Below are 51741 nucleotides of genomic sequence, written 5' to 3'. Positions count from 1 at the left end.
TAGTTTTGGGATTACAGGCATGAGGCAGGCATATTAATAGTAGTTTTTAAAGTTTAAAATCGATCCTCACAAGCCATTTTTAATTCAGGATACGTTTTGGAGGTTGAGGTACCCTACCTGATGTGGGAGAATTAATATTTAAAGGACATGGCTGTATCCTGTATTCAAGTGTATCTAAATTCAATGGCTGTCACTGTGAAACAAAAAGATCTCCTCTGGGGTCAGCCTGGGCCATCTTATATTTGTGACCCTAAGCTAGACACTTAAACTCTTTGTTCCTCAGTTTCTTCCTTCGTCAACCCAGATAACGCTGACATGTTATATCTTCATAACTGTCGGGGTGGTTAATAGGAAAACTCATGAAAAGTGGGTATTAGGTGCTCAGCAAACCGTTCAGCAGTGGCCCCTGGTACTATTCTACAAGACAGATTGGCAAGCTGAAGTAGAAAACAGCCTTGTGGCAGAGGCTGGGGCTTGCTCACCAGGTGCACGAGCCATTGTCTAGAGGAAAGTCAGCAGTCTGTTCATAGAAAAAGACCGGGATTTGGAGAGGAGAGACAAGAGAGGCTCAGAACTGTGAGGAGTGTAGGTTGAGAGGAGGGCCGGGTTAGGGTGAAAATAAGCTGGGATCCTGATGCTGGGGCAGGGCTGCCCTTCTCAGCCGAGGGCCTGTTGGCACATGGAGGAACAGGATACAGCAATGAAATTACCATTAAGGGATGATTCTAATGTCAAGGATCTTGTAAACAAAACAGGCACAATGGCTCCAAAAGGACTTTATCTTCTTCCCCAGAAGGGAAGCGTCTCCTGCCTCCCTTGCCTCTCCTGCCTCTAAGCTTCCTTTTCCTTGCTTTTTTCTTTCCTTCTAGCCAGTACATTGTAGTAGAAAGTATAACACACACACACACACACACACACACACACACACACACACACACACACACATATGGCTGACTGCCTCCATAAGCAAACTCAGAAGACCAAGTTTTTTTTTTTCCTAGTGCCTAGCATAGTGTCTAGTAAATGGTAAAACAAAATAGTTGGGGATTTAGCTCAGTGGTAGAGCGCAAGGCCCTGGGTTCGGTCCCCAGCTCCGAAAAAAAAAAAAAGAAAAAAAAGTGGCTAAAAAATAGTAAAACAAAATAGTAAAAAAAAGTAAATGTTTGCCCAACGAAAGATAATGATATTCTAAGCATTCACAGTGCGATGACATCAGGGGATACTCTTGAATGTTCCATGACATTCACATTCTGTCATTGCATTAATAACACATTAATTTGAAAGTTTCTGGACAGTGTATATACAACACTGCAATCCCGTTTGTGAGGTACAGGGCTACATGAGTTTATCCTCACGAGGATTTGGGCGTTGACAAAACCTCTCCAGGCCTACAGTTCAGCAGTTGTCATTTAAGGTGGGGTAAAGGAGAGCATGAGAGGATCCCAGGAGGAAAAAGCTCAAATGAGTGGCTGTCATAGCACCCTCGAGGTGTGTAGCCACCACATCCCGAACACTGTATAGCTTTAATTAATTAATTTGTTATGAGATGGGTCTCCCTGCGGGGGCAGGGGCCTTACACTTCTGAAATACCCACATCAGCCTTCCTATTGCTGGGATCTGGTGACTGTAGGCATTGGCCACTGCCCCAGACTAGGCATATATATATATATATATATATATATATATATATATATATATATTATTTTTAGGTTTTTAATACAGTCTATCCAGGCTAGATAGTAATCTACCTGTTTTGCTAATGGGATGGTCAGGTCCTTGTTCTTAGTCAGAAGTGGAGTTAGGTTTAAAAATATGTCTGGTTCGAATGGGAACTTACCCTTCCTCCACACTTCCACACTGCCCGTGCATGCTTCAGGCTGCTCCCTCCAAAACGACATTGATGGGCGACTCTGGGAGAAGGCATATGAGGTTTTCCCTGGTCTGCCTGGCAACTGAAATGTTTGCACTCCGTGCTCTGAGCAGATGTGCTGGTTACGGTTACCCTGTGATGTCTGTGCCCAACCCGAAGATCTCTATCAAGGCAACGAGTTCTGTGGGAGCGTGAGAAGAGGCAGAGAAGGCCGCATCCCCCTCCTGCACAGCCTGGCTGTGCTGGAGCCTGTGGCATGAAGTTTGCTCGCTCCTTAGGTGTTCACACACTGGACCCTAAATGCTGCCCTCATCCCCTCACATTTCAGTTTCTCTCTTGTGGATTTGTTCCCAGGGTCTGCAGAATCCCTTCTTTAAAGATGTCACCAGTAGAGCACAGTCTTTGCCTTTATAGATGGGATTTGATTTTCTCAGTCCCGTGCTACTCTAGCCACTTAGTGAGGTGGGTGAACAGTGGGCTATTCTGGGTAGAGAATGGCATTGTGTCCCTCCCCCCCCCCCTTTTTTTATCATGTTGTCCCTGAAGGAGTTTGTAAGGGCTCTAGAAACTGCCTGATTAATATCTGTCATGTGGGGAGAGCACATCTGGGGCCGCTTTGAGGAATAATGGTCATTTGACTACATCGGCTCTACCTGACAGTAGCACAGAATGACTGTCACCTTCTGTGACTAGACTGCAGTGCCATGAAGAGAGCTTTGCAATCAGAAAAACCACGGTAAAAATATTTGCTTGATACATGCAGACACCTGAGGGAAGTAGACTGAAGCGAAAACAGCAGCCGAGAATCCCAGGAACGGAAAAGTAATGGTACATTAGGCCAGAATGTCAGTGTAGAAACAGCAGATGAGAATGACAGGGGTAGGGTGGGGTGGGGTGGGGGGATGATGTGGTTTTTTTTCTTCTTCCATTTTTATTGAATTGGGTATTTCTTATTTACATTTCAAATGTTATTCCTTTTCCCGGTTTCCTGTCCATCAACCCCCTAACCCCTCTCCCTCCCCTTCTATATGGGTGTTCCCCTCCCCATCCACCACCCATTACTGCCCCCCCAACAATCCCCTACACTGGGGGTCCAGCCTTGGCAGGACCAAGGGCTTCCCCTTCCACTGGTGTTCTTACTAGGCTATTCACTGCTACCTATGTTGTTGGAGCCCAGGGTCAGTGCATGTATAGTCTTTGGGTAGTGGCTTAGTCCCTGGAAGCTCTGGTTGGTTGGCCTTGTTGTTCTTTTTTTTTTTTTTTCTTTTCCTTTTTTCGGAGCTGGGGACCGACCCAGGGCCTTGCACCTGCTAGGCAAGCGCTCTACCGCTGAGCTAAATCCCCAACCTCAGGCCTTGTTGTTCTTATGGGGTCGCAAGCCCCTTCAGCTCTTTCAATCCTTTCTCTAATTCCTCTAATGGGGGTCCCATTCTCAGTTCAGTGGTTTGCTGCTAGCATTGACTTCTGTATTTGACGTGTTCTGGCTGTGTCTCTCAGAAGAGATCTACATCCGGTTCCTGTCAGCCTGCACTTCTTAGCTTCATCCATCTTATCTAGTTTTGGTGGCTGTATATGTATAGGCCACATGTGGGGCAGGCTCTGAATGGCCGTTCCTTCAGTCTCTGCTCCAAACTTTACCTCCCTATCTCCTTTTATGGATATCTTTGTTCCCCTTTTACAGAAGGAGTGAAGCACCTGCATTTTGGTCATCCTTCTCGAGTTTCATGTGGTCTGTGCATCTTGGGTAATTCGAGCATTTGGGCTAAGGGATGATAGTTTTATGGTTATGTCTGTTAGAGGGAAGCGAAACAGTGTTGAAGTGATCCTCTTATCTGGTCAGGGAGCCCGTGGTTTGTAATGTATTAGAAACTGCAAAGAGGAAATCATTCGTGAGATATCTAAGATATTTTTAAGGTTTGGAATTTTAAAGAGCATTTTATGAGTGTGAGTTTACACTGAGAATGACATGTCATAATTAAGATCTTCTCTTAAGTAAAGCTTTACAATCCATATCATAGAAATCTCTCAACCAGAAGGAATTTTGTCTTAATGCCATCACCTATAATGCAGTGGCGAGTGGAGTTAGGACAGTTCCAGTATGACTAATACTCTGACTGGAAACAAAGCATTAAAGCAAGATATGGTGCACAGTCCCCATCTTCAGAGATCTGTTTTCTCAGGCGGAACTTCACAAACATGAGTGGGTGCCAACAAACACTCCCCACTGAACCAAAATAATTTTGGGTAATTTGGTAATGCTAAAAAAAAAGAAGAGGAAGAAGGAGGAGGAGGAGGAAGAAGGGAGAAGAAGGAAAGAAAAGAAAGAAAAGAGGTATTAATGCAAACTCAGAGTAGAAACAGCTCAGCTTCAGCCTTCTGTCTGAAGGCTTCCAGAATTTACCATTCATCACAAACTGTGGTTGTTATACAAGAGGCCTCTCAACTACAGCCGTCAGAGAGCTGATGTAAGAGCATACTATGCCCAAGTGCAGAATACAGAGTCAGATGCCATGTTATTAAAAAAAACTCTGGGTGGAAAACCACCAAGACCGCCTTTGACCCTATCAGAAGGCATTTAAAATCAACTGAAGGCATTTTTGAGAAAGCCTTGGCTTGCCTTTATTTATCTATCTATCTATCTATCTATCTATCTATCTATCTATCTATCTATCTATCTATCTATCTATCTATCTACTGACGGGGGCTCATGTACCTCAGGCTGGTACTCATAGTGGAGGATGATTTTGCAATGTTTTTGTTTAAATCAACTACTTCATTTTTACAAGCAGCTTGTTTGTTTGGCATGTGTGTGTGTGTGTGTGTGTATATGTGTGTGTGTTTTGTGTGTGTGTTTTGTGTGTGTGAGTGTGTTTTGTGTGTGTGAGTGTGTTTTTTGTGTGTGTGTTTTGTGTGTGAGTGTGTGTGAGTGTGTGGTGTGTGTGTGTGTGTGTGTGTATGGGTCTCCTTTTACTGTGTAGGTTTCAGGATCAAAAGGAGTCGTCAGCCTTGGTGGCAGGTGTCTTTCCCTACTCAGCCATTTCACTGGCCCAGGTCTCTTCACCATATGTTGATGGCATTCGCCTCCAAATCTCAGGGGAGGGAGGCTCAAAACTAAGACAATGGACTGCCTTGTCTTACTGACCATCCATCCCTCCTTCCCCACAGGGGCCCAGCTCTGTCTGGAGTGAAAGATTTCCTTCTTGCCTGCTATTTTAGCCCCATCTCTCTCCAGGCTAGACGAGCATGAGAAGTCATATCCAGAGAGGATGGCTGTGTGTGTGCTTGTCAGTCCTGTTTTCAATGTAAGGTATTGGGTTTGGGTTCCTCCTTTCCTTACCAGCTGCATTCCTCCAGTGGTGAGAGCAGACCTCTCAGATAGGAAGCGTGGTCAGCTAGGGATGGGAAAGAGGAATCTTGGAGTCAGAGGTGGATGTTACCTTCTCAGTACCATCCAGGCTGGGCAGGAGTGCTGGGGCTTAGGACACACTCAACCCAGCCTGACCTGAGAGTGTGGCCACCACATGCTGTGGCCTGTCTTGCTTCTCATTCAGAAAGACAGAAGCACCTGGTCCACGAGGGCAGCTGTCTTTGTCCTTCTCTTTCCTCCCAAGAGGAGGCACAGCTCACCAGTACCGTGAGAAAAACCACCCTTCCTCCGATCCCCCTATCCCCATAGGTAAGAGCTATTCTCTAGCTTTAGAATACCAAAGCTTTCAGAAACCAAGTGAGAAAAACCGTTGGTGATGCCTTTCTCAAAGCACAGTTGACGTCAGTCTTCACTTGGATTGAACTAGAACAGCCTGGTGAAACACACAGGGTGTCATTGCCCTGTCACACCTGTCCCTGTAGGCACCCTAGAGTGTCAGGATGAAATCAGCCCAGCCAAGGAGAGACAGAGGACTTCCCAAACCTTGCTGTTGGCTGCATAAGAATGGCGTTCTCCTTGGATTATCTCCCCCTATGACAGTTCAGAGGCAAAGTGTCTATGTGATCTTAGCACCCAGGAGCCGCCATCCCAGGCTAGGTAACTAGTGCTGCTCGTTTGCTGTGAGCAGCATCCCTCTGTAGCCCAGGCCGGCCTTGGATTCTTGGTGAGTGCTAGGACTACAGTAAGGAGCATGTTTTTTTGTGCACATTGTTACCCAGTGAGTGCTGAGTTTTCTGTCTGTTTCTCTGCTTCCTATTGGCTTCCAGAACACTTAGAACCACAAGGCAGACACTTTCCTTTCTAACCCAACCCTTGTTTAAGCTCAGGTTTTGTGTTTGCTTTTTCTTGACCTCACTTCAGCATGCACACATTCCTTTATGTCATTTTGAAACAGAGGCTCTTAAACCAGACTGGCCTGGAAATGCTCTGTGTAACCCAAGATGGCCTTGAGTTCCTGGCCCTTCTACTTTACCATCCTGAAAGATTTAACTCAATTCATCTGTGTTTGTGTTTGTGACCTCACCTTTAGATATACAAACTCAGAGGCAAAGAAAGAAGTTACCTAACAAGTCACTTGTGCTTTGCCTACCTAATAATATTCCAGTGGTAATCAAGCTTCCCACAGGGAATTTTCTGGAGAGAGACTGTGTGTCCATTAGAGAGTAAGTTCCTACTTTACTAGTAAGTTGCTATTGGGGTGTCTCAAAGAGGCTTCCATGTATCCATCTGTAAGCCTAATCTTCATCTCCTTCCGTCTATACCATGCTTCAGGTACAGTGACCTCCCCCTCCCTTCCCCCTTCCCTTCCCTCCCCCCTTCCCCTCCTTCCCTCCCCTCCCCCTCCTTCCCCTCCCCCTCCTTCCATTCCCTCCCCTCCCCCTCCTTCCCTCTCCCTTTCCCTCCTTTTCCCTCCCTCCCTCTTTCTCCCTCTTGCTTCCTTCCCTCCCCCTCCCCCTTCCCCCCCCCATTTCTCCCTTCCTCCCCACACTTTCTTCTTGACAGGGTTTCTCTGTGTAGCCCTGGCTGTCCTGGAGCTCACTCTGTAGACCAGACTGGCCTCAAACTCAAAGATCTGCCTGCCTCTGCCTCCCGAGTGCTGGGATTAGAGATGCATGCCCTTTAATCCCATTTTAAGTACCCACTGCCTGGCTAGTAGATACTTCTAACTTTTTACTTCTCTAATCTCATGTCTGCTTTAAGGTCTTTCTGCTGTTTGCCTGTTTGGCACTCTTTTCCTCCCTGGCCCGTCTCTTTCTTATCCATGACAACCATAGCATTTCCAAAAACACTGAGGGGTGGGCATTAAAATAATGAGATTTTTGCCGGTGGCATCCTGGTACTGATAACTTAAAAACAATAAAAAAAAAAAACCAATACCCCAGGCATTCCAATTTTCTGTCAGAGCTGTGTTACAGTTTCGAGCTTTAGCTTCTGTGTGAGTAGCTCACACTACCTTTAGGATACCGTGTTCTTTGGCTTGATTGCTCTGATTCCTTTGTAATCGTTGCTATACTTTGGAATGATTGAATTTATTTGAATACCTTTATTTGTCCGTGGAGTTTTCGTGCTATAAGAATAGAATCTGTCTACCTTGTATTGTGTGCATTTCTCTTCACACAGAATCAGGTCATAACAGTATTGCGAGTCTAGATGTGCCCCTGGCTGGATGCCAGCTCCAAACACCATTTTGTGTTGTTGACTTGAATGCCACTGACTTTCCTCTTATGGCACGCTGACTATTTTGAGCAAGATACCATCCTGGGCAGTAGCATTTACAGTGATTTAGAACTTAGGGTGCAGGGGCATGGGATGGGGTATGGGGGTGTTAGTACTTCAGGAGAGTCAAACAGCTGGCTTAGGCAGTTTGGCCGTGGTCCACATTGTTGCAGATGGTCTGGACACCTGGCTGGCACTGAGAGGAGGGACAGGTCTAGTTGTGTTTTTAGTCAAATGATGAAACTCAGAGGCCTCTGAAAACAACTGAGAGTCAGGCCAGGTGCTGCTCTATGGCGGTTATGTGAGGTTACTTGCCTTTCCCTAGGCTCATAGGCCTGCTCATTTTTAAATCCTTACTAATACTTGCAACACAACTCGTTACTAATAAAGCAGAGCTATCCAGAGGACCCACTGTCTGTCTCCTGCTGGGCTGGCGGTGAACTTGTGCAGCTTAGGGCGATGACCTTGAACCTTGACCTCTTTTTTATTAATTTTTTTTTGGAGACTGAGAGTCTCTGGATGTTCTAGAATTCTCTATGTAGACACTGAACTCACCGAGATCCACCTGCTTTTGCCTCTGAGTACTGGAATTAAAGACCGGTGCCATTTATACCTGGGAAACCTCAAACTTCTGAGCCTTCTGAACGCTGGGATAACAGGCGTGTGCCAGGAACTGTGGTTTTTATTCAATACAGGGACTCAAACGCAGGGCCGGGAAAGTACTCTACCACTGACTACATCCTCAGCCTGAAAGTTAAGTTCTCAGTTAAGTGCTTTTTACTTAAGCTTGAAGTAACCGAGACTGGCCAGGACAGTGAAACTGATTTTCCTCTCTGTTTCGTTTCCTGAAAGAATCATTCCTGTTTCACTCTCTTCCTTCCCTCACTTGTATGTAGATGATTTGGGGGAGGAAACTGGAGGGAATGGGGAGAGAGAAATGATCCAGGAAGGATAAAAACGATAATCAAACACAAATCTAGCGGTGCAGCAAAAGCCCTATTCTGCCTCTTGGTTGGGTAGGTTTCTCCAGCTCGAGGGAAATGCACATGCGCACACGCCCCTAAACCCACAAAGACGAAACCCCTCTGTGGAGAAGCCAGCCACAGGAAACTCACTTCGGCACAGGAACTTGCTAATCGCTTTTGCCACTTTCGGAGTGTTCCTGCTGTCGGTCACCTCGGACACCAAGAGCCACCACCTCTGGTGGACTCTGCCAGTCCAGTGTTACAAATTTTCCGACAGTGATTCACTGGGAGCCTTGAGAGGTAGCTTAGCTCCCAGGAGGAACTCTCAGCAGTGATAGGTTTTAGCTACCCTAGATTTTACATGGCGTCGAGAGCTACTTAGACTTCCGGAGTCAGTGGTTTTGGTGTTGAGACCTTCATTTGGCATTCTACAACAGGTAAGACTTTTGTCTCTTTAAAAATGTTTCTTCGGTATCCCAGGAATCTCTGCAGTTTTGTTGAATTTTTTTTCTTTAGGCAGTATATTGTAATGACTTTTTAAAATCTGTTGTAAAATGTAGACCAAACTCAGAGATGGGGGTGTGCTCGTTCATGTATTCCCTCTCCAGAGTCCTAAGAAGACGCACTTTGATCTTCTTTCCAGTTTTCTTTGTTTTAGTTTTGAGATGAGGTCTTGGGCATCCTGGGGTAGTTGATATGTAGTCAAGGATGGCCTTGAATTCCCGACCCTTCTGCTTCCAGCTCCCAGGTGCAGGGGTTACCGGCGTGTGCCACCGAGCCTGGATCTGAAACGTTAAAAATGTGATGTCTCGGTTTCTGAGTATTCTCACAGTAGACAATTCCTGTTCTTGGGGCTGACTGTGTCGGAGCTCCCTTGTGTGGGGACTTTAGACTTCATACAGCAGTGTTTGATGAAGGAAATCGAAGGACCCTCCAGCATCCACAGGTAGCAGCTTTAAAGCTATCTAGCTAGGTAAAGAAAATCAAAATAAAAACCATATTTCAGAATTCCTATCTAGTTATTCTCAATGGCCCCTGTCTTTACTTTTCTAGATTAAATTTATTTTCTGAGGATCCTTCATGCTGTGCACTGCCAATTGATTGGTCGGGCTGTAACTTCCATGACAGCAGAAGCCTGGGAAATCACTGATTTTAGGTGCTTTACTAAATTAAAGTGCGACAGATGGGTTCAGGGACAGGTAGTTGATAAGCACTCGCTTGGATCTAAGATGGTGCTATGCACGAGAGAAGAGAAATATAAGGAAATCCATTCTCTGACTCTAATAGTCACACTGCATACCGTTTACGAAACAGGTGAAGAAACGGGGTCACAGAAGCCTTAAGGGCTGGGGTTCCCAGAGGGGTGTTGGGAATGAGCTGGACCATTCAGGAGGAGGGAGCCTTAGGAGGGATGGGAACTTAGCAGATGGAGAAGGGGAAGGTTGTTGTGGACCTGGAGGGCCATGTTCACGTTCCATAAAGAGAAGACTGACTGGCCCAGTTAGAGACTGGTCCAGTGGTTTACTCACTGCAGGAACAGGGTTAAAAGATAGGGTGTGGGCCAGCTGGGGGGGTTAATGAGGAGAGACTGGGTTCGGTCCGGTAGTTTTCTTGGCCGCCTTTTAGCCATTTGCAGGGAGGCTCAACCAGTTTTGCATCTTTGGGCCACCTTCTGCGTGCTTATGACTGCCTTGCCTCTAGCAGTGTCCCTTAGTACTTTGTGGATGCAGAGAGAGGCCTGGGGGAAACCTCTGTGTCCGTTTTCCTACCTGAAGACTTTCGATCATCTGGCTTTCCCCTCAGGAGGTTGACTAGGGGGATCAGCAAGTCTCTGTCCTTGAAGTGCTTCCCTTGCCCAAGGAGTGAGCTGTTTGGGCCACGGAACAGTTATTTCCACAGACATTCCCTTAGAGAGACAGTGTGTCGTAATGATTCCTGAACCTCGAAGACTGGAATCGGAAACCACAGTAAGATGAGCAAGAACTTGGAGTCAAAGGGCCCACGCTGAGCCCTGGCTCTATCATTTCTGGACTGTGGGAACTCAGACAAGTCACTGAAGTTCTTCAATGTTCCTTTTTGGGTTGTTTTTAAACTACAGGAAAGATTTAACAGCAGCAATAATAACTGAAAATTATTACCCCAAAAGGTTGCAGTTGAGATAAAATATACAAAGTGCTTAATGCAGTGTCTAGCTTACAATAAACCTCAAAGGCCAGGCCTTTGGATGTGTAAGGACTTGCCTACAGACTGAAAAAACAAAACAAAACTAAAACGAGCTGATGGCTGCCTGGGGACGAGCTGTCTACAAGCTTATCTTTTTAGATACATTTTTCCTTTTAAGGGAAATTGGGGGTGACAGGTAAAGGGCTGGAAATTAACATTTTTGAGCACCAGCTATATAGACTAGGCCCAGAGTTTAGATATTTTAGTGTTCGCATGTGAAGAAAAGAGAGCAGACCAGAAAATGATGTTTTAAGTCTTTCCACATGGCTCTTCCAGCTGCCTAGCGGATGCCTCTCTCTGAGTGTCTGCAGATGTTTGTGAGTATCTGGAAGGGTGTCCGAAGGCTGTGGGCAGAATTGCAGAGGTTCTTGGAACCCAGGGTAGAGAGAGAGAGAGGGAGAGGGAGAGGGGAGGAGAGGAGAGAGAGAGATGTTTATTTCTTGACTCTGTTTAAGCCAAGTAATATCATTTCAATATTTTAGTTGCAATGCTAGCATGTTGCAGCTGAGAATCCATCCCTACTCTTCAGTTGGGTGCTTTCCACCATGAGTTCTTGTAGTGGTTCTGTGTCTGGATCTTAGGCCATCGAAAGTCCAGGTTCAAAGCGTCCTGCTTCCCTTACTCACTAGGCTGCAGGTTCATCTGGGTTAGAAAGGCCTCCTTTGAGGAGCGTATGTGTGCTAATTATGAAGCTGGTTTTCAATTATGTGTCAAAGTTAGTCAAGTAGTGATATTGCTTTCCTTCCTGAGGCCTTCTGAGAACGTGAGGCAGGCAGGTCCAGGGGCTCTGACTAGAGAAAGAGAGGGGCAGCGGCCAGAAAGGGGACCCCAAATGGGAAGAAGAAGGCAGCACGGCAGTATTAGGGGGTGATCAGTGAGAGGAAGAAGCCTTAGAGGGAGGGGATGGGGATGGGGTGCAGAAGCAGCTGGCTTCTGTCCTCACCTGCCCATGTCACCCCAGTAACTGTTCAAAGGCTCTGAGCAATCTCTGGACAGTCTGCATTAGACTGTTCCGGGATACAGACAACTGTCATAAGGGTGATTAGTCTACCACACGGAGAGCTTTAATTCTTATATACTAACCATGGCCCTGGAAAAGCAACTGGTCTTGCATAAGGTGATCTGGAAGCCATTAGATGAAGCTCTCTCCTACCAGTCCCCAAACACCAGGATGGTAAACAGTGCTGTGGTGATCCTGACTGATCCCTCTGCGTTGTGATTGACATTTGCAAAGAGGGTTTTCCTTTGTCCTGAATTTATTCCTTGAGATGAGTTTCTGGGAGTGACATGACTGGATCAAGGGTGCGAGCATTTTTTTTTTTTTAAGCTCAGTCCTGTTTTTATTAAGTGCCTTCTGTAACACGTCCAGAGCAGCGGTTCTTAGCCTTCCTAACACCATGGCCCTTTAGTCCATTCTTCATGTCGTGGTGATCCCCAACCACAAAACTATTTCGCTGCTACTTCATAACCGTAATTCTGCTACTGTTATGAATCGTAATGTAAATATCTGATGTGCGACCCCAAAAGGGGTCATGCCTCACAGGTTGAAAACCGCTGCTAAAGTGTTGTATGCACGTGGAGGGATACAGTATTACTCCGGGGGAGCCCAAAGGAAGAAGTTTATCGTCAAGGAGAAAGTGCCTGATTGCTTCCCCCTCTTTCTTTTCCTATAGAATGGGATGCTGGTAAATTACTTGGGAAAAGATTTCCAGAGCACTACTGATGCTTGAGGGCTTCTTCTAATGTACGCTGGGACCTTCCTATCTTGCCATTCGGTTTCTGGTAAAACTGAAGTCAGCAGTGGCTTCTTCCCCATTTCCTAGAAAAGAAAACCAAGGCCGAGTCTGGTGAGGTAACAGGATGCGGGGTTCTCACCGCACCCCTGATAGCTACAAGTTTTCATTCATTCAGTTTATTGTTGTAGCAACTGGGTACTGTGCATTCATGACCTCATGGAAGAAGATGTCAAGTGAACATATTCAGTGAGTTGGTGATTAATCAAGTCCAAAAGGATGTAGTGTTCCCCTACTGTTTTTTTTTTTAGATATTTTATTGGTTATTTGCATATAAGGCTGACAGAAATCCTCATTTGTTGAACAGACAAAATAAGGTGAATTTTCAGTACCTTTCGTGAGAAGAAAATTGCTTTTGGGAAGTGCCAACTGAGACCCTGACTGTTATGTGCTGGTTTGCAAGATCAGGCTATAGTATTTCCAGACATTTTGGAAGTTGCTCAAGTCACTGGCACTGTTGATCCGTATGATGGGTGTATGGTGTGACCCTATGCTATGTGACCATCTCCTCCTCTTCCTCTTCGTTCAGTGATCTTGTGTCTATAGCTAGAAACCAGTCATGGGATGCTTACATTACCAAAGCGCAAACACCGTAAGCTGCTTAGAAAAGGATGGTTACAAGTTTGACTTCTATGCTGATTTTATGATGAATGAGAAATGTGAGCCATTGGAAATGAAAGCATTGGGGCTGGAGAGGTGGCTCAGGGGTAAGAGCACTGGCTGTTTTTCCAGAGGACCCAGGTTCAGTTCCCAGCAACCACATGACAGCCTGTAGCTCAAGTTCCAGGGGATTTAACCCCTCACAGGGGTTACACCTCACACAGGCATTAACCCCTCACACAGGCATTAACCCCTCACACAGGCATTAACCCCTCACACAGGCATTAACCCCTCACACAGGCACATCACCAGTGCACATGCATAAAAGAAAATAAAATTTTAAAATAGGCATGTTCTATTATGCCCATACAATTGAAAGGAAGGAAGGAAATAAGAAAGAAAGAAAGAAAGAAAGAAAGAAGGAAAGGAAGAAAGGAAGAAAGAAAGGCATTTTGTATGTTGTAATGGTAAAATAGAATTTATTTTTTCGTCACTTATAGTAACAGTGCATGCATGCTTTTAAAAACTATAGAAAGTAAGAGGGGTGAGGAGATTTCTGGAATGGATGTTCCTTACCTCTAACCTGCAAAACTTGAGATAAGACCTTTGGCCAGGGCATAGTAAAGGGAGTTTGGATTCAGGCCATGCAGTGTAGTAGAAGCTGAAGATTTCCTTTGGGTATCTGAGAATGGAGGAAGTACTGGGCTCTGGCGACTTGCTCAAGTGCCCTGCAGGCTAGAAGACCAATGGCACCATAAACTAAGACCCTAAACACTTTCTGGACACAGTTCTTTATGTAGACTGTGTACTAACCCATAGAGAGGCTACAGTCTAAGGCCAGAGGAGCCAGGTATGCTGGTGTATGCCTGTAATCCCAGCATTCGGGAATCCAGCTAAGGGCAGGAGGTTTGAGAGTTTGAGGCTAGCTTAGCTTCAATGCAAGACTGTCTCAAAGCAAAACTAACAACAAACAAACAAACAGCACAAAAATAAAAGACTCACCCAAGAGGGCCAACTAGTCCAGTGTCCACAGTATTGAGGGGAGCACTGTGATAAGTATTTGGAAAATCATTGAGCCCACTCCTCAGTTGTAGTAGAATAAAGTTTCTATGGGGAGGGAGAGAAGGAACAGGACTGGTGAAAGACACAATGAAAGGAGAGGAGAGAACTTCCTCAGGAGAGGAAGGGGTGATGGCCTCAGAAGCCACCTAGTGTATGTGAGAATAGTTCAGTTTTTTAAAAAAAAATGAGGATGTAAACTGGAAAGGATAAATGCTTCTAAATCGTGGGCTGGAGAAATGACTCAGTTAAAATGCTGGCTGCTCTTGCAGAGGATCCCGGTTCAATTCCCACCACCTACACGGAAGCTTACAAGTGTCTGTAACTCCTGTTCCAGGGGATCTGACACCCCCACACAGACACACACGCAGTCAAATCACCAATGTACGTCAAATAAATAAATTATTACAGTTTTACTGAATCATGGGTTCTCAAATGTGTGTGTCCAAGAGTCACCTCTGTGCGTGCGTGTGTGTGTGTGTGTGTGTGTGTGTGTGTGTGTGTGTGTGTGTGTGTGTTTTGTGGGGTATTAACAAATACAGCATCCTAGGTTGTCTCTTTCCATGTTTTCTGTCAGGAAGGAGACAGGCAGGAATATACAGAGACATTTTTGATAAGTCTGATGTGGATGGTCTTCAGGTCATATTTTGTGAAATGATGTAGATTAAAAGTTGTAGTTTGGTTTGGTCTGAGGAAACAACATACTCTCTGTGTCTGTGTGTTTGTATCTCTGTCTCTGTTTCTGACTGTATGTCTCTGATGTGGGTGAGACTGGGGGCTGGAGACGCAATTCAAGAGCTTCTGGTGTGAAGGTGAAGACAGTTCTTTGCTTGCTGTAGAAATAAGCTAAAGCCAGGAGGCTGTGCTCACCACACTCCATAGACAGATGCAGTCAGTGCCATGGAATCCCCTTCACAAGCAAAAAGCTTTGGCAGGAATTTGAATCATCCAGGGACGTTTGAAGACCCATGAACACCTTTGTTTTAAATGACAGGGAGGTCGTCATTAAGAATAAACTTCCAGGAGAATATGATGAAGGGTTATGCCATGCCAGAAAGTATTGGGGGTCTTGGTGCGTGATAATAGGATATTGAAGGAAGAGAGAAGGAATAATTTTTGATAAAATGGAGTACCATAGCACTCACAATAACAATACACCATAAAATGAACAGAACAGTAAATGTAGCCCCTGCAGCAGTAACCATGGTCTGGAGATCACCTCTTTTGTTTTCCCGCCTTTAGAATGTTGGTGACTGTCATAAACTCTCAAATGTTCTTCTTGTACTGGAAATGAGCCTTTCTCTCCATTCATATTCCCCATCGCTGGGGCTTCCGAATCTCTCAGGTCAGGCTGTGATAAATCAAACAAACTGTGAGGGAGCTCATCTTCACAGCAGAGCTTTGGTTTAGGGTCTGTTGGCTACGAAGAAGCATCAGACACCTAGAGCCAGACTTTTGTGAGCAACTGTTCACCATCCCCATCACTGTGTGACCTGTGTGTTGGTGTCAGCTTATGCTCTGGAAGAGCCTTCAGTCTCTCTCCACCTTACCCATCTATCCACCTCTCCTCCTTCATTTTAATTTTCCTTCCCTCCTTCCCTCCCTCCCTCCCTCCCTCCCTCCCTCCCTCCCTCCCTCCCTCCCTCCCTCCCCTTGTTTGTTCTGACAGAGTCTCTCTCAGTAACTTGGGGTGTTTAGAGCTCACTCTGTAGTCTAGGGAGGCCTCCTGGAATGCTGAGACTAGAGGTGTAAGCCATCAGCCTGCCTAGAGGCGTGCTTCTTTTTCTCTTCTTTCAAAACTGATTTATTTTATTTTTTATTTTTATTTTGTGTGCATTGGTGTTTTGCCTGTATGTATGTTTATAGGAGGGTGTCAGATCCCTTGGAACTGGAGTTACAGACAATTGTGAGCTGACATGTGGGTGCTGGGAATTGAACCTAGATCTTCTGGAAGAGCAGCCAGTGCTCTCAACCGGTGAGCCATCGCTCCATCCCTGAGGAATGTTTCTTAATAAGTTTTGCAGTTACTGAGATTTGGGGATCTAATGAGAAGCAAGAACTCTAAGAAAAAGAACATATATAAGAATATGGACATGTGGGGTTGGGGATTTAGCTCAGTGGTAGAGCGCTTGCCTAGGAAGCGCAAGGCCCTGGGTTCGGTCCCCAGCTCCGAAAAATAGAACCAAAAAAAAAAAAAAAAGAATATGGACATGTGCCGGACAGTTTGGGAGTGTGTGTCTAAAGTTTTTAATTTCTTCATTTAAACTCTTTAAAGTCTTTTTAAGATTCCATAGGCTTCACATTAAGAACATTGGCCTCAGAGGCTGTCAGTAGCACAGGGCAATCATTATGGGATGGAGGAAATCCCACTCTGCTCATTTTAATCGCAGGTTAGACAAACACAGACTCTCCACTGATCCTGACCTGAGAACAAGATGGCGGCTGGCGGATGCTTTAGAGCATCAGCGCCTCAAGTTGCGCTGCACATGCGCTCGAGCACTTCCTCTCAGAGAGTATATGCTCACTGCTTTAAGTCCTTCCTTCTGAGCCCTCTTCCGTGAAGTCACGGTCATCTCCCTATTGGGAGAACAGCATCCTAAGATTCTACGGAAGTGTCCTACAGACTGGGACCACTGTGTGTAACCTCAGACCAGTGACATTTGCATACAGAGAGGATCAATTCAGACTACAGTGTGGAGTGACAGGTCACGGTCAGCTGGCACCCCCAACCAGGACGGGAAAGATAAACAGCTGGCGTGTGTGCTGTTTCTGAGTTCCTGAGTGTAAGATATAGCTTTCCCTTTGTGTCTGTCCGTACCCCCCCTCTATCCCTCCACCCCGTGTATATGTGCTTGTCTATGTCTAATGTGTGCATGTGTACTCAGTGTGGGAATTGAACGCACTAGGCAAGCACTCCAGCATGGAACCAGATCCCCCACCTAAATATCTGTCTTCCCTGAAGCTGACATGCGGTCGGGCCTTGGCAGCATTGGACACAGTCTATCCCTGTTTTTTTTTTTTTTTTTTATCTCAGATGGCGTTTTGGCCATTGTGGGTGTGAGAGCCTGTAGTTTGGGGAACTGTGTGCGTTGGTTGAAAACTCAAGACTCTGCTAGCCTTTTCTCAGCAGAGCAGACACTTAGCCCCAAACCCACATGTTTTACCCAGCCAGCTCTGCTGAGAGCCTTAAGATGATGCCAAACTGTGGAGTCCCGGTCACAGGGTAGGTTGCAGGCTGGGGAGGAAAGGGCACCTTCTCTCAACCCTCCAGAGCACAAGTATGGAAACTGCCTATGGATTTATGAAACATGAGTCAATATTCTCTTTTTCTGGGGTAGTATGAGGATTGTATACCTATCTTTGAGGCAGAAAATGAAAATCTCTAACAGATTTGTTCACGTAAGGAATGTTGCTTGTCTTCTATTACTGCTTTAGTCGTTGTACCCCTGTGGTCAGGTTTTGTGCCAAGTTCTATATGTCCCAGAGTAATAATAACATTGCATTCCATAACCCCCACTTACGGCCCTCAGTGCACCCAAGAGCAGCTTTACAATGGTTAGGCTTGGGATTGTTCTGACTTTACAGTGGTGCTCATGGAGCTGGCTCGCCTTTCTATATCACATAAGATGGTCAACATTTTATTGTAAAACAGTCTTCAGTTAGATGACCATGCCCAGGCACAGGCAAATGCTAGGGTTCTGAGCACATCGGTATGGCTTGGGCTAAGCCAAGGATGTTAGCATGTTACCTAGTAGATCCTTAGTAAACAGTTCTTTCAATTGAGGAAGGTTCATCAGACCATTGGAAGCCAAGGAACGTTCTCTATACACCAAAGGCCAGTGGCAAACTCCTACCCTTTTAACAGGCCTCCCATGTTCGTCGCTATCCTTAGCTAGCCGTTTGAGTCCTTTGTCCTGCAGGTGAGTGGCTGGTCCCTCTCCTTTCTAGATGCTTTCCTTTTCTTTCAGGAGGAGCCCCACATTTTCTTTGTCTCCCTCCCCTCAAGGCCCATCTTCCTGTCTCTTGAGATGCCTCTAAAGATATATGCCTCACCATTTACCCTTTTCTTTCTCCTTCTCTTGTATTTTCTCTCAGTTGCTACAAAACTTTCTGTTAGCTTTATTCCAACCCTGAGCTGAAGGCAGTACCTGACATGGTGGGGAGAACATATGGGATCAGTCCTCCATCAAGGAAAGGGAAAGCCAGATATTTAGAATCAAATTTAAATGACTAAAGCCATTTCTGTTGTCAACAAGACCCTTTGGTATTTTTTTTTTTTTTGTATAATTTGCTTTCTAATACTTTTCTTCAGATAAAACCTGACTTTCACACAGTTCCAGTGTCTCTGGACAGGAACTGGCTAACTTTATGTTGGTGGTATCTCTTCCTCTGGTCATGCTGAGAGGATAGATGGCATTAGAGTTTTGTACAGGAAATAGGAGGAGTAAAGGCAGCAAACCCTTAGACATCAACAGTGCCGCAACTTCCTCTGTCTGCTGAGACAGTATTGTTATTTTGTTCCTGTACCCAGATTCTCTGTATGTATCAGAGAAATATCCACAGTGTCGTTGCCCTTAAAACCTCATAGTAATGTAGAGTCTTAATAGCAGGGCCTGTCTACAGCACCAAATGTGACATGTGCTCTTAAACACGAGCATACAAAAATAAGCTTTTGCAATCTGTGAGACTTTGTGTACTAATCCTTATTACTACAGGGTCTTGACTCCAGCATGTACAGAACACACAGAAGAATCCCAATGTTGCTTCCCAGTGTAAGAGAACACCTCCAACCCCTGTTAACTCTCAGAAGGAGAATTTGAATTAACTAAGGGAGATTTCAGCTGTCTGCCCAATGCCTCTGGCTGGCTTTTCTTCTTTTTGTTATCTGTGTTTTGGGGAAAGTAAAAGGGAAGTTATGGCAATATTAATATTAAATTCTAGAGCTGTGAACATATGCAGATAGCGGGGAGGCCTGTATAAAATTTAGATCTAGGGGCTGGGGATTTAGCTCAGTGGTAGAGCGCTTACCTAGGAAGCGCAAGGCCCTGGGTTCGGTCCCCAGCTCCGAAAAAAAGAACCAAAAAAAAAAAAAAAAAAAAGAACCAAAAAAAAAATTTAGATCGAAAGTTCCAAATTGATGGCTTTGGATTTCCCTCAAGTTTTGCCACCTGACTTGGGAAAGACCCATCACCTGCTTATCTGGGAGAAAGGTTAATTTCTCTTCCAACAAGGGTTTGATGCCAGTGGTTTCAATTTAAGACTGGATTGCTTGTTTTCAATATTGTAGCCAAGGAAAAAAGAAACACCAGCATTTTCAACTTAAGTTCATGTTTTTGTTTGTTTGACCTGTGACAGGCTAACCTTACATTTTGAGCTCTTCTGACATAGTTGTTCTTTCTTTGGATGGCTGATATTATTGCACTTCACAGTTATTTTCCACATGTACTGATGCTGTTTTGCAGTTGAATTTGATCATGGCTGCCTGGTTTTCTTTTTCAACAGGTGGATAGCTCTCTCTGTTATCCGCCAGTTATAGTTACTTTTTCTTCTTTGCCAATTTCGAGAACGATTATAGGTGTTTGGATTTGTGTATGCGTGTGTATGTGTGCTAGGCATGTGTGTATAGGCACATAGATTTGTGTGTGTATATGCACATTCATGTGTGTGTGTATGGGCACATGGGTTTGTGTGTGTATGTGTATGCTGTACATGTGTGTATAAACATGTGGGTTTATATGTGTGTATATGCAATATATGTGTGTGTTTAGGGGTATGTTGTATGTGTGTGCTGTGCATGTGTGTATAGGCATGTGGGTTTGTGTGCGTGTGTGTATGCACATAGATGTGTGTTTTAGGTGTGTGTGCGTGTGTGTGTGTGTGCATGTGTGTATGTGTATGTATGTATGCACATTAATGTGTGTGTTTAGGCCAGAGGTTGGTGCTGGGTGGCTTCCCCCATCACTCTTCTCCTTGTCTATTGAGGCGGTCTCTTGCTTGAGTCCAGAGCTCACTGATTTAGCTAGGCTAGACAGATGTAGGGATCACTTGTCTCCACATCCTGAGGCCAAAATGACAAGCAGGTCACTATGCTTGACACTTATATGGGCGCTGGCATTCTAGCCCTGATACTTGTGTGTTTTACCACTAAGCCACCTGGCTATCACAGCAGGCCAATCTTCTCTTCCTCATTCCCTGTTACTTCTTCAGCTCTAGTCTGAGGCAGGTAGCATGATCTGCATGGTCCCTAGACTCATAATTGTTACTTCTTTGGGCCTTTGCACTTTCCCCTCCTTTTGCTTTGTGAAACTCCTTACCAGATTGTATTCTATGCCACTTCCTGTGTGACACTTGAGTGGCTTCAGCCATTGGCAATCCTCATCGCTTCCTCTCTAATGTTTAGTATCCTTCTCATCACAGCGTAGCTGGAGTCCAAGAACGTAGGTCCTTCATGGGGTCCTAAGCCTGAGCATCTCAGCCCATTCCTCCTGTGATGCACCTGCTTAATTAATGAGTGCATCTTGTGTCTCCATTTGTTTCTTCCCCAGCAGCAGAATTTGCATCTCATCTCCACAGTCAGCCAAACTCCAGGCAAGCTGGGACTGCTAAGACTAGTGAGTGCTGTGTGTAGAGCAAGTAATTAAGAAGTTTTTTAAAAAGATAAAAATGCACAGACATCAGTAGTCAAAATGGACGTCATAGGTGGTTGGAGTGCTGGGGTTTTTTGGACGTTCTACACCCTGCTGTATTTGTGTTTTAACACAGGTACATCTACCATCGAGGGTAGAGCTCACCGCTATGTCAAACTCTAAAGTTCTAGGCTGGGTGTGGTGGTTTGAGAAGCTGAGGCCGGAAGATTGTTGTGAGTTCAAGGCTATGGTGTGAACACATAAGGTTCTCTAAAAGAATACACACACACACACATACACACACACACACGCACACACACACACACACGTGTGGGGGAGTGCTGGACAGCCTGGATAGAGTAAAAAGCTGTTCACCTGCCCTGTCCTGCCTTCCTGTTCTTACCCCTCTGTGTAGGAGGAGTTGGTGGGATGGTGGGATGCTCAGGGTGGTAGCTCTGGTCTAGTTAACAGTGAACATAATCAGAGGCTATAAATTAACCTTTGTGTCTTGGTCTGTAAGTTCAGGATATTTTCTACCATATGAGATTATTGCGAAGAGAAAATGAACTAACATATGACAACATGTGCATCATGCTCTAGAACTTTCTAGACCCTGAATAAATAGTGTAATGTGTAGCTGGGCTTATGTACTTGGATGTTTAAAGGGACTAAAATTCCTTGTTTTACTGTTTGCTTCTCGAATAGCTATCTTTGAGGAGTGCTTGTTTAAAAGAAATGCCACGTGTCATTTAATGCTATAGGTAGGTTCTAGAAAACTGTTTTTTTTTTAAATTTAGTCACTGTGTAGACTCCATAAAGTATACTGACATAAATCAAGTCAGCTACTAAACCAGACATGGTGACATAGCTTGTAATTGCAAGAGACTGAGGTGGGAGAATTGTAAGTCAAGACCTGTCTGGGCTAGAGTGAGTTCAAAGCCTGCCTGCACAACTTAGTTTGAATCCCTGGCTCAAATGTAAAATAAAATAGGGCGGAGGGCAAAGCTCTGTGGCAGAATGCCGACCTAGCTTGTTCAATTATCCAGGTTCCATCTTCAGCACTGGGTAGGAGTGGGGGCAGCTATGACATCACAGAGGCAGTAATCTTGTGGAGCCATCATTGGATATGCAGGCCATAACAGATGGACACGCAGGGCATAGCTGCGTTTCTGGGGACTGAAACAGACCACACACACACACACACACACACACACACACACACACACACACACACATATATATACACACACACATATACACACACATACACACACATACACACATATACACACACACATACACACACACATACACACATACACACACATACACACACATACACACACATACACACATATACACACACACATACACACACACATACACACACATACACACACATACACACACATACACACATACACACACACATATACACACGCGCACACACGCACACACGCGCACACACACACACACACACATCTCCAAGGTCCTTCTGGCATTTTGACCTGGAATGAAATCCTCTTGTTTCACAGGATGATAAAACTACGTCCAGAGATGCTAACCTGCTCCTGGTGACCAAGCAAAATTTAATCCATTTGTTCTCTGTAAGAAGGCAGGCCTTGAAATTGCACCAGTAACCCAGCTTAAGCTGGTTGTCTTGGCTTTTGATTAGGCTCCCCCTTTCTAACTTAACTAGGGCTGGTATAGCTTGCAAATAAAATATGTGATACCAGTTAAAAATCTGAACTTCAGACAAAGAACTAATAATTATTATTTCTAGTATATCCCATGACCATCACTTGAAAAGTGTTTTGGAGAAAATAATAGAAAAATAAACACGCAGGGAGTATCAGATGTTAATTATGCTGTCAGCATGCCGTTTCTGTTGGCCTTGAGAGTGTGCCTTTAAAAGGTGGAAAAGGACTCTGGAATAGTGAAGATATTGTTGTCGTCATCCTTTTTTAAGTTGTATTATTCCAAAACTGTTAATACAGCCAAAGAAAAGCAGCGAGTAAAATGAGGCTGGAGTGGAAGAGAGTGAAGGGTAACGGCACACAGATATCTGAAGACGCCACGATGACGCTCTTCCCTGTGTACGCTAAACTGCAAAATCAATACAAAGTATGGGGCTGGCAAGATGGCTCAGCGGGTAACAAGGCATCTGCCACCAAGTCTGATGATCTGAGTTTAATCTCCGGGAGCCACATAGTGAGAGGAGGGAATTGACCTCAAGATAAATAAATAAATGTAATTAAAAATTCATTACTGTATTACTATGTAAAACTTTTTATTCGTACAACATACTTCATTTGATTTTTTATTTTTAAAACTTCTAGGCTAATCCAGATATGGTGGTGCATGCCTTTAAATCCAGCACTTGAGAACCAGAGGCAGGCAGATCTCAGAGTTCGAGGCCAGGACAGAGTGAGGGCCAGGACAGTCAGGGCCACACAGAGAAATGGTCTCAAAAAACCAAACCAAACCAAAACCAAACCATACCAAACAAACAACCACCCACACAACCAAACAACCAAACAAACAAACAAACCAAAACCAAACCAAAACAAAGCAAAACAAAGCAAAACAAAGAAGGAAACAAAAAAACCTTCCAGGCTAATAAAGTTTCGAGTCCTTTAAACATTTAAAATATAAAAATATGTCTTAATTTAAGAGTTATACTTATAAATAGAATAAAGTATTAGAATGCTGGGGAAAAATCATACATACCCATCCAGTTCCACCAGTTTCCAAAGTATGTCCAGTTAGTGCCCCTAGCCCTTGACCTTTTGGAAACATTTTGAAGGTCAAGGGTGACTGGTTTGCTGTAGGGTACTCAAAGGGGAGTGCCCAGAAATGGCACCAACACCCAGGAAGCTGTTTCCTGGTGCTGCACACATTCTGCTATACAAGTGGATTTGTTTGCATGGTTCACTTGGGTACTTTTTCCTTCCAGTGAGATTGGCTTTGAGGAGAGCATGGGACCATGAAAAAGACTTGACCTTCTAAGGGTATTTCCATTTCAACAAATGTAAGTGGAGAGCCACCCCATTAATGCAGGGCCATATTTGCTGTGGAGGGTGTTTGTATGGTACCTGATGTCACCCTGGGCAGGCAGACACCGTCTCGTAAGGTGGTCCCCTCCTGGATACTTGATGCGACCTCTCTTTCTCCTTCTCTTTAGGGTATCTGGCTAGATTCTGATCTGTAGCCCTTAAAAATGAGAGGCCCAGAATGTTCTGGTCTGTGCACAAAATAGCAGTGATAAGCCAGCCAAAAAGACCCTGGAATTCATCCAGGAGAAGACACGTAAAAGAAGAAGAATGATAACATTTCATGTGATGGAGAGAGGAAGCCTCTAAGTCATCTGCACTGTGGGGTACAGAGGCGGGGAATGGACTGCACGCTAGAGCTGAGCCCCAGAGAGCAGAGACACTTTGGACCTTGTCTCTGAGAAATGTCATGTGTGGATCTCACTGTTCTAGTTCCTGAACACAACACACACGCATACACACACGCATATGCACACACCTTCACCTAACTCCAGGTTAGAAATGAAACAAAGACCCCATTGAAAGGTTTTCAGGTTTACTCTAACAACAATAACAACGTCGGAAATAAATAAGCCCATGGTGAGGTATGTTTGGGGGCCCCGGAGCAACGTGTTCCATAGTTTACTGTAAGAGGTAAACCAATCAGAGGTGGTAGAATTCCATGTGGTTCCTAAGAGCAGTGATTGTTCTTAGCACGGCAGCCCTGTGCTTCTCTGTTGGGATATTCTCTCCTCTAGTCCCTTTGTGTTAAAAGCCCAAGTGCACAAAACACAGAATATGGGGAAACTCGCTTGGTTCCCCAGTGTAGCAATATTGCAATGGTGCAAATTCTTTAATATCCTTATTGCATATGGGGTGAATGGGTGTGGTGGCGTTTTTGGTATAGCCTATAGGTTGTCTGGTACTATAATAAAATACCTGAGGTTGGGTAAGGCTTCCCACTTTCTTTCAAACTGAAGCATGTATGTTCAGGAAGGTTCTCATTATATAGCAGGAGTGACAGAAATGGGAGAACAGGACATCACTAATTTGAACACCAAAGGAACCACTCTTCAACTTTTCTCACTTCTGCTTTCAGTGGCAATATATACACTAATACGATTTTTAAGTGATTTTTGTGTGTTCCATATTGCCTTTGAGAAGTTATTTGCCAGGATAAAAATTCATGCTTCTTTAGAGAGAGCTTGAAAATGTCAATGAGATACCCACATGGGTGCCGTGTTTCTCACGCACCTTCCCTCCCACTCTGCTCTGGAGTCAGGCTCCCTCTGCCCCAGTGCCTTGTGGGTAGAGGAGGAGGTGCATTTACTTTTGATTGACCGGTCCTTTGGCGCTCTGTTAGGCTCTGTCCATGTCTCTGAGTGGGTATCAAGTTAACGCCTGTCGTCCTTGCCTGGAGAGTCCATAGGGGCTGCTAATTCTGTCATTTCTATTTCTTCTAGCTTACAAATGTCACCTGCCTTACTGAATTCTCTTTTCCTCATGGCCCAACAGTCTCTTTTCATACCTACAAAGAGATTGCTTTTGATAAAAAAAAAAGCCTTAAAACAATATTTTTTATTATTTTTCCCCCTTTGGAGGAATATTCTGGAGCAAAACCTAAGGTTTTCAGTAACTGGACACCAGGCTGTCTTTTGTTTTAAATTGGGGTAGGTTATGCGAGAGCTGCTCACTGGCCAGCAGATGAGGCAGTGGTGAGGAGGACGGGAGATGGCCGTGTCCCCTGGGCCATTATTCTAGCCCAGCCCATCCTGGCTCAAGTCTCCTGTGCCATGCTTTCTTGAGAGTGGCTGTCCAGCTGGCCAGGGTTGTGAGTGTCTTTAATCCCAGCAGAAGAGAAGGACAGCATAGTCAAGGATACCTACGTGGGGAAGAGTGGGAAGGTCTGGGGATGCTGTAGAGACAGACCAGAAGAGACTGGAAGACAGAGAGAAGGCACCCGCAATGCAAAAAGCAGGCCACAGATCTGCTCCTGTCACACCCAGCCTGTGCTTCAGACACAGGAGCCTACAATGTCCACCTGCCTACGCTGGCCTTCCCATGTGCACACCTGGGCTTAGGGCCACCTCCTCTGTTCGGTCATGGTCCACTCTCCTCGTGTCCTTTCTATTCTAGGATCTAGTTCCAATGGTACCCTCAGCAGAGATTCTAAGAGTTCCCTTAGTATTTTCCATTCACGTCTGAAAGAGCCTACGTTTGTGCCCATTCTAATTTTCATTTGGGAGGAAGCTGAAGGCAAGGCCATTTTATGTGCAGAATCCTGCATTTCATCTTTGTGGTTTAGGATGTTATTCTCCAAGGTTCCAGCTTTTGGGGTCTGGTCTTCATGTGACCACAACACACTGCCTTCCTGTGGACTTTATGTTAACTCTGCTGTGAAATCACTTCTTTAAAGAAAAAACTAAAGGCATTATCCCCCAAGTTTAATAATAATAATAATAATAATAATAATAATAATAATAATAGTAGTAGTAGTAGTAGTAGTAGTAGTAGTAGTAGTAGTAGTAATAACAACAACAATATGTTTTTAAGCCTCGAGGCTCAGTCTAAAACCACATTAACATTTTCTTCATTACCTTCTGTCTCCATAAGACCAAGTTTAGGTGAAAGCCAATTAAAGGTAGATTGTCATATTTTTTAGACTTCTGTGAATCTTAAAGTTAATGCTATTAACTTTATATGCATTTATAGCATTATGTGAATTCTAGCATTATATATGTATAGGCAGTATATCAAGCCATTAAAAGAAGAAAAGAATTGCCCTACACAGAGGTGCCCCAGTGACTTTTCGGGTGCTACAACTTTGTGTCTCAGTTTCCTAACCTCTCAGCTGAGCATCTCAGGAGACATTTAATTGCACGGCTGTGGACTATACGTGATGTAATCTATATAAAAAGGGCTTACATCTGTACTTCAAAGCGGGATTTAAAACTCCAAGATAACGTCAGGATCTTGTTCTCACATGACCCTTCTCGTACCTAGAGGGTTTAAGGAGCAGGCATAGCAGCCATGCACCTGTCGGGTCTGCTCTCCAGAGGGGCAAGTGTAAGGTGAGGTAAGAACGTCCAGCAAGCTGGAGTGGCCACTTATGGATGGGAGCAAGGCTTTTACCTGCATGTGCCTGTTGCTCTGCTTGGACCAGTGTTCTTTTGGACAAGGGAAGTTGGGTCTCACTAGGGCCACTGGGCTGTGTCTGCACATTTAGTGTCTATATGGATGGGAAGGAGGAAGAACTTGCTTCTGTGTGTATAGTGTATCCTGCTGGGCAATGCACACAGGTTAATTTGACTGTGTGTGTGTGTGTGTGTGTGTGTGTGTGTGTGTGTGTGTCTGTACATATAGTGTATACTGCTGGGCAATACACAGAGGGTAATTTGACTGTGTGTTTGTGTGTGTGTGTGTGTGTGCTTGTGTGTCTGTATGTATAGTGTATACTGCTGGGCAATACACAGAGGGTAATTTGACTGTGTGTGTGTGTGTGTGTGTGTGTGTGTGTGTGTGTGTGTAGTGTATACTGCTGGGCAATGCATGCAGGTTAATTTGACTGTGTGTGTGTGTGTGTGTGTGTGTGTGTGCCCACACCCCTGTGACAATCCACTGTGTGGATGTGGCATTGTTAGTCTAATTACCTCCTCTTCAGGGACCGTTCAGTTTAACTTATTTACTTTGTTGCTGTCACAAGTGCTGCGGCAATGGAAATCCTCACTTGCCTCCACTATGTGGGTAAGTTTCCCAGCACAATGTGTTCAGAGATAGAAGCGGCTGGTTAGAAGGTGTCTGCATTTAAACTTTTGGTAGATCCTGGCAGGAAGAGAAAGAGTGGGGTGAACAAGGTAATGGGGGGAGGGGGAGTCTATGATCTGTAAAGAGTCCACTTGGCTGATCACTGTGCTCTGCCAGTAATAAAGTCAGACTGAGTTCCTTCTTGCTCCTCTCTTCTCATTTCCCCCTTACCTTTTGACTTTTCTCCCCTTACACCTTCCTTCCTTCCTCTCTCCCGCCCTTCCTCCTTCCCTCCCCTCCTCCCTTCCTCCCTTCCTTTCTTTCTTTTCCTTCCTTTTTACTGAGGTAAGCTCTTGCTATATAGCTCAGTTCACAAGTACTAGACCAGGCAGGTCCCAAACTCATGTCAATCCACCTGCCTCAGACTCTCAGGTGTCCGTATAACGGATGGGTGCCACCATGCCTGTCTGAGTAAGTTCTTTATAGTGTGCAGATTCAGAGTTCTATGATGAGAGCAGCGTAGCTGTAGTGACCACGAGGCGGATCTAGAGTTACCTGAATCCCCTTCTTCCAGGTGACCTCTTGAAATTTTGTATCTTAACTAATTTTGACTGGTAAGTGTGCCCCCCCTTTCTCCTCGGATGCTGCGGGCCACCAGCCTGAGAGGACAAAGGGAGCAGAGGCAGGGAACAGGGTTTGGATGGCTGAGTGTGGTGGAATGAGCTCCCTAGACGATGGCAACAAAAGGAGTCTATTTCATTGTTTCAGAAATAGTGTTTATAAAGGCTTTTCTGGGGGTCTGGGTGGAAAGGGCCGATAGGTCTTAGCATCCGTTGAGTGGGGAGGGCTAATTGGTGATGACACAGCACCGAATTATCACGCAGGTGGGAAAGCAGAGCAGGCTGTGTACGCTGAGCTATACAGCCTTGCAGAGAGCCTTGTACAAGGCCACTTTCAGCCAAGGACAGACAAGACCAGCCCCCTGTGTTCAGGGACTCTGCATACAAAGACAGTAGAGACAGGGAAGCCCCTTTGAGAGAGGGAGTCCCCCATTTTATGCAGAGCTCAGAAAGCCATCTGGTCATGGGGGGCTGCTAACTCAGTAACAAGTTCTCCAACAGAGAAGGGTAAGTCTTAGTGATGTATAACTTATTTAACTGAGTTTAAATATGATTTTGGAATTGGAATGTATGATTTACTCTAAAGCTAAAGATTGAACCAAGAACATGATTGTTCCTAGGAATAGTTTTGTCATATAGAGGAGGGAGGTGTAAGTGTTCAGCCCTGCCAAATACATGTCCACTAAGTTTTGTCCAGTGACATTTATCAAGAACAACACATCTTTTGTTTTTGTTGTTTTTCTCTACTGGGGACTGAACCCAGGGCCTTATGGTAGGCAGAGGTTATATTACTGAGCCCCAACCCCTGCCAACAACAACAAAAAAACAAGAGAGAAAGAAACAAAAGAAAATAAATGTTTGGAGTTTGGTATTAAAGATCAGCCCTGGAATAAGGAAGAAACCACTCCTACACTGACGACTGTCATTCCACACAGCTGTTGTTATTTTGTATCTTAGTTCCATTAAGGTTACAGGGGTGGGCAGGCCTGACCCAAGGGAGCACAAGAACCAGCGTGGTCAGAGAGACAGATGTTGGGCCTCAGCTAACTGGCAGTGTGCAGATCCCAGCAGCCTACTTCACTAGCCTGTCATCTTGTGTGAGGCCCATTCCTTCTCTTCATCTTATTTATTGTCCCCTGTGTCAACTGAGGGGACAGTGAAGCTGACAGCAGAGTACAGTTGCCATCAAACGAGGCAATCTTTGTAAAGCACTAGCAAATGCTGATGTTTATAATGCCTTGCCAAAGGTTGAGCATTCAGTTTGGTGTGGGGGATAGCATCCTCTCGGATGACTCAGAAGTCATGGAGGCTACACATTATCATCCATGCTTTGTGCCTCCAGTTCTGTGACTCACCTAAGGTTGTGTTATTAATCAGCAAGGGGGATGAGGATCTAACCGGGCCCTCAGCCTCTGCACCTGGGTCCTTCACAGAGCAGTGATGTTAGACTTTCTCACTAACCAAAATTGCTACTCTCTTCTCAGGGCTGAAAGGCCCGCAAGAGTTAAGGAGTTATCCTAATTCTAAAGGACTTAGGGTAACCATTACCTGAAAGAGAAATGATCCATCTGAAAAGCACGTCAACGAGAACGGGAATAGCTGTCTGGAGAAATAATTTTATGTTAGAATTGGGAGCTACTTTTTGAGCTAAAAAAAGGTCACTTTGTGTAGTGGAATCTTTCCCCTGGAGAGATGCGGGGGTTGGGGGTGTAGATTAATTTAGGATGAATAATTTGGAGGTGCTAGCTAGCTTTATGAGCTTCGTGCTTAAGTATAAGAGAAAAGACGGAGTGCATTTGAAACACGCCCGGCGGATGGAAAATGTGCTGATTCAGCAGGTTCCATTCTGGGCGTGGAAGTGGGTCGCTGGCAGCTGAACTGCTTTCTGTAACTCTTGGCTTCCTTGTGGGGGAAATGAGTGGGTTGACGCCGATGACCTTTTGGTCCTTTCAGCACACTGAGTTTCTTTCCGTAGTGGGGGACTTGTTACCCTGCAGACTGGGGGTTGTTCAGTATGAGGGAGTACCAGTAATCAGGGGAATTTCCTAAAACATGGGCACACCATATATGTGAAACAAATATTAACAATACATTTAATCAAGAAAAGAGTTAATGGCCTCTCATGTCTGTGAAGAACTTTTAAAAGTCTTTAAGAAACGATGGCCATCTTGTTTGGTTGGGAAAAGCTAAAGACTTAGAAATATTAAAAGGAGCCGGGATGCTGTCGGCTCACACACTTCACTGAGATGAAAAGCAGATTGGACTTAAATCACAAGGTTTTTCTTCAGGATCTTTACCCAGGCAGTGGCTTCCACCTGGAGGCCACATGCTCTGAGCTCCTGCACATCTGTCTCAGTCACTTGTCACCTGATGTCCCAACAACATTCCTTAAACACTTTAAGAAGTCATTACAGGAGCTTGGCAGTGTTACACAGGCCTGTAATTATAGTACTCGGGAAGCTGAGACAGGAGGATTGTGGGTTTAAGGCACTTTATTATTATTTGTGAGTCTTTTTTTTTTTTTTTTTTTTTTGCTTCTTTTTTCGGGGCTGGGGATCGAACCCAGGGCCTTGCGCTTCCTAGGCAAGCGCTCTACCACTGAGCTAAATCCCCAACCCTTATTTGTGAGTCTTATAATTAAAGACTCAACTGTTTAAAATCTTACAACTTTATTATTTTTTATTTAATATACAACAATTTTAAAATTTATTTGTTGGGAACAGGAAGTCACTGCACATGCTAGGGTGTGTGTATACATCTTATAGGAGGACATCTTATAGGAGTTGGTTCTCACTTCCTTTGGACATGTGGATTCCAGGAATCAAACGCAGGTTGTCAGTCTTGGCGACAGATGTTTTTACCCACTAAGCCACCTCACTAGTCCTGTTTAAAAAAACGTTTAATTTGAAACATTTGAACCAAGCACAAAAACAGAAAGGCAATTTAATATTCTTCCATATAACCAGCACTCAACTTCAAAAGCTTTTCCGTTTAAAGATTTTTATTTATATTATGTGTAGTGATGTTTGGCCTATATGTATGTGTCAATGTCCGTGCTGAGGGTCCATTCCTCTGGAGCTGGAGACAGTTGTGAACTGCCATGTGGGTGCTGAGAATTGAACCTGGGTCCTCTGGAAGAGTCAACAGAGTTCTTAAGCACTGAGCCATCTCTACAGCCCATTTCCCAAACTTATTTCCTCCCCTTTCCTCAGTTGTTGTCACTGTTCTAGAGAGATAGAAGCTTTTGTGTTTATTTTCCCTGCAAATGCATTTCTGTTAGATAAGGATATGTACATGTGCCTGCGCATGCATGAACATGTGTGTGCGTCTGAACTGAGCATCCCTTGTCTAAATTGCTTGGGACAAAAATATTTTAAATATCAAATAGTTTAGATTGGAATATTTGCATATGTATGACGATAGATATTGATAATAGGGCCCAACTTTAAATATGAAAGTCATTCACATTATTATTTCGCATATAATCCATATTCATAACAGAAATTAATAATAGACAGTCTTTTAAATAAAATTTGTGCAGGAAACAAATTGCCCTGGTGTGAAATCTTCAACCTAAGATTAAGTTGATACAAAGTTTCAGATTCAGGGCCATCCTGATGGCTCGGCTGGGGTAAAGCGCTTGCTGCTCAGCCGGATGACCTGAGTTCGGTCGCTAGAACCCACAAGCTGGAAGGAGAGACTCAACTCGGGCACGTTTTCCTCTGACCTCCATAAACTCTGCTTCCCCACAGGTCAATACATGTAAGGAGCTGAGTACAGCCTCAAACTTAGCAGCTTTTCTGATTTTGTATTTTCACCTTGGCCATGCCCTACCCTTGTAAGATGAAAATACCAAGATTGTCACCTGACAAAGCTAGCAATGGTCCCTTAATGCCACTTAATACACAGGTGGATCCCAGTCCCTTTGAATATCTAAAAAACCAAGCAAACAAACAGAACTCTGTAAGCAGGAAGGACGAGGGAGGCTTGGTGGACGGCATTGGTGATACTCTATGACTGGAGACGGTTGCTCACCTTCCTGTGCCTTCCTCCAAAAGGAGAAAGTAAGACTGATAGTTAAAAAAGGAACCAAAAATTAGAGCAATTTGCTTCCAGGAGACTTAAGCAAATCTAGCTGTCTAAAGCTAGATTGTTTTAAAAGCAAAGACATGGGTATACCTCTCATAAATTCATTTTTGGGGGTTTGTGGGGAGATTAAATCTAGAGACACACATGCTAGGTGAGGGACCTGCTACCATGCTGTATCCTCAGCCCAGAAACTTTGTTTCTTTCAAGGGTTCAGCTCAGCCTTTCAACGCCCAAACTGAAGAAACAATGACATCTACAAAACACTTTTTAGAAGGGCACAGGTTGGTGATTGGGGAGGTAGCTCAGCGGTAGATGTTTGCCTCACAAGGGCGAGACCCTGGGGTTTGATCCTCAGCGCTACACACACACACACACACACACACACACACACACACACACGTAAATTGCACAAGTAAAGCTGCCTAAAATGAAGGGAAGGAGACTCGCCTACAACCGCAGGACCCAGGAACATCCCACCTTGGCACTTCGAACATGGGGGGAGCTACACAGTGCAGCATAAATAACCGAGTTACCCAGCAAATGAGGAGATTACATTTAATATTCATTGCTCATTAATTTCCTTTCCTTTCACACCTTTGGAATCATTACTATCTTGAAGTGTACTTTTGACATTTCATTTTAACATCTTCTACACTGTTTTTTATTTTTTAGGATTTATTATTTTTTTGTTCTTGTTTTTGTTTTTGTTTTTTGAGACAGGGTTTCTTTGTATGTAGCATTGGCTATCCTGGATGGAATTCATTCTGTAGACCAGGCTGACCTTGAATTCAGAGATCTGCCTGCCACTGTTCCCTCAGTGTGGGCACTAAAGGTGTGTGCCACTGATGCCCAGCTTTTACACTGTTTGCCCAGCAGTTCTCAATTCCTAGCTAAAGCCTCTTATTTCAAACAGCACAGAAAAGAGTACGTTCCCAGTTAGACATTGAATGTCAAAGTTCCTGCAAAGGTCCTTGCTGCCGTGTGTCTTCCCCCATATTGGGTAAAGGATAACTTCACCCCTGTAATTTCTCCAGCTCATCGGTGGGGACCAGACTTAAGTGCCCACCTCTTCCTGGGCCTGGCTTGGTCTGGCGATGGTACAAGAACTCATAACTCAGAGACTTGGAGGCTTCGGATGCAGACATGTGGGAAGCCTTGGGTTTGGAAGGTGATGCTCTTTTCAATGAAGCTCTGATGAGGTTAACTACACCTTGGGCTTAGGAATGTAAAGCTTGCTTAGAACCTTGGTTCCGGAGAATACATTAACAGTTGCAACGGGTATCTTGTCAAGGGAAGTCCTGAGCAGGATCTGTTTGTAACAGAGGCAATCTGTGTCTAGAAAATGAACTGACAACTGTATGGTCCTTTCGATTGTGAAAGGGAATTTCCTGACTGTAGCTATTGGGAGCATGGTGGGGTGGACCGTTCAAGTAGGATGGAGAATTAGTGACATTAAACACTATAAAGTGTAATTTAAGGTAGAGACTTTGCTGGGCAGTGGTGGCCCATGCCTTTGGCCCCATAACTTGAGAGGCAGAGTCAGGTGCATCTCTGAGTTCGAGGCCAGCCTGGTCTACAGAGGGAGTTCCAGGACAGCCAGGGATACATGTTTCAAAAAAGCCAAAAAGCAACCAAACAACAACAAAAACAGGAAATAAAAGAGAAGAAATAAAGCAAGATAAAGACATTATTTACATTTTTCGTCATTTTTCCCATGCACAAGGTGCATCCTGTCCACGCACACCCTGCCAAGTCTCTGCCACCTCTGTCTACCCCAGCTCCTCACACATCACTCTCCTGTTCCCGCCTATTTGTTGTGTTGTGTGTCACTGAGTTTTACCAGGATTCTGTGTGACCATGAATCTGGAGCTGTCTACTGAAGCTGCAGGCTTAGCAGTGGGCACACAACTGACGAAGCAACTCTGTCCTCTCAGAGGCAGACAACAGCCAATAGATAAGCCATAAAGGTTAGGGTCCTGGGCTTGGGGGTTTAGCTCAGTGGTAGAGCGCTTGCCTAGCAAGCGCAAGGCCCTGGGTTCGGTCCCCAGCTCCGAAAAAAAGAAAAAAAAAAGGTTAGGGTCCTGTGGAGCCTCCTATGTCCATGTTGGTAGAGAGGCCTGAACTGCTGAACTGTTGTGGTCTCATCATTTTGGGATGTTGGGGGTGGGCATGGTGGGGGGATTTTCCTCTATAGTTCATGCTAGCCTGAAACTCACAGCAACTCTCACAGTACCAGGATTAGAAGGACAAGCTGCTGGACCCAGAGGGTCAGTGTTTGTGAAAAATTATCTCCACCAGGTACTCCAAACCCTTCATAGTCACGACTCGACATTTGTTTTAATCGTGATGCGTTCTGAAGGGGCTTTGCTTTCCAGGGCAGACAGGAAGAGGTCTCTATGTCGGAGTATTGTAAGTGCAGCAGGATCTGGCTGCCATGTTTTCATCTAAAGCTGGTCCTCACGAGCTCCCTGTGAGGAAGGGATCTGGTTCCATTGTATGAATGGGGCTAACCGTTTGAGCTGTGTGCCGACAGAGGGAATTATGGGGGAAAGCAGGGTGACTGAGATAGCGTGTAGGAGTGAGTGGCAGTGGGAGATGCAGGGAGGGGGTCAAGGAAAAGGGTAGGACTTTGAGTGAGGGAGGGGCAGGTTTCGGCCACCGGAGAATCACTGAGTTTGTCTATGGAAGGGTCCTAGTGAGAAACAGTGTCTGTGCCAGGTGAGATTTGTGTGGTAAATGTTAGTCCTCAGAGGAATGGGACGAAGATACCTCATGCCCTAAGTCCCCTCTCTGCCTCTCCTCGTTCCTTCGTCAGAGCAGACCCAAGGACCAGCACTTGGCTTTGTCACCTGGAGCTCTTTCTTGTGACTAAGTGTCTGTGCGGTGGAGGACTGAGAAGGTGCCCCTTTCCACAGAGGAGAGCAGAGGGAAACGGAGCTATGGGACTGGAGGCCCTGAGAGGCAGCTTAACTGCCTAACACTGAGGGTGCTCCTTAAAACACTGTCAGTGGACACTTGAAGTGACTCATCCCATCGAGAGCCCGACAGAGGACACCCGGCCGGTTAGCCACATGACACACTGCTCAAAACTCACTTTTGTTTTTCACCCACAAACCATAGAAGGGATAATGTCCTTCTCTAGGAGAAAGTTCACTGAAATCCATCAGCCTACATGCTGTGTGAGCCTCAGTGGCTCTCCTGAGGGTGCATGTGACACACGCTGAAGACTGAAGACCATGCCCAATAGGGAGAGGCTGTAGCGTGTGTGTGTGTGTGTGTGTGTGTGTGTGTGTGTGTGTGTGTGTGTGTGGACTGCTGTGTTCTCTGCCCCTCCCCCAGCTCCATATAATGGCCGCCTCCTGAAGGTCTGGCCTGTCCCTTCACCTCACAGAATAGTGCAGGGATTGCTTCCTGTGCTACCAGGTCAGGCAATAAAGGTTTTCCTCTGGCTTCAGTCTTAGTGGGGCCACCAGAAAAGCTTGTCATGTCTCACTGTTTACAGCTTGGGGAATGGAAGCCCTGAGAACTCCCTGGTGTGTCATTCAGTGACAGTGGGAAGGCCACTGCACTCAGCAATAGAGCCATTTTCTCGGGACTGGCATTTTTTTTTTTTCTATTTTTCGGAGCTGGGGACCGAACCCAGGGCCTTGCGCTTGCTAGGTAAGCGCTCTACCACTGAGCTAAATCCCCAACCCCGGCATTTCTTTTTTATCTCTAGGGGGGACACATCTCAGCATTTCTTCCTTCCTGTCCTATTTTATTTTTATACTATAAGAAAAATTTAAGTCCTGTTTTTTTGGTTTTTTGGGTTTTTTTTAAAATCTCATTTCTGTGAAATCTCCGTGGCAATGTTTGAAGTTCCCCGTGTAAATGAATAATGGCTTGTCCTTATGTTTAGTAAGGACTGTCAGGGCCGAGGATCATGAGTGCTTTGTTTAGAAACCGTAGTTTGTTCACATGATGTGTTAGGCCAGGGGTTAAGCCCACAGGGTTCTCTCAACAACCATGTGAGACAGGTATTGTGACATTGGTTTTTACTGGGAAGAAACCGAGGTATCATGAGGTTAAGAAACATTGAATGTGACCATAGAGACTGCAAATTAGGTGCCTTGGACTCCATTCCAATGCTATCTGCCTTTTCCTCCCATTCCTTTTTCCATTTTCTCTTTTCTTTTTCTTTTCCTTTCCTGTTTTCTTTCTTCCTTTCTTTTTCTCTTTCTCTTTCTCCCCCCCCCCCCCCCAAACAGAGTTTCTTTGCATAACCCTGGCTGTCCTGGAACTCAATCTGTAGACCAGGCTGGTCTTGAATTCAGAATCGGCTGCCTCTGCCTCCTGAGTGCTGGGATTAAAGGTGTGAGCTTCCACTGAGCTTCTTTTTCTCCCATTCTTAACACACCACCTCAGGCACATCTTTTACAGATATTCACTCAGGAACCCTGGCATAAATCCATTAGAAATAACACACAAGTCTGACGCATGCACCTTCTTACTAATCCTAGCAGGAAAAATGAAAGAATGCTGTGTTGGCTGTAAACAAAGTCACAAAATCATGTTTAGGCTGTCTATAGGTCTAAGGACTTTAGGTCTAACTAAAATATTATGGAGCTCTTCTGTCAAAGATCTGGTGACAAGAGGGTGTCCAGGCCATCATGAGTGAGAGCATCCCACATGTGTGGCATTGCAGCCACTATGCCAGGGACATTCAAGGTTGGGACATCTTTAGTGTGAAAATAGAATACCATGGGTCCCCATACAACTCATTTTTAGAGGAAAACAAGATTCGGACATGTTAAGTTACTTGGCCAAGGTCACATAGCCTATGTGTTAAGAAAGACAGAATTCATAAGAACCATGTGTTATTTATTTAAGTCATTTGCAAAGGCCATCATGGTCTAACGAAACAGAAATTGCAGGTTGACAAGGATATAAAAAGTCTTTGGAGGGATCCCTGGGATTAAGAAGGGTGGTTTAACTTTTGCCCTTTACAGGAATCTGCCTTGGGTGCGCTTTGTGTTCGATAAAGCTTGACAGTTGCTGTCAGGGGAGGTGAATAAAGCCAATTACACTAACAACCTTTAAACACTTTTCGTTTGACTGCAGTGGGGCTGTCCTTGAGAGAATGTACTCATCGGATGGTACACTGTGTGCAAGTCTGAGCTCTTTGCTTGGCGTTTTCCAACCCACAGACAATCAACGCTCTCTTTTCTCCTTCATAAAATTCAGGACCTGTGGTCCTGTGTCAAAACCGGTGTTGAATCTAATGGTTTTCAAACAAGTTGTTTTGTTTAACTAGGGGCCTGCTCTGCAGATGACTGTTCCAAATTGTTGAAGAAAGAAATAATTACATCTCCACGTCTTTACATGCCTCAAAGGCTTACACACTTGCAAACCGAGTAGTAGAGTTTAAGCAACATGTCAGTGTCTACACACAGCAGCATGGGGAACGGAGCCTGCTTTCAGCTGTGAAAAACTCCACAGAGAGTCTTCCCCATCTGTAGCCAATCTTAGTAAAGAATCTCAAGGGAGAAGCCACCGCAGTTGTTAGTGGGATTTCTCTTGCTTCAATGCCAATTCCTGCGTAAACCAAGGACTGGATATAAGTGTAGGAACTTATATATGGCATTTGTCGCTCATTAATTTTTCTTCTTTGCAGTTCCCAAAGTGACTGAGATCTACTAGAACCCTGAGGCCACAAACACGCAGCTGCCTTTGCCTGGGTTCTTTTCTGCTTCTTGGCCAGTCAACAGCTGTTCACGAGTGTCATTCACACATCAGGTGGGCATCTGAGGCCTTGCCCTGTGGCAATCAGAGCAATTCCTTGTGTTACTACCAGGCTGCTCTCTTTTTTGGCCTTCTCTCCTCCCCTCACGTCTCCTCTTCTCCCTGTGGTCTCTTGGTATGTAGCTTGAGCTGGCCTCTAACTCAGGATCCTCCCACCTCAGCCTCCTGGGTCCTGGGATTAGAGCTGGGTACTGCTATACTCTCCATTCAAGGGCTGATTTTTAAGTATAAACTCTCCTCCTGCCTTTGGCCAGGAGAAGTTATGAATGCTAAGTGTTAGGTGATGGGTTCAACTTATATTGCCAAGGGGAGGGATAGGACTAGACAAGGGTTGAATGGCTACCGTTTTAATTAGTTTGTTAACAAGGATGCTCTTGTCATCAGGAAGGAGAGCCTCAGTTTCCCCTTCTCTTTCTGTTCCAGTTGGCAGCCACGCGTCAGAGGTTTCCCACTGCTTCTCACCTGGCCAGACTGGAGACGCAACATCTGTAACCGATGTCTGAGATTCTACGAACATAAGCCCCAGTTGTTGTCTCCTCACTCTATGGAACCTGTTATAGAAACCCATTGAGGGTTCTTCCCCTTGAGATCCTAGACTCTTAGATACAACTTCAGACGAGGAAGATGCTGAGCTCTATCAAGTGTGTGCTGGTCGGCGACAGTGCTGTGGGAAAAACCTCACTGTTGGTGCGCTTCACCTCTGAGACCTTCCCCGAGGCCTACAAACCCACTGTGTATGAGAATACAGGTGTAGACGTCTTCATGGATGGCATCCAGATCAGCCTGGGTCTCTGGGACACTGCAGGCAATGATGCCTTCAGAAGCATCCGCCCCCTGTCCTACCAGCAGGCAGATGTGGTACTAATGTGTTACTCGGTGGCCAACCATAGCTCGTTCCTGAACTTGAAGAACAAATGGATTAGTGAGGTCAGGAGCAACCTACCCTGTACCCCGGTGCTGGTGGTGGCCACTCAGACTGACCAGAGAGAGATGGGACCTCACAGGGCTTCCTGCATCAATGCCATAGAAGGGAAGAGACTTGCCCAGGATGTGCGAGCCAAGGGCTACCTGGAGTGCTCAGCCCTTAGCAACCGGGGAGTCCAGCAGGTATTTGAATGTGCTGTCCGAACAGCTGTCAACCAGGCCAGGAGACGAAATAGAAGGAAGCTGTTTTCCATCAACGAATGCAAGATCTTCTAACCCCGAGGTCCTGTACCCAACATTCATGAACATACCTCAAAGACTCATGGGAGAGGGGAAGGGGGCAAGCCACGAGGACCGATCTTGACCGATCTTGGCACATCTGAACAATCTTTCAGTTATGGGGAAGTCTGCCACTGATGCTTTCACAAACTGTACTCTGCAGATGAACTCTGTGCCAACACAACCTGAGAGATTCCTTGGGGAGCCATGTGAGAAGTCCGTCTTCAATGAGAGATTAAAACGACCATCCTAATTTAGACAATGAAGTGCATTTCCCAAGTATGCTGTATTTAAACCCACATCTTATTTAAATAATGACCAAATATAGAGCTCTTGTTTTCCTGTGTGGGAAGTCCTTTCTTTGAGAAGGGAAACAGTTAGAGGAGGAAATGACCATGTGGGGTTCAACCGTATGTCTGTGGCATTGTTATCTACTTGTGTGCTGTGTTTTTCTAGACAATCAGACTTTCCAATGACCATAAGCCGATCGCTGTAATTCATCTCCATTTCCCTATTATTCATAGTTTGTATAAGACACAGCTCCGGGTTGGGGATTTAGCTCAGTGGTAGAGCGCTTGCCTAGCAAACGCAAGGCCCTGGGTTCAGTCCCCAGCTCCGAAAAAAAGAAAAAACAAACAAACAAAAAAAGACAGAGTTCAGGACCAGAAGGTATTTTAACACTGCCAATGGTTTTCTCTGTAATTACAAAAGGATGTGTCTTGCTTCCGACGTCACCGGTCACTCAGGGAACTCCAGTTGTCACTCATTAAGCCAGAGATGGAAGGAAGACAAATCTTCCATCCAGAGAGTCATACTGTGCAAAGTAACACCGCAGAGCTTGGGACGGGTGCAAGGGGGAGACCTCCTCGCCTGCATCTCCCGACTGTACTTCCTGATCGGTTACAGGTCTGGGAGAGGGCAGGCGTGTTATGAATTATAGTTAATTGGCTAGCACAGCCCTATCGTTTATTAATTTTAATAATATGTATAATTTAATAATTGCTGAATCAAAGCAATCAGAAAGGCGCCCATATACGTAGGCCCATGTATGCGTGAGGGAAAGGGCAGGATTTATGGTTTCTCCTGTCACATGATACTCACGTGTGAGAAACATTACAGATCTCAGGTCCAGAGAATGAGAAGCCTGCAGCCATTACTCAGATAATAAAGAGGTGTTGGGAACTACTAACTCAACAGGGAGATGTGTATAAATGCAGTCCTCCTTCCTAATTGTTTGAGATGGTGCCGTTCACCTTCTCTGCACCCTGATGTATCATTTATAGTTCCAACCTCATAACTTGGAACCACTTGAAGCACCGTTCTTGGAGCCCAGCCCTGTAAAGGTGTTATGTGGCTGTCACCATGAAGGGTGAGGACCGTGCAGGAGCAGCCCTGAGGATTATGCTGACATAAGCAAATCGCCTGTCACATGGATTCTCTGGCTGGCTGTGCGGTTACACGCTGTGATATACAGAACACCGCTCCACCCCCTGACCCGGTGATGCTTCTGTCTCCCAGGGCTAAGAGGTTTGCTTCCAGCTGACCTCTCAGCCTTCTGGTTCTGTGACTTGGTCTTGCTGTTGGGCCAACTACGTTCCTTGACTTGAGAGCTCTTGTCTTCAGCTCTTGGCAGTGGGCATCCTGGAGGTTGGGATGCCGAAGGCCTGAGCAGGCAGGGGAGGGGACAGGGGCATGTGTCCTCCAGGTCCCTCTGATTCTCTCTCTCCTCATTCTCCACCATACAAAGGATTTTATGTTTGTTTTTCTTTTGGAGTGTGTGTGTGTGTGTGTGTGTGTGTGTGTGTGTGTGTGTGTGTGTGTACATTGTTGTTGTGAATTGAAACTTTTTTTTTCTCACACTGTCACCCAGGATGGCCTCAGACTTGCAGTGATGCTCCTGTCTCAGCCTCCCCAGTGCTGTGACTACAGGTGTGAGCTACTGTACCTGGCTTTCAAAAGGTCTTTAATAACAAACCCAGCTTCAAGATTAACCTGTGGAATATTTTAAAACACACTGGAGAAACGAACTGCCCCCCACTCAGTTGGCTGTCCCTCAATGCTTTCCTTTCTCCTTATTGAAGGGAGGAAGGGAGCATCTAAGAGTGGGAAGGACCCATGGAGGAAGAGGAAGGTTCATGGTGGAAACAGAAGGGGAGGCCAGCAAGGCTGCTTATGGGCCTGAGTGAGGTTTGCCTGTTGACAGGAGCCAAGTACAAAGCTCTTTTGAGGAAGGAAGCCTCACACTGGAGGGCAGGAACTCACGTGTGAAGCTTCCTCCGTGTGCACCTGGTGGAAACTGAACCAGGCAGGGCCTTTCTTCTCTGTGTCCCCGAGGCTGTGCTGCCTCATAATTATCTCCTAGGGCCCAGTGCAGAGAAGGAGCCATAGCTAAATGAAGTTGTGTGAGAGAAAGCAAGAGATTGGGCCTCAAAGCAGTTCTGAGAAGGAGGTAGACATGAGCAGACCTGCTGGAGCAGGAGGTAAGTATTGAAGACTGAACTCTGTGGAGGAAAGCATTACACACCTACATGAAGGCATATGAGTCTTCCCCTTCAGTGTGTGTGTGTGTGTATGTGTGTTCGATCTATTCTCATAAGAGCCCTCGAGCCATCTGTGAAGGCCCGCCTTTCTGACCACAATATCTCTTAATCCTATCACGGTGATCAGGCCTCAGAGGAGCAGTTTGAGGGGGAAGGGACTCACATTCCCTCACGCCAATGCTCTTCTGTCTTACTTTATACATCCTAGCTAAATGGGGCAACAGGATAGTCTGGCCCAATACAACGGGGTTACATGACAGGACGACAAAAAACATCCGGATGGTTAAGTATGTAGAGCACTTTGGATACCTGGGCACCATGTTAAGCTCTTGTATGTCATTATCACAACTCATGGTGTGTAAGTGGCTCACAGGAGCAACTTGAGCCTCAGTATGTTAATGGGACTGACTTGAGTCATACAGTGGGTGAGCATCAGAACTCTAAGTCTGGAGCAGGTCTGCGTGGCTCCAAAGCGCTACACAAACCACCATGCCCCACTTCCTCCGAGCAGTTAGTTGAATGGCTTCCCCACATCCGATCCCCTGTAGCTGCAGGCCGCACCCCCTACCAGTCAAAGGTTTGTAGTTAAAAGATGGTGATGACAGGCACACATCACCACACCCGACTTTAAAGATTTTATTTATTTATTTATTTATTTATTTATTTATTTATTTATTGCATTACTGGTTATCAAAACCAAGGCCTCTTGAATACCAGGCAAGCACTCCACACTGAGCTATCCCCCCAGCCCTAAAGGATTGTTTTAAATAGGATATCCCAGGTCTAATCTCCATCTTCCCTTTTGTGGTAATTTCTGGTAATGAGGCTATGCTCCAGTAACTCACCCGTATCCCCTATTGCAAAGATTCCTATTTCTACCCTGGGATTTTCAGCGTAATTTCCTAGACTGCTTGTGTGTGACGTGGCAGTCACGAAATCCAACATGACATCAAGCTCTCATCAGCTCGGACAAAGTTCTGCTTTCTTATCTTACTGTCTTACTCTTCAGGTCTCACACATTCCCCGAATGAGCAGCAGGGGAGAAGAGAGCCTGGCTTGGCCCCTTTGAGGATTTGAGACCCAGGAAGGGCGATTACAAACCATGAGAGGTGGCAGGAGCCTTCCAGTTTGGCAGATCTGTGGTGTTGTAAAGTGATGGGGGTGTGGCGGGGGGCAGACCTCTGTGAGGGTCGGTCCTCCAGGTTAGAAGGCAGTCCTTGATTGGGAAGGGGAGGACAGACCTCTGTGAGTGTTGTCCTCAGGGTTAGAAGGCAGTCCTTTGGGGTTGAGTGACCTCAGCATGACTCTGGCAGACCTTACCAGTCCTCAGACGCTGTCTCTCTTGATGAGGCAAAGAAATACAATCCCCAGGCAAGGTGTCCAGCAGCTTTTCACAAGATAAAACAAGGCGTGAGAGCTACCTGTGCTGGGAGCGCATGAAGGCCCGTGACCAGACCTAACGTCTGAATTAATCCTGAGGACTCAAAGAGTTACACTGACATAAAACTTAGTGCTACCTAAAAAGCCATGGAGAAAGGAAGAGTAAGAAGTTAGACTGTGAGACACTTTAGAGTCAGGAAATCTGAGTTGAATGTCTTCTGTCCTGTATTTCCTTTTCTTAAAACATAGGTACTGTGTTTAACCTTCTAGCGGAGCATTTAATAATGATCATGGGAGGACTTCACGTCTGTAAAGTTTCGCTTAGACGGCCACGTTATCGCCTGTCTGCTGGGTCCCTGTGATGAAACATACACTGAATCTCTAATCAGATCAGAAATTTTCTGGAAGTTTCATCATGTGAGCAACATGACAGGAAACCCACACAGAAGCAGATTCTGCTTATAATATTGTCAACTAGAGCAAATAGACAAAATGACCCAAAATAAAAAAGGCAACAAACTCCATCTAAATGCCTACGGTTGCCAGGCCTGTGTCAGCACTTTACAGATACCTCAGAACACAGACACACACACACACACACACACACACACACACACACACACACACACACACACACCACTCGGGAATGGGGTGGGAGAATATTTTTTGCTGAGGCCCAGACATACAAAGTGATGTTTCTTTTTACTGTCACTTCTCAAATGTCCCAGTTGACCATCTAATTTCCATACACATAAGCTTTGCCTGCTGAGTTATATAACCAATGATGTCCACTTGCCATTATGGTTGCTAGTTTAGACAACATGGCTGGTCCCTGTCACATACTGTAGTCAATGCTTAGCAGTCTTCTCGAATGTCCCGCCTTCTCTCATTCTTTCTGTAATGATCTCAGGTGAGCACACCCTGTCCTGTCAGGCTGTTTGCTGGCGCCACTGGGTCTCTGTTTCCCAGTGTTCCTGCTTTCACCAGGCTAGTCCATGGACTAGCAATCCAGGTCTCTTCCTAGCTGCTTCCACTCTCTCAGGAAGTCGGAAGGAGGGGAGAGTATCGGGTTCTTTCCTTTTCCCCATCGCTTGGTGCTGTGTATCTGCAATGGCCAAGTCCCCCACCCCAGGGTCGGGGCTCCAGCTGCAGCTTCCTCTGGGCCTGGATATAGCCTTTCCTCTCCTGGTCTTTAGTCCTAAAGAAAGCTGAGGTCAATCTCCACTGACAGGTGAGGCTGGGCAGTGTAGATAACCAACTCCCCTTCCCTGAGCCACAAAATGAAAACCAAAACCATGTGCCGCATCCATCTGTCTGGACTGGAAAGGGGAGTTGAGAAAATAGAAAGATGGCTCTGGGGGTGTGTGTTACAAATTATGAGTATCACACTGAAGGAACTGTCAGTCTGCACGGTGCACCAAGAATGACCAGCAGCCATCCAGTGGAGCATTTCAATTTAAGGAAAGATATTTGGCCTCAACACCATGGTGCTTAGCTGGGCTGAGGCAGCAGGATCAAAAGCCTGACCTGAGACAGGGCTAGATGTCCAGATCCTGTCTAAAGAAGTAAAGGCTATTTCTTGATAGAGAAACTACATATGATCAAAGAACAAGAATAGATATGACGGATCATATACCTCCTCGTGGACCTGTTGCAAAGCCCATCAATGCTGTACCTGTTTCAAACCACCATATCAGCGAAAGCATCTGAAGGTATGATAACCTCGGTGGGGTGAGAAGCAGTGTGAGAGCCCTCATGCCGCTGACGGAGTGTGAGCTTGTGTAGCCGCTGTCTTTACCTAGTACAGCAGAGTTTATTGTACTGGTGACCCCACCCCCAAACCCATGCCCCGAGATACACTTACATGGATCTTCATGACGACACAAGTAAGAGTGCTTGGTAGCATGGTAGGTAATGGCCAAGCTAGAGACAGTACAATGTCACCATCACAGGAAGGCCAAGTAAATTAGGGGGATTCACTCATGGACCACAATGCAGCACAGAAGGGGATGATCTAGGCTACAGATTGCAGCATGAATGAGCATAGACAAACGTGAGGGGGAAATGTGAATACAAACAGCAGAATTATTCCACTTATATGATGTTCAAATGTGAGAAAACTTAACAGTCAGGGTTAAAGGTGTTTTACAGAATAGGACAAAACCCAAGTAAGCGGTTACCTCTTTATGAGCTCACAGAGTGAATGGACAAGGTCAGCAGAGGTGTGACACATATCGGTCACGTTCTTAAATTTGGAAAGTCAGTAACGGAGTGTTCATTGGGATTTTTTCTTTTACTATTTAGTCTTCAAAAAATTCTTACACGTTTATCTGCCATTTAAAGTATGGTATAATTAATAATTTAAAACACTATTGAGAAGTTGGAGTCTAAGGTCAAATCCCCAAACCTGAATCCCGGCTCTGCCACCGCTGAGCTCCGCAGCCTTTTGTGACTGGACTCCTCTGTGTGTGGCTTTCCTCATGGTGTGAAGCAGGTAAAATGAAATCATAGGGTTGTGAGCACTCCCAGCTAAGACAGCACCAGTAAGTGCTCAAGAAACAGCATGTGTAGCATCTGATTATGTCCCTCAGGGCTGGGGGACCTTAGGTCTTGAGTGGGTGAGGACACCAAGGTTTGGAGATTATGAAGCGACAGATCACAGACTCATAAGTTGGCATATCTGGACCCTCTCGTTCTCCCAACCAACTTTAGAGGTTGGTTACTGTGATCTATGCACAAAGACCTTTGAGTATCACTGAGTATCACCATGAGGGCTTACCATAGCATGTCACAATCATTATTAATCTCCATTTCATGGTGGCCGTCTTAGCCCCAGACTGCAAATGGCCAAAGTTCCTGATTTTGTGGCATTCACATCTCTTTAGGAATGGGTGGGCAGACAGTATTTGTATGAAGAAATAAGACCAAGGTAGGAGAATGATCTGTGCAAAGAATAAAACAAACTGGGATCAGGGAGAGAGCCTTGGTGCCTGAGTTGTGCAGCCAGGCCTAACTGAAGATGAGTGCTCGGGCCTATCTGTGCCTCCATTTTGTAATAAACAGCCCTCTGGAAGAGAAAGCCTGCACACCTGCGTCCTTAATCAGCATTTGATGCTGCAAGGCCTTTCCCAGGAGTGATTGGACTTTCCTGGGGTCTGCTGCCATCTGCCCACCTGTAAGGATGGCCTGACCCGAGTTGTCTGCGGTGGGGGTTAGCAAACAGCCTAGAACAGGACAGTAGCACTGTTCGCAGAGGCAGAACACAGCCTAGAGCTCCGGCCAGCTGGTCGTTTCTAACGGATTCTGAACAAAAAGGAGGAAATGACTAGAACTCAGGATGGAGATAGGGCTCAGGGCTCAGAGCCAAGACCACAGAGTGATACTGAGAAGTGGTGAGGCCACACCCTACAGAGCCCACCCCTGGAGGCTGCTGGACTCTTTCGCCCTTGGGGTAGGGCTGTGATAGACAAGCATATGGTAAGGTCTGGAACTTTCACAGGGACTGAAACAGACCGGAGTTAATTCCAGTGCGTCACTGGCATTAACTTCAGGGCAGCCAGACCTGTCATCTTGCGAATTTCCTGAGGACAGCCTTGAATTGATCACTGTGCATCTGTGTGTGTGTGTGTGTGTGTGTGTGTGTGTGTGTGTGTGTGTGTGTGTCTACTGTGTCTCAATTTGATCTTGTCCCACGCCTCTGTTTTTATCTCCCACTCCCCTCATCATTCCTATCCACAGACGGGTACCCGTCTCAGCCATCTGAAGCAGTAGATGCTGACCTCCCAGCCCCAGTTGGTCAGCTGGGCCTCAAGGGAGGGAGTGAGGATTGAAAAAGGAAAAACAATTAGACAACATGACTCCAGCCAGTGCTGAGGTTGAAGCAGGTTTATTTTACTCCAGCCTGCTTTTATATCATTCTAGATACTTTGAAAAAGACATGGTGGATTCTTATATCAAAGACAAAGTAATCAAGCCAAGCAGTAAACAGGGAGACCACACAAGACAGTAAATGGTAAAGTAGAAAGCAAAGCCTCACACAGGGCAGTAACAAAGTAACGGAGTGAACAGAGCCCCGTGGTCACTGTTATTCTTACCTGAACCTAGGTCCTTGTCTGAGCCCAGTGACAAATGCCAAATTCCTAGAAGTGACACCAAGTCTCTCAACTTGTGAGTGTGTGTGTGTGTGTGTGTGTGAGTGTGTGTGTGTAATTGTTTGTGAGTGTGTGTGAGTGTATGATTGTGTGTGTATGTGTATGTGAGTGTGTGTGAGTATGATTGTATGTGTGTGTGTGAGAGTGTGTGTGTGGTGTTTGTGTGTGAGTGTGAGTGTGTTTGTGAGTGTGTGTGTGAGTATATGATTGTGTGTATGAGTGTGTGTGAGTGTGTATGTGAATGTGTGTGAGTATGATTGTATGTGAGAGTCTGTGTGTGTGAGTGTGTGTGTAGTGTGTGGTGTGTGTGTGTGACTGTGTGTGTGAGTGTGTGTGTGGTGTGTGGTGTGTGTGTGACTGTGTGTGTGACTGTGTGTGTGAGTGTGTGTGTGAGTGTGTGTGAGTGTGTGTGTGTGTGTGTGTGTGTGTGTGTGTGTGTGTGGTCTGCTACAGCACCTGCTTGTTGTTTCTGCATAAGTGGTACCTGTGTAAAGGTCAGAACACAACTTTTGGGCATCAGTTTTGCTTCCCAGTGTGAGGCAGGTTCTCTTAGAGTACTACAGGCTAGCAGGCCCTTGGGCTTCTAGGAGATTCTCCTGCCTCTGTCTCTGGTCTTGCTGTAGGAGCCCAGGATCACAAATGTAGTCTATATCATCCATGCTGGCTGGTTTTGTGTTAAGTTGACACAAGCTAGGGTCATTAGAGATGAAGGAGCCTGAGTTGAGGAAGAAACTTCTATTAGAGTTGAGTCCGATGAGATACAGCTGGAAGGCATTTTCTCAGTGATCAATTGGTCCAAGCCCATTTGGTTGGGGACATCCCTGGGCTGGTGGTCCCAGGTCCTGTCAAAAACCAGGCAGAGCAAGCCATGGGGATCAAGGCAGTAAGCAGCACCCTCCATGGCTTCTGTACCAACTCCTGCCTCCAGGGTCCTGCCCTGCTTGAGTTCCTGTCCTGACTTCCTCTGGTGATAAACAGCAATGTGGAAGTGTAAGGAGAATGAAAACCTTTTCCTCCCCATGTTTTGGTCATGGTGTTTTGTGGCAGCAATAGAAACCCTAACTAAGGCAGCATCTGACTTTATTACATGGGTCCCAGAGATCCAATCTCAGGCTGTCAGCCATCTTTTTGGCCAGAAGCCTGTTTCTAAGGAGAATCTAATCCCATTATTATTGTCTTCCCACACCAACTCCTGTGAAGCCCTTAGATGCCTCTGAAGTGCTTTTCCATGTCTATCTTAATGACTGCAGGATTGGCCAGCACCCAGGACTGGGTGCCCGGGCTTCCATGGCCTCAGCACAGTGCTGCAGCTAGTCTTATCGTGTCATTTTCGAGGGCAGAGCAGGTAGGGCTCAGCAAGCTTGAATAACTCACCCACGTGCTGCAACTCAGGCTCACAGGAGCAGAGTTTGTGCTGATTTCTCTGGACTACAATTCCCACCCCTCCACCCTATGCCAGCACACATAGATGCTCTGGGAGTGGGATGAGGCAAAATGGCTTGGCCAGGTGGGACACATGGTTACTGACCAGAAACGAGGTGTGTGAACTCGAGTCAAGATGGGTCACAAATGTGAATCTCAGAGCAAGCCAGTAAGCAGCATTCTCTGAGGTCTCTGCTTCAGTTCCTGCCTCTGGTTCCTGCCTGCTGCCGTTGCTCTGACTTCCCTCAATGATGGACTGTAATCAGTAGGCTGACATTAACCCCTTGTTCCCCCACTTAGTGTCACAGCATAGCAACAGGAAGCAAACTCAGACATGAGGTCTCCTATCCCAAGCTTGGCTTTATTCTTGTAATGGGAACTTGCTGTTTAATTGGATCTACAACCCACCGACTAAGGAAAGTAGCTTCTGTGCTTTTGCATGTACCCTCCTCGCCTTGTTTCATAGTTTGGATCATGATGGGATCATTCTACTGGAAAGGACTTCTAGGAGGTGACTGGGGTTAGAGTTCCTATTAACAAGAATAATTGCTCACCATGTGAGCATGAATCAAGAAGCATCCAGGAAGCAAATTATTTAAAATTTAGGACCCAAATAAATTTTATCTTTATTCTCTGGTTACTGCAGGCAAACCATCCTAGTTTCATGGTCCCTCTGTGAGCATAGATCCTTCTCCTGAGGGTCTAATGTTCAATGCAGCCTGGCCTGCACCCACTGAGCCATCTTGCTAGCCCTCTAACTCCATAACTACATAAACCAGGAGAATTGGAGCGGAATATCTGGGCCCAGAAAGAAAATGCTTAGTTTGACAAATACTTTGATCTTCTTGTCAAATGGCCTTCCTGAAGTTTCTTTGCTCCTTTACTTTTCTTGTCCCCACATATTGGTGGGGACAAGTACCTGCTTTCACTTTCTCTGCCCTTCCAATGGGATGAAGCCCCAGCTGGAGGGAAAGCAAGCATATTCCTTTGGTCTTCAGAGGAGACTCAAGCTCTTTAGCAAACATCCAGGGACAAACTCATCCAAGTTTCGTTGATGTCTCTGAGTCAAACTGTGGCTGCTAGGCTTAGAAACCTGACTCCATCTTGCCACACTTCCTCCCAGGAAGGGTTGGGAGGAGGGTTGTGGAGGAAGGAAAGGAGGAGGCCTGGGGCAAAGAAAACCCCCATCCTGCCACAACACAGAGTTTTGGATTGTCTCTGCTTTGATGCTACTGTCTTTGATTCTCCCTGGTTGTTTTCAAGTTGGGGTGTTGTAAGGAGAGCTTGTGAATGGCCTGCACTGAGGCCTGAGGTGGAGCAGCCTGCCTAGGCGAGGAAGCCTGGACCTACATACAAGCATTATTTTATAGCAAGCAGGTTATATTTAGGAATGTACTTGTATGCATGTATATGCATGTGTTGTATGTATATGCATGTGTTGTATGTATGCAATAACAATTAATGGAAGAACGATGATAGGAGGGAAGGGCCTATGGGAGGGTTTGGAGAGAAGAATGAGAAGTTGTTATGTCATAAATCTCCAAAGAAAAAAAGACTACAGCTACTCACAGGACAGGGAAGTTTGTTTTTCCATGGTTCTGTGATCATCTGGTTAAGCTCTGTGATACTGTTGAAGGACCATTCTTTTTTAATTTACAATCATGGCAAGTGGATGCTGTTGAAAACCTCACTGACTGCCAGGAGCCCTCCGGCTAGGAGAGGGTAGGACCAGGCACAGAGTAGGACTCTGATGTGGCTTTAAAGTCTGAGGGTCTCCAGGCATTCTAGCTCTCAAACTGTACTGAAATGCTGATTACTTCTAAAAAGTCCTAAAAAACCTTTTTGCTCTTTCTGAGGATAAAAAGCTGCTGTCTTAGGCCATTGACACCTGTATCCTGACAGCAGGGGATTAAGTAATGTGGCCTTCATTCTAAATCAGCAGGAACTGCATGGCTCTAAATTTTGGCCTGCTAGTCTGAAGTCACAGAAAGAAAAAGGATCACTTTTGAAAAGTGAATTTAGTGTTTATTACTCCATTGTAAAAAGTTTCCCATGAAAGCTAGCTAAGGAGAAAAGCAGGAAGCTAAGTGAGGAAGGGAAAAATTCTACTCTAAGTGGAAAAAGGGAAAAAAAAATCTTTTCTCATCTCTTAGTCCTCATTACTTATAAATCTTTCAGAATACATGATCAGATGTTAAAGAGTTCATCACACGTGCAGACAAAAAAAAATTAAATCCTAAATTGAAATAGAAGTTTACAACAGAGAATGTTTACCTGCAAATCCATTGGGAGTAACTATCTGGCTAAACTCCCTGGTTGACAGAAGGTTTAGAACCTTAACTAAGTTATTAGTGAAGTTTTGTATAGATAAATCCAGTTCTTACTTCCCTTTTTATGACCTTCGGTTAATTCTTGGAATGTGCTCTGAGGAGGAGAAAGTCTGGTCACCATCTAAGAGCAATTACCTGGTGACACATGGGAGACTGACACAGTTCTCATTGAAGTTTTGACTATCAGAAAAGGACCTAATAGCAATCACTGATACAGTTTTAGGAATTCTTATGGGATCATCATTAAGTCATCTATTTCTCTCATAGCATCATTGTAAGACAGCACATCTTTGTAGATCTACAGAGATCTGCTCAACAGGGTGGGCTGATGCCTAGTGACCATCATAGATGTTTAATAATGACAGGAAAAGCATGTTAATAGCAAGAATCTTTCCTAAAATGAATTATCGTAGGCCTTGCCTATATGCAAATCTGTTGCAGATTAATCTGGAGCAGACAGCTCATGAAGATCCCCTGCTAGTTATTAGCTTGTCCTATTATGGCTCCTGACAACTGACTTGCAAAAAGAAAAGAAAACTAATAAAGAATAGGAAAATTTGAAAAAAAAATGATGGGGAAGACAAGTCCATTTTCAAAGATAATTGTTAGATTCAATAGATGCCACCTTGTTGCTACCAATCATTTGAAGTGCACTGTATTCTCCCCGTC

At 45.3% G+C, this 51741-nt stretch overlaps 1 protein-coding gene across 2 annotated transcripts; it reads left to right on the top strand.

The window, feature by feature from the left end:
* Positions 1-8627: 8627 nt before the first annotated feature.
* On the top strand, positions 8628-39595 carry Rhoh (ras homolog family member H). 2 transcript variants are annotated; one of them, NM_001013430.1, is made up of 3 exons: positions 8673-8916; positions 37919-38040; positions 38470-39595. In NM_001013430.1, the coding sequence occupies exon 3, from the start codon at positions 38671-38673 to the stop codon at positions 39244-39246; it is 576 nt and encodes a 191-aa protein (NP_001013448.1). In that variant the 5' UTR covers positions 8673-8916; positions 37919-38040; positions 38470-38670; the 3' UTR covers positions 39247-39595. The 2 variants fall into 2 exon arrangements, with proteins under 2 accessions (XP_087439200.1, NP_001013448.1); XM_087583074.1 differs by lacking the exon at positions 37919-38040 and having other exon boundaries at positions 8628-8916.
* The last annotated feature ends 12146 nt before the right edge of the window (positions 39596-51741 follow it).

The sequence above is a fragment of the Rattus norvegicus genome, chromosome 14 (assembly GCF_021556685.1).
Source record: "Rattus norvegicus strain SHRSP/BbbUtx chromosome 14, alternate assembly SHRSP_T2T, whole genome shotgun sequence".
Classification (NCBI taxonomy): domain Eukaryota; kingdom Metazoa; phylum Chordata; class Mammalia; order Rodentia; family Muridae; genus Rattus; species Rattus norvegicus.
The sequence above is the reverse complement of the archived record's forward strand: the minus strand, read 5'-3'. Positions and strand labels throughout refer to the sequence as shown.

What these genes read in the sequence shown, in the direction of transcription:
- Rhoh (XM_087583074.1), top strand. Translation starts at nt 38,671, where the DNA reads ATGCTGAGCTCTATCAAGTGTGTGCTGGTCGGCGACAGTGCTGTGGGA.